The 72,089-nt window shown below is 41.1% G+C and overlaps 1 protein-coding gene across 1 annotated transcript; it reads right to left on the bottom strand.

The window, feature by feature from the left end:
- Positions 1–14,368: 14,368 nt before the first annotated feature.
- On the bottom strand, positions 14,369–71,388 carry cdh2 (cadherin 2, type 1, N-cadherin (neuronal)). Its single transcript, XM_038717956.1, has 16 exons — positions 71,108–71,388; positions 69,273–69,381; positions 36,658–36,878; positions 33,353–33,520; positions 32,201–32,356; positions 30,668–30,812; positions 30,175–30,347; positions 27,876–28,013; positions 27,210–27,395; positions 26,228–26,481; positions 25,311–25,453; positions 24,027–24,260; positions 22,495–22,728; positions 22,121–22,260; positions 18,157–18,321; positions 14,369–15,485 (listed from the first exon to the last, which is right to left on the bottom strand). Exons 1-16 carry the CDS (start codon positions 71,165–71,167, stop codon positions 15,279–15,281), a joined length of 2,733 nt encoding a protein of 910 aa, XP_038573884.1. The 5' UTR covers positions 71,168–71,388; the 3' UTR covers positions 14,369–15,278.
- Positions 71,389–72,089: the final 701 nt, after the last annotated feature.

The following is a 72,089-nucleotide window of genomic DNA, read 5'->3' as shown; positions in this document are numbered from 1 at the left end:
GGTGGTGTAAATTTCACTCACATCAATTAGGGTTTGACTAATTCACAAGCACTAAAATTTGTTTTTATTTTCTAGCGTGATCTGTTGAAAAATACAAAATACATATTTTTAATCTAGGAGTGAATCATTTCAATTATATATGTGAGTACAGCTTAAATTTTTATGGACAAAAAGATATGGATCTGGACCTTTAAGATAGAAACTCAAACAGTAATAGGAAAACATGTACAACAAATATTGACACAAACACATATCAAGAAATTACATCAGATCCATCATTTAAGGAATATCAGTTCTGGATCATTTTAATTTCAAAGATGTTGTGATCTTTTTCAGTCTATTGTCTAATTGTGTAATTCAGTTGAGGAGTATGCTGTGTTTTATATACAAAGTATGTGGGCTTTTGTGCAAGCGTGTGTCTATATACATTGTGTATACCAGTCTTGACATACATGCATATAAGCTCATATTCAGCGGACACTTCTGGGTCAGTTCCTTGGCAAGATTGTAATCCAATCTGTTCCCTCTATGTACAATTAAAACACCGCTCAAGAATACCATACTGTGTCCCAATTATATTTCTCTAAATGTTCCTTTCCACAGTGTGCGCTCTTCTCACACTCCTCCCCACTTCTAAGTTTGGGTGACAGGCATCTGAAAAACCTGGTTTGTCTGTAGAGCTTTTCACATTGTCCCAGATCCATCATTGCAGGGCCATTGAGGCTCATTGTGTGCATCCATTAACTGTATCTATGGCAGAACCTTACAAAGGGCCAGCTTGAAGAAGGTCACCGGTGCGTGGGCCCCCACCATCATAAATCTGGTGCAGTCCATAGCTGAACCTCCCCTGTGCTCAACTAATGGCACTCTAATCGCTGGTACCACTTCTTGGGTGGGACGGAGGGGTGTGTGTGTGTGCGTGGTGGGAGTAGGGGGCTTACGAGGGGACGGGGTGTATAAAGCACCACTCATTTGTTTCCAAGCTCCGAGACCAATGAGCCCTAACTAATCATCCGGCTTTTTGTCTTTTCCATAAAAGTGTTTCTGAAGACACAAATTAGCCAGCCGTTTTAGAGACACTTCCTTTGTCAAGATATTGATATTAATCATTGTCTTTATCCCCACTCCAGCACAGTGTTAATATCCATATGAATAAAATATAGACTGCGCACAAGGGATGGTCAAACCTCTTCTCTCACTAGCTTTTGGATGGATCTCATTGTTCCTCATTACTGAAGTGGGTCAGTGCCTCCTCACCTCTCTGCTCACCTGTAGAAAAACATATGGGTTTAGAGAGGCCTGCAATATTAATGCCCCCATAACGCAGTGGGGACCTTCGCTGCAACCACATCCTACCATAAGTATAGGTTTATGTTTTGCTTCTGTATTGGAACCCAGCTCTATAAACATTATAGTTTGTTCCATGCTTGTAGACAAGGTTTTAAAGCCATTACAAGATTGTTTATAATATCCAGTTTATATGATTTAACCCTGTGAACTTAAAAAGTATGTTCATTTAAACATTCATTACAGTGTGTGATTGCTGCTAATTACCACAGCACTAACTTATAAGACATTTTAAGAATAATTTGTAGAATGTTGCAATATCATACCCTGAGGCAATTCATAATTAGAAGAATATGGAAATGTATTAATTTAGCAGACCAAAGTAGGCTTGTCAAAAATGTTTTTCTCTCACTTTTTCACTTATTATGAAGTAGGCTGTGTCACTGTGTGAAAACTGGCATTAGAACCAAAGTCACAAATTGTTAACTTCTTAATGTTTTCCTTGTGCTCTGAATGCTGAGCAGTATCCCTGTAAGCATTGCCACGCAGGTACAAGTGTCCCACTAATTTGCCTGCAGGGCCCTGGGAATGGCTAATTCCCTTTTGCTGTAGAACATCCTCTAAATTGGGTTATTTTGAGAAAGCTTAGCAGGATATGAGAATATTCTTTAACACCCAGTATCCCACAGTTTTTCCTCAGTAGAGTGGGCAAATCATTTACATTTTTTTCCTTTGCTTTTTTTTTCTTCTTTCCACCTTCAGCTTTGTAGGCAGCTCAGTCAGAACATCTCCCACTGGAGTCTGTGGGTGTCCTCTGAAGTAAAAGGAGCTCCTATTGGTTTTCTTGCTGCATCCTACCCACACACATCCAAAGGTTCCCCTTTCTTTGCCAATCAGCTCCTGCAAATCCTGGCAGCCACCACAGTGTCTGAAACACAAAAGAAATGTGTCCACCTTAATACTGTCCCTGGGTGCAGGGAGATGCAGAATGCTGGTACTGGCAAAAAGAGAAGAGTGCCTCTGCTTAAGGGCCCCCAGTCCTCCTCGTTCCTTCATATGGTTGATGATCAAACCTCAGAGGAAGATTCAAGTCAAGTGCTTGAAAGACAATGGCTTTTCCCTGCCAAACACTACAGGGTTACTGGTGGAATGTAGCCAGTCGTATTCTCACATCAATTACACCATTTAGATAATAGACCAGTGCTTGATGTCCAATCACAGTATTTACTTGTGAAAGCCCAAAATGTTCAAAATTAAATAGATATGAAATAAATAATCATATGAATCACAATAATTTGTGGGGGAAAAGGAACTATTAATTATCAACTCATTATTATGAAATGTTATTCCACCACTCTTGTTTACAGTGCCATTTTATTTTATTTCAAAATTCTGTTCTGTTCTGTTATTTCATAATAGAATTTAATTCCCATTGACAGTTTCATTTTATGTAATATTTTATGTCATAACTTTTCATTATGTCATTATTCCTTTCAGTCTTACTTTTTAGCCACGTTTTTAGCCCACATGCCCACCGCCAAATTTAGCCAGTTAGATACAGCTAGCTATAGCAACAACAATTCCAAAGTCATTTTGAATCAACCAACTTGACACTGCTACTATAAATAAACACAGTAGGCTACACAGAGACAGTGACAACCCTCTGCTTTTATTTGGCTTGACAAGGCTGCACATGCTACCTATACATACCAAGTGTAACTAGCTAGCCAAAGATGTTCCTCAGATAAAGACGCACGACTCTGTGAAGAGTAGAGAGTTTCTCAATGGTCCCTAAAGCGCTAGCTAAAACACTGCTGATGGTGGCCCTTCCCTTTGATGTTCAGTTATACATCAAGGGTTACAACCCAGCCTAGTTAAACACATAGCTAAGTAGGTAGCTAAATAAAACTGTCTGTGTACTGTGTTTACTTACAGCAGCAGCCTTTTTAATTCAGAATTACTTAGACATTAAGTTGGTAATAGTTGTTTATATGATTATTTATATGATATTTAATTTGTAAACCATATGAGATACTTTAATCCTAACGCTATCACCTACTATTTGGGAAATGTATTTCACTAATGCACAGTTGCACCTAAATGAGTAGCCTAGTTCTTTATTGTTTTTATATACAATCAAAACTAAAAGTATTTTAATGATGCAATTGTTTGATTTTCTCCCCATGACACTGTGTCACAAGTTTAAGCAAATGTTTTCTCAGATGTAATCAATAGCAGTGACACTTTATTATCAGTGAAGTGTGTAATACACCAGAGAAAGCTCTATCAAATATTCATCTGAGGTAATTTCCAATGTGTAAACATGAATGTCGTCCTTGATAAGGTTGTGCCCACCACACCAGTAATGATGATAGATGACCAGTGATCCACCCGTTATTCAATGCTCCTCTGAACGTGCTCATCAACTACAGCGATTACCATTCTGCTCAGGTCTGTTGTTCTTCTGTGTGCCAGGACAGTAAGCTGTGCAATATCTAAAAACATATGCAAACAAGCAAGCAAGCAAGCAGATAAATAAATAAAGAGAAATATTCATGCCTACCTGTGTGATGTTGTTTGGTAATGATTTCAGGATCACTCATGCATACAATGTGCTTTATTAAATAGAATTCTTAAAGTGTACTTCAAGGAATTTCACTGTGTGCATTCAGCTGGAGTTCAGATAATCTGTGATGTTGTAGAATGGCTCATTTTAGAGCTGGTGGAGATTTTGTCAAAAGAGATTATACGATTACATGGGTAATCCTGTTTCTGTCTCTCCCTGTGTACTGTAATATACTAAATATACCTAATATACACATTTCTGTCAGTGTGCTGAAAACACAGGTCATGCAGGATAATTTCCGCCAACAAAATTTACCGAAGCTGGATATCCCAATTTGAATGGTTTACCTTTTAAATTGTAGATAAAAATATTTGAACACCACTCTTCTTTCTTTCTTTCTTTCTGAATACCCATGTTTTTCCTAAAAAATCTGCTGAGTTTCCTTTTTCCTCCCAAACTCTCATTAGCATAAAATCTAAGTGACCTGCTAGGAGCCACTCTCACTAGGTCTGAAGAGTTACACTATGACAGGTAGCTCTCGGTCTCAACGTGACACCAGCATCTCTATAAGAAAAATCCACAGTACACTCAGAAATGTGGGGTAAGAAATATTAACTCATTGCTAAAGCCCACTGCAGTACAACGAAATATAAAACCAGCCGTATGTGTTAGAAAGCAGACCGAAAGAATAGAACAAAGATGCAGGTAAAAGAGAGAATCAGGTGAAGGACTGGGACAAGGTTCACCTCCCTCTTATTATAAGGTGTGATTGATCACAGTATCATGCCATTAATGGTGTTGGAGCTCGCATCAAGACACCAGGATAACAAGGTCATGCTACCACATTATTGTGGAGTGCTGTTCCTCTACAGGGTGGTAATATCCTCCGTTTCTGACTCTCTTTTTTTGTGATTTGTGATATTGGCCTGTACAAAAAAACCCTCACACTCCAAAATCTTTTCATTCAGATTGACTTGCATTATTATTACAAATTTGGATTCTTTACTATATTTAAAATGTGGTTAGAATTCATTTGAAGGCCTATTTAGCATATTAATGTTTCATGACTAACTCCCATCCTACTACAACTAAGGAATTATTGGCTTTGCACAGTCATTTTGTGACTAATGTGTCTTAATGACATCTCTATGGTTCCTATTTAAGACACTAATGGGCAGTAACGGATCTCAAACTGTGGTGTGTTATATTAAATTAATTATTGATCTCAGCCTCATATGCAATAGATGTCTCAGTCCTTGGATACCTTGTTATTGATGTATTTTCACTGAGGTTGTGAAGCGTGTCTGAAGCCAAAATGCATCAGGCTGTGGGGCTTGAAGCAGACACACACAAACATGCACATGCACAGACATTCTCTGCTGCAATGATGCAATTTTTAGTCCATATTGAAATGAGGGAAATAAATGACACATATGAGTAGAGTTGTACAATCTGCTCAGCGATGGTGACAATAAATGAGGTTAAGGAGCTGAAATTGTTATGTTCTGTATTAATGGTCGACTGCATTTCCGCCATACTTTACACGTAATTAGAGTGAATTTGTTATTGTTCCAACATTGGCTGTCTAATTGAACAATGAGTTGTGGCTGTAAAGGGATTTGTGAGGTCGTAAGACATCATGTGAACAATGATCACAACCATACTACATTACTTTGGCAGGATGTTAAATTATTTAACAGTTTAATGGTTTCATTTAGCCACTGGAGCTGGCTCTGTTCACATTGTGCATACTGCACTTTTTCTAATGCTATTTGTATTTCATGGCTGTCTTGAACTGTATATACTGATGCCAGAAACAACGATATTCAAACAGCACTATGATATTGTTGTTTTTTTGTCTTGTGCATTGTTATTGCTTATGCACCTGACCAAAATCTTTTCCAGTATGTTCTATATACTGATAATAAAGTGGGTTTGGAGTTCTGTGTTTGGGGCTTGAAAGCCACGGAGATGATTTATCCATCTTGGCAGGCATGCATTTCTGCTTGTTTGTAGACTTAAGAGTTTATGGGGTTCTTAGTTTTGGTACTGCCGTCTTCATCTGCCTTTTGGTACTGCTTTTCTGTTACAGAGGAAATCTGTTTATGGCAGGAGAAAACAAAACATCTAAACATTGTAACAACTTAAAGCTGTGTATCTAGGGGCATTACAACACAACCTGACTGAGCTGGCAGCTTTTTTGGACAGTGCAAAAAAAGTGTTTGACCAATAAGATAATTAAAACATACTGTGACTGTAGATAACCTACCAGAGTGTACCACCTACCTCACCGCTGTGGGATTGGGCCGCATCTGGCCTGTCTGTGTATTTGTTTGCCCATAATACAATTCTTCTGTGCTATAAACAAGTCAAGTTAGGCAGTCCCTCTCACTGCTTTGGTTGAGGATCCTTCTTTGTGCTGCTGGTCAGTCATGGTCAGTTTTTTTATGCTAAAAATACTTTTGTGGGCAAACAGAAAACCAAAGAAAGGAGAAATAAGGAGAAATAAATGCATATTCTGTTGCAAGACATGTAGCATCCAAGAAATGTGTTGTAAATATTCAAAACTCTGGACCAGCCACAATTTTATTCCCATTCGCATACTCCCTTCAGTGCAGGGGTTATTAAGGTGTAATTGTAGCTGCAACAAAATAGAAAGGTATTTGAATGGATGCAACCTAAAAAGTAATTTAGCTCCATGATGTGCAGACTGTATGCCAACATAAATCAACCAAGATTCCATCTAGTGCAGCAATAACAGGACGTTTTTTTTTTCTAATTTTTTATCTCTTCCATCCACAAGAGACATGCAGATGAGCCAAGGACTCAATACGTCCCAATACGACACTTCTGAAATCTCACCTGTGTAAAATCTGTGCTTGGACTTTGGACTTCTAAAGGACAAAGCTTGTAAAAGCTTTCTCCCAACAGAGAGCAAAGATGTTCCCAGTATAAGCCACCCTGCTTTTGAAGCTCCTCTCCACTTAGAATTGAGGGTAAAGGGTCAAATCAAGAGAAGAAGGCATTTGTAAAAGCGATGGCCTGAAGAGAGATTAGTCAGCGTAGGGTGAAAACTCATTAAACATCATCCAGTTGCCGTGTAAATCTGTTTTACACCTTTTGAGAATAGCTGAGCCAACGTCATATTAGCACGAAATACCAGTTTGAGTTATTCATTATATTGTGTAATTTTGTCAATTGAATTTAAAGTGTAAAAAGGATTAAAGGGAGCTTATCGTTGCCGTGTTTATCACCACTTAGCCAATCACAGCGGATGGTTTGACATATATGTCAGAGTTGACTAATGATTTCCAGTCACTAATTCACTGCTGTGTTGCAGTGATGAGCTGTAATTCACGTATTCAATGTGTTTTACAGATGTCAAACAAATAATAGGCTGATTAAACCTACTTGAACTGATGTGCGCTCTCGTGTCACATCTAGCACTCTTTGTGTGAATGAAAGCTGATGTTCTTTAGACTGACTGCGCTCAGGAGTTTTGTTCCTGCCTGGCCGATGGCTTGTCACTCCAGCCCTCGGCTATCCATACGAATGGATGACTACAATGGAGTCAGTAGACAGGAAAGACATGGTCTAGCCGGTGGCCTCCTTTCTCCACCATATACACAATAATATAAGGACCCTGTTGTACAATCAGCAGCACACTGATCTCAGGGCAGCCTATCAGCACATTTATTAGCCACTGATCATGAAAGTCCCTCAGTAGTCAGCAGCAAGACCACAAGAACAGTAACATATTTGTTCTCAGGGGAAGAAATGATCTAGTTATTGTGGGGACATGGCCAAGGGACATAAAGCCTTAATGACACAAGGGTGACGGAATGTCAAGCATTTAAAAGCATGAAAAAATCTAAAGGCACTCAAGGGAGTTGTATTTTCTTTTTTTGCTCATTCCATTTTTGCATATTGTATTTGACAGGAGAATAAAAAAATCTAAAAGTATTTCTCTGGAGTTAGCTGTTGCCAATGCTTTTGCTTAATGTGATTGTTTTTTTTTTCATTTTCAGGTAGTGATAAAGACGGTAAGTGTGCGTTTGTGTGTGTGTGTGTGTGTGTGTGTGTGTGTGTGTGTGTGGGCTATAGTTTTACTCTATTTGTCCCAAACCAGGATTCCACTATACTTGTGGGATCTGACAGCTTTGTGGAGACCAAAATGCTGGACCCCACAAGTTTAAAGGGCCTTTAGTGGTTCAAGAGTTGGTAGGGTTCAGGTTAGAACTGGGTTAAGATTAGGATTAGGTTAAGGATTAAGATTAGGCATGTAGTTGTGATGGTTAAGGGTAAGGGGCTAGGGAATGCATTATGTCAATGCCGAGTCCCCATGAATATAGTGCCACAAAGTTGTGTGTGTGTGTGTGTGAGTGAGAGAGAGAGAGAGAGAGAGAGAGAGACAGACAGGAATAGAAACAGAAAGAGAAAACGATGGCCTGGGTGTCTGTAAATATGTGTGTGCATGGTTTATGATTACATGTCCTTTGTGGAGCACATCAACCATTCATGCAAGAGAAACCACAGTGATATGAGAAATTCCTTCTGTGCACTCGCAGGGAGCAGAAAATGACATTGAACGTTCATATACAAGCCTAAAATCTCATGCTCAGCCGATATGCATCTTATGAAAGAAACAGCGTTCATCATTTTTGTCTCAGTGAGCCCCACCCCGAGCCACCTCCCCCTTCCCCCCTCCCTGGGCTTGTGACCACGGTGTCATGGCTGTGCGTGGACTGAGAATAATGGCAGGAATGATGGGGCCTGATAAATGAGAGCTGATAAATCAGTATCGTGAACAGAGGCAGAACAATATCTACTGAAACAGAGGGAAAGCCTTTCGAAAGATATCTGTCTGCAGTCACTGAGAACACAGGGGGCTGTAGATCAAGGCTGGATGCTGTGTGTGATCGCTGTGCAAAAACCTGTGACTCAAAAACAGGTCCCTTCCGCTCTCTGTGGGTGAAGCAATCCAAACAAATGTATCTAATATTACACTTAGAGGGCAACAGCGTAGAAATGAATTTGATTGATTCTACACAAGTGACTAGGTCTATTCACAAATACATTTAAGACAGCATGTGACCTGTGTGTGCGCTCTCTGTCATCTAGCCTACTTACTTATTCATTCGAAGGAAGCAAGCAATGGCTGGGAAACCATGAGAAATATGGTCTTGCTGCTGCGGGCCAGAAATTTCTATCGATAGCCTGGGTAGCATCCATCTTCCCAAAGTCCACCAAAGGTCAGGAGCAGCATAACTTAGAAGCTGGTTTGCATCGGATTCTAGTCTGTATTCTGCATGTTTACTGACAGTCCCCCCACAGAGGCTGGGCGGCTCTGTGACATGATAGCGGGGTTAATTATTAATTTATCATATTGTATTCCTGAGGTGTTTGCTTCTTTTAAAAATGTGCATTTTGCATGTCAGAGACATTCGCATCAACTGGCAGATGAAACCAATGTCATTCCCATCCAACTTCATTAGCTTTGCAAATCATTTTCTACATATTTAGATCCCCTCACACTACTATTTTTATCCATTTGTCAGCGAGCTAAAATGTGCAAATGACATTCTATTTTGAGCAATTATTTCACCCATCCTTGCTGGGCCATATGGCAAATAAATGATGGAAATATGCTTCTCACACAATATTCATTCTAATTACTGCTCAGTCAGTCAATGTCAAATATTATAATCCTCAAATTACATTGTACTTTAATTTCCTATAGAATGTGTCTTAGCATCACTCTAACTTAAGCAGATCGTTTCCCTTGTATTGTTTAACGGTCTCTAACACTGCATGTCTATAAATGGTACAGACTTGTATGTTTTGGGTGGGGATAGTGAAGGAGCTGTGTAGCGGTTGCCTTTATGTCCTGGGCTCTCTCAGATTGCCAGCTTTCCTTCGGGGATAATCCATGTTGTGAAATTGAAGTGCAGTGCTGGAATATCAATTCTTTTTTTCCCCTCCTGCTGAGGGTTAAAAAATGAAACAGGACTTGACTGCTTGGTGGATATGAACCTGTTGGAGCAATCTTAGCATCAAGATTACAATACAGTAGGGTGGGAAAGCCTGTAGAGGAGTTAAAGCTGGAGAAGAGGCAGAATTAAGAACTGGACAAATGTACACTATGCTGCAACTATAAAGCTGTTCACCTTTTATGTATGATTTATAGGAATAGTTTTACATTTTGGGAAATTTGCTTATTCGCTTTCTGGCGGAGAGCCAGATGAAAAGATCAATACCATTCTCAAATCTGTCGCTTAAAGGTAATGCTGAAGCCAGCAGTTAACTTACAGAGCACATCGCTAGTTTGCTGGATGTACTTATAAATCTCATTAATTAACATGTAGCCTATCTTGTTTGTTAAATTTGACGGTTGTAGCGTGGTGTGGTGCTACTTTTCACCTGTGGATAAAAATACAACAAGATGCACTACTTACGACAAGAAAGTGCAAATAGCGGAAGTTGCTCTGGAAAAATCAAGGCCGAAGATCGTTAAGAACTGTACTATTCTTTACACTTAATAGCACTTATTAATTGTACTCATATTTGCTTTTGTAATAATGTGTTATTAATGGCCAGTTTGTGTAATATGATTTATATGATTTAATAAATCTAATTTTCATTGCCTTATTGTCAATGGGCTGAAAACTCACTTAGCAATGAAGCAAATGGCAGCTAACGACATGCAGTCTACCGACACCATTACCACAACAATCAGCTCCCAGCAAAACGCAGATTCCACATAAGGATACAAAACAACAATAAAGGTTTACGTGCTGAAGCCCATCAGACCAAACAGATTCATATGATGTTGAGTAAAAACACAGTGAACATTAGAAAAGCTGGAGAAACACAGAGAAAGTCATGTTAGCTCGCTGGCTAATGCCGAGCTGTTGCTAACGTTATCCAATGCAAAGTTGTATCACATTCCATATTACTTCACCAACTAACGCGACCCACATTACTATCCTGTGTAACACTGGTATTATGTCAAAGTGTTGATTTAGCCTGCAAGAAATTACGTAACGGTAAAAAGCAAATGTGGAGCGATTTGTTTACTAGCCTACAGTGATGCAGGCAGGGCAGCCAGCTAACTCTACATTAGCTCACACCTGCCACCTTTTCCTTATCATTAGCTGTGTGAAAGATACACAGTAAATATAGTTACTGAAAAGCACAAAGGCGTGCTAACACGGTAGCACATTGGCTAAATGCAGTCACTGTAACATTATCATGTAATGAGCATGGATTAGTTCAACCTCAAGCTGATAAAAACATTACTGTAATGTTGCAGTGGGAGTTTACCAGTTTCCAGCATGTTGTGTGAAGCTGTCATCCTGTCTGTATGTCACTCTGCCTTTGGTTCTAATTGTAATACGCCGGTGTCTCGCTGCACTGAATGTAAGGTACGGAGCCGGTGTTGATCTCCCTCTGAGCAGGGAATGTTGAAGTAACAGAACCTGAACATGTCTTTGTGAAAAGCCACAGACTACATGCTGGTGTTTCTGCGTTTATTGCAGGATTTCTGTATGTAAGCGCTTGTGTTTAGGGTTATGCCCGCTCATGAGTTCAAGTGAGCACACGTATGAGCACACACCTGGTTGCAATCTTAAAAATGCACCGCTAGTGGCCGCTGAAATCTACATAAGGCCCCTTTAAGTGTAATGATCATAAATCATCATAAAACTGACCATTATTTTAAAAAATCATGTACCCATTTAAGAAATCAGTTTATTAAATGTAAGCTCAGTATCAGTATTGGTTTTGGTAACAAAAAATGTATCAAAAAGTAACAAAATTATCTATCATATCAAATTAACAGTTTGGTGTTGCTCATCCCTACTGAGCCAGGCTGCATCTATAATTTATCCCACCCACTTCAGAAAAAGGCATACCCCTTCTGCATACATTCCCAAAGATGACTGACGATGAGTTGGGTAGAGCTTGTTATTTTTATTTTTATTTAGCTTATTATTAATTGATCAGTTAATGTTACTTCGCCGTGGTTTTAAGTCAGAAGAATATACTAGCAAACTATATCTAATTGTCTAATTTTAATTCATTCTTGCTGCTCATACACATTTTTTTAATGTTAATAGCTGGGCATTGTTAGTGGTTAATGAATTAATGATCTAGCTAGAACATCTGTCTATACATGTGGCTATTTTTTATGCAAATCCTTCTTCAGGCTTCTCTGTCCAGCTTGTTTTCAGTCAGTCAGGTTGCAGAAGCCCAGTGCAGCCCTGAGGGATGGCACATGCCTCACAATGTTTGGTAGAAGTCTGCATTTTTAAAATGTTGGTTTTGGGAGACCTTTTCTTGTGCATCAGAATTATAATCTTGAAAATACAAAACATGCCAAATGTTCGGAGAAAACAGATCAAAATATTCATAGTGATCTTAAAAATAACAAGTCATTAACCCGGCATAATTCAATAAGATTTTGTGTCAACGCATCCATAAGCCGTGATTATGGACTTGATGAACCTGGACAAGTGAACTATCGATATTTTGCAAGTATCATGGTAAACTGTTAAATCTGTAAAAGGCATAAGATGGGTGCATAGTTTATATTTCATCTAAAGTGTGGTTGAAACCTTATATTTAATGGACAGATATGAGAGTGGTATCAATCTTCTCGTCAAACTGACCACCAGAAAGCAAAAAGGCGACTTTCCCAAAATGTCTAACTGTTCCTTTAATGTTGTAAAATCTTCCTCCGAAAGTATGTCCTGCTTGGCTGCACAGTTGTTCCAAGCCATAACAAGGATTTGATGAAGCCCTTCTGACATTTTGAGTCACTAACCACATCAGTGCCTGCCCAAGATCAAAGCAAGGAAAGTAAGTTTAAGTGGTGTAACGCTTCTATTAGGAAAGCAGAAACAAAAGGAAATAAATGAAAGCCAGCCGTCTGGTTTCAAAACCTCAAAAGTTAGAGGAAGTGATTTGGCAAAACAAATCTGAGTCCATTTCAGCTGAAACAACACCTCGAGGTCAGACAGTTTGTTGTTTAACATTTCATCTGACTGGGCAATGTAAAAATTCATGTTGCTTCTGGCAAATGGTGTGCGTAGCTATGCATACTCTGAGATAAGTGATATACACCAGACAAGGTCATTTGAGAACTGGAGAAAAAACTCCTCGCCTCATGCAGCAGGATGTATGAAAACTACCAGTGTTCTTAAGAGGTACAGGATGTGGAACTGATTAACACAGAGCAGCTACACTGATTACACCGTCTGAAAAACAAAAGGCACGTACGGTTCACTGGTTATTCTATAATAGACATTCATTGCGTTTTGTGTGAGGACTACAAAACCAAACTCGCTCCTGTCTAATTTGCTTGAATTAATAAGCCATGTCCACATCTATTCAACTAGGTGCAAGTGGTGGCTCTGTGAATTACAAGTCCCACAGTAATAGAGGAGAGAGGGGAAAGTAAGGGCAGGTGAAGGCTCAATGGTTGACGTTCTGTAACTGTCATCATCCAAATTCACCGCGCACGTGACGGCTGAACAGATCGTTAACGCTGCTACCATCACCACATACCAGCGCACACACACAAACACTTCTCGTCTTTATCCTTCCAGGCACATGTCCCAGGAGTGCAGATACATGCACAGTCCCTAGGGCAGTTTTGGAGGCATTCTTCATTTTGAGGTCAAATCCAATCTGACCTGCAGTACAAATCCCTGATAGCAGACAGGTGCTGGATGGATTTGGCATTTCCATGAGCTTTTGACCTTGACTTGGCTTAGGAACACGCAGACAGTGTTAGAGAATGAGCTTATTGTTTACTTCGAAGCCTGCAAGCCACTGCTAACTTATCATCTATGGACTTGTATGGGCCTAAAGCATTATGCTTGTACACAGTGTGTGCAAACCACAAATAAATAACAGTAAGAATGATTTATTCTCCCCTCTGGTAAAGTATTGTACAATGAACTTTTTTTTTAAAAAGCTATTGTCCTTTGAGATAGATTGCACAATTCGCAATCTAATTAAGCCTCTGCAACAATGCCGATTTTGAGTAAAAACAAATAAATAAAGAGGCAGTTTTTAGCTCCAAAATTAGCATTTTATTTGGATGGTTGGGGTCAGAGATGTATAATTTGTTTTCCAGTACACATGGATATCCACAAGGCTTAAGTCCAAAACCTTTTCCAGTCTTAAAGCTGATTCATTAATTAGTGCCTAGTATGTCATCCCACCCCACTCCCACCCCTTTTTGGTACAAATTCAACAGTTGTGCTGACAAGATCACTACTTTTCAATTTTTATCAATGTGTTTTTTTATATTTTATACAAAAAACTCTCTTAACTTCTACACATTTAATGTCACCCAGTTTTTTATTTTTTATTTTTTTTCACTTTGTAAATAAATTTGGGAAACAACATTTTTCATTTTTGTTGTCATGAAAAGATAAAAACATGCAAAAAACTTGAATTTGTAGTCCAAATTATACATTTACAAGTTTGGAACTTTTGCACTTCTTCATATACTACATCAAAAGAAAAAGATAAAGAAAAAAAAAACATTATGTACACACATCTTTTTACAGTGAAGTAAAACTCGAAAATATCAGATGATGACTAAGGCAAATGAAGTGTACATAGATTAGACCAAAACAGTTTTTTTGTCGTTTTTGTAAAATACTACATCACCTCAGGAAAGAAAAAGAAAAAAAAATCTGCTACAAAAGTATGATTCATAACTCCCTTTATTTGCAACCAGCTGCATAATTTTAATTTTTTAGTGAAAAAAGTCTAGAAGTCTAGCGTACTGTACAGTGCTGCTCTTAATTGTTTTTTCTTCCATCCAAGCTAACAGACGATCCTTAATTTCTTCTTCGTCTTGTAGTTTATTTAAATAATCTTCAACAAACAGGAGCATTGTGTAACCAAAGAAAAAAAGCATGTAGAAGCATACCAGAGTGTAACATACTTTGTTTGAAATCACTCCAAAAGTCAGTACCATTAAAGCCTTGAACATAAAACTAATCATTTAGATCCAAAAAAATGTACAAAAAGGCACATTATATCCCAGTGCTTCTGTACTGTGAAATTCAAGTGTAACTGAGCGCATTCAATACCAACAATCCAAGTGGTGACAGTCCACCAGTGTTCCCTCCCACATCCTCCATAACTGGACCACAGCCTATGCCTAAGCTTTCAACAAGCATATGTATGCGTAGACTACAACAATAAGCCTAGGTTGGTTGTTTTTGAAAAAATTTCTGAATCAATGTTTATTTTTATGTATTTTTTTGTTTCTTTTCTGTCACAGTTCCGTCACTCTTTCGGGGAATATCAGAAGCTGTCCATGTCCATCAACAGGAAATCTTTCTTTCTCTTCATTTTTTTTCTCCTTCTCATCTTTTCAACCTTCAAGGAGTGGCTGTGTGTCCTAGTCATCACTTCCGCCGTACATGTCTGCCAGTTTTCTAAAGCGAGGGCCCCAGTCGTTGAGGTAATCGTAGTCCTGGTCGCCCCCGCTGCTGGAGGAGTTGAGGGAGCTTAGGGAGCCAGCTGTGGAGCCGCTGCCCTCATAGTCGAACACTAGCAGGGAGTCGTAGGGAGGAGCGGTGGGGTCGTTGTCTGCTGCCTTAAGTCCCTGTGCAGAAGGAAATAAAACCACGGTTAGATGAGAAGATTAAGTTGCATCTACACACCAACACTGTCTGCAATAAGGAGTGAGCCCCCATCACCACAACTCCTTCCCCTCTACTGCTGCACACAAACAGGCTACTCTGTCCTAAACCAGTTACTGGTTCCACCTCTACTTATTCAGGAAATAAGATTAATTAGGCTCAGCTTCCTATGCGTTTCCTTTGTGTTTTGGTTCGGACTCTCCTGATGTTTCCGAGATGTAGGATTATCTGCTGTTTGATCAAAAGCCAAGATTGTTCATGAGCAGCCGCTTCAGATGACTGGAATCATCTCCGCTTCACCGACTGACCCTTAGTGCAAGCAACCCCCGTCTCTTCAAGACCCTTCAACAGGCAGTACAACTCCGGCACCGATACTTTGTCATCTATAATCTAGATAGCAGCATCTTTAATATATCATATTTATCTGACTCCTAGCAGTAAGCACTGAGCTCAATTTAGGCCGATGTGAGAGGAGCATGTGTGTGTGTTTGCCACACATGAATATCTGTATGTATTAACTTGAGGCTCATGGTGCTGATGGTTCTGAAGATTGTGCTCGACATTCCTAGAAATCCTCATAGCGTCATGAGAGGTCCTTATGGATTGTTATTGATTTCCAGCCTGTCCCCCTAACAGGACCCAGGAGACCTGATGGATTGCTAATCTAGGAGTTGAGATGTGCTTTGGCCATGAACCACTTTGGATCCAAGCCTGGTTTCTCCCTCTCGTCACCACAACTGAGGTACTCAACAAATAATAAATGAATTAACAGAAGTGGAGCAACACAACACAGAGAAACGAGACCTCAGCTCACTGGGAACTTGTCAAAGATTTATAGTTTCCTCTATGCTGCCATTATAGCGCTGAAATGCTCTCAAATAAAAAGATGGATTGAATTAAAGTGCCTGGGCACTTAGCAATTATTTTCCACTTGTTAGCTTTCGTTAAGTATTTGCTCTGGGCTGTGGTGCTGATAATTTGGTTGGAAATATGACAGATGGATCGTTCATTACAATTACAACCATAATCGCTCTGCTGGTTATAGCCCCCTTCATCTACAACCAAAAAACCCCACTGGCAGTTTCATAAGGTTAGTCAATCACAGAACTCAGCCTTGTAATTTCATTGTAACTGAGTCATTCACTGTGCCGGAGACAATCTCGACTCTCAGTGAAATGGTGAACTGTCCTCACTTCTCGGAGTTGCTCTGTCCCACCGATAACAAAAGAGATGTGTACTAAAACTCTATTCAGAAACAACCTGGCTGGGGCTGAAACGAGGCACTATGCAAAACAATGAATGCAATCACTTCAGCTTTGTGGAACTGCGTCCACCTGTGACCAACAGAGGTCATGTCAGGTTGTTGCTGATGTATCTAATGTTAAGACACCCCCGCCCCCCATCTGTGGGAATAGACCAGGAGCTGACTAATAGACCTTTGTTTGTCCGACTGTGAGGTTAAAGTCCTTATGCTAAACCTATGCCTACTTTTTTTTGCCCCTCTAATTTAATTAAGAGGCACAAGCTCCTGGGGCGTGTGCACATTACAGGATGGAGATCAGACCCCCTACCCCTCCCCCACCAATCTCTGTCTCCCTGCTCCTCTGGCAGCTAGCCCTTATCAGTTGGGTCAGATTCCAGCTCCATGTGAGCGCTACAGCTACCATGACTGAGCTGTAGCGACAGTCAAATCCGGCACTAAAAACAGATCAGCATTGCCTGGTTGCGGTGAGCGTTTTCTGGGTCAGGACGCTCAGACTTGAAATGTCTCAAAGGTCTTGTGAGAATATTAAAGACACATGTCTGATGGAAGGATGGTGTGCATTGTGAAACTCTTCTCTATTGAGCGGCGTGAAATATTACATTTTACTCAACATCATCTGTTACGACAAGTGTATTAATAACACATGGCGAGACTGAAAATGAGTGGTGCCCGGGTTAAGGGATCGGAGAGATAGATGGTCTGGAGGCAGAGCTGAAAGAGCAAGTTCTAATCTAAAAACATGGGCGCCATCCAAAAACTAGGAGAGAAGTCCATTTGTAATGCTGTGAAACTCTTGTCTGTTGGAGCTTGTGAAAAATACATGACTACTCTTTTCATTTTACATTCTCCCTTCATGCTGGAGTCAATGATGGCCTCAGGCAAACGAGGGCACTCTGAACAGTGCACTGCGATAGAAAGCCAATGTATTGCTTCTCTCATCTCCTATTTCTATGCTGACACATCTATAACTCTACTTTAGTGGAAAGTGAGGTGAAAAACAATTATATCTAAGTGAGTTAGCATCATGTACTTTTTGGGCTTCATGCATGTCTGAGCGGATATATGTGAGATGAGAAAAGTTTCTACTTGCTGCTGGGAAAAGATGAAAACAATTCTAATAATAATTGATTCAGTTTAAAGTCCCCCCCCCCCCACAAGGCAATGCACAACTGCTTGATACTGAGCCATATGAACCAAATTGCAAATTGTTTATTTAGATACAAGTTTATTATAAGAAAGTCATTCAGCTTGAAAATGAAATTCAAACTTTGTGACAGCACTGATCCATTCATTTCATTCCAGCTCTTTTCTTGGGATTTGATTTCACCATGCAACACAACAATTTCAGTTTTCAATAACGCAAGATTTACCTCATTGATGAAGTCTCCGATGTCTCCAGGGTGGGGTGCTGCTGACCTCATGGGGTACTGTGGCTCAGGGTGGAGGGGTCTCTCGTCTAGACGGCGGATTCCCACCGGCTTGATGGCATCAGGCTCTATCGTGTCCGGCTGCTGGAGCTGACTCAGGTCGTAATCCTGGGGAACGCGGAGACAGATGGGTGTTAGCTGAGCACCGTGACGAGACCCCAAACTGAGTGTGATTATTTAAATAGTTAAAGACGTCCTGAGCTGTGCAAGGGGAGAGAAGTTCAACTGAGTGGAGAAGATTTTTAAGTTAGAATGCAGCTGGAGGAGTTGAGCGGACACGAGGGAAATTTTAATCTTCTTGTCTGTGAAGCACAAGCCCAGGGACAATTTGACACATTAAAAGAGCCAACACTGAAGGGGGTCCATGCTGAGTGAGGATCGCATCAAACGCTGCAGAGTGTTTGCATTTGTGCAGCCTGCTGCAGGAAGGATGCGCAGGCGACTGTTTTGCTCTAATCAATGCCCAGACACGGGATGGAGGATATGCATAAGCCATCGCTAATCCTATTAACATTACCAAGGCAACCTGAATGGTGCGCAGTTTGTGCAAAGTCATGGGCAGGGAAGGAGGAGGAGAAAGAGTGAAGAGAGAAAAGGAGTTAGTGAGAGATGGAGGCTGTGGTGAAGAGCAGAGCGGAGCTGAGCTGAATGACTGGATGGTATCACGGTGACAGGCGATATGATAGAGAAAATGCCATTTGAGAACCAGGGTGTGTGCCTAATAAGCGTGCATGATGGATTGTCCCTCTTTAGAAGATTTTCGGTAATCCATCCATCTCTAATATCCCCCTTCAAAATTGTCTTTGCTCAGTTGCACATGTATAAGTACCTAACACACACAGACGCTTGCGCGCTCACTTCCAACCCCCAAAAAAAAACAAACAGAAAAAAAGCGCCAGACGCTCCAATGTAAAAATAAACATGAGAATAAATATAAACCCTGTGATGATGCACAAACAACCCAGATATACAAGCACGACGAAGCATGCGGGCACTTGACAAACACCTACTCAACTCCACACTTATAAGAATCATCTCAAATCTAAAACAAACACATTGATTATTCATGTGTAATTTGATTTCATAGGGAACGACAGAAACCTCCGAAGGCTAGCTGGAGAAGTACGTTTGTCGCTACACAACACGCAATTACGCTATCCAACATCATTGGTCTATTTCAGTCTGACTCCTGCCTGACCTTCTCTGGGGTCACACGCAGGAGTGGTCAGGAACTGGTGACAGGAATTGCAACAGAGCCGTATAATGGCTGAACTAAGCAGGAAGGTCTAATGACATACGGGCCCCCTTCAGGGAATTGACTCCTCACACGTACACTGGCCTGGTGAAATGGCTGCCCCCGGCACTCAATCATGACCCATATTCAAACATGGGAGACTGAACACTGCTAAGCCTTACACACTTCTATCTGTTGTGAGGCATAGCTGAGCAATTTAAAACAGAAGCCAGTTTATTATTTTCATAGTTGATTCAATCATTCCTATTACTAATAGTAACACACACTTCTGTTAAAGCAGCAACATCACTATACACTTTGGGACATTTGATTATTTGATTCCTTGCCAAGAATTAGAGGAGATGAGATTAGCCAAGAATGTTATCATTCTCATGTCTGTCTGTTCAATATAAGGAGCCAGCAGCCGGTTAGCTTAGCTTAGCACAAAAAGTAGAAACTGGTGATAGTAGACCAATTTTGTTACCTTTGGGCAAAGCCAGGTTAGCCAATTCTCCCTTTTTCCAGTCTTAGTGCTAAATTAAGCTTCATATTTATCTCTGCAAGAAGGCAAAGTAGTATATTTTTCAAAATGTCAAACTGTTCCCTTAAATCTATCCACTAAAGTTTCTTGCCCTGTTGGACATAATTCGTTGTGATTCCAAATCTTAGCAATTACTTCATTTTGTACAAGGGTATAATAATTGAAATAATGGCCAAAAGTGGAGAAATAAGCCCTAAATTGCAACAAACTGGATATTTTCCTGAGATAATATTACAGGTGATCTCTAGTGACAAATACATGAGTCACTAAGCTGAGTAAACAGGTCTGATTTGTTTTGTTTCAATTACTGCATGGGATGGAAAAACAAATGAAAACATCTTTCAAAGCGCACCTCCAAAGCCACACCATCTAAGTTTAATGTGCATCAAATTATTTTGAGGTCGTTTGAAGAAGCAGGTGACTCATCTCTGTCTTACATCTGATATTCTTTCACCTGTGCACAACCACTTCTCAATTTGCTATTATCTCTGCATCATTTTTTCCATGTCCAGGAAGTGCGGCCTGATCAGCTGTCTGCCTTTGATGAAATGAGTGCTTCTCAAACCAATACAAACCAGGGCAATGGCAGCAGCAACTAAAATCATATACTCTCAGAGCGCCCAATGGTCTGACACTTCAATTTCCTCCCCAGCGGGAGATAGGGAGAACAGAGGTGGGTATTATAAAGACCACATTGCTGGGAAAAGCAAGGGACATTTTTTATCCAACACTGACTTCCCCAATTCCGCAGACAACACTGTTTTCTCCTGGCGCCATGCCCTCTTCTGCGCCACTCAGAATGGAAGCTTGTTTTCCCTCAATAAATTGCTGCACCCGTTTGCCTCATTTGCCTTTGAGGGGTGTTTCCTTTTCAGCGTGTTCTGGTCCACGTGTTTGTGCATTTTGTGTGTGAAAGTGAGGACGTGAATACACAAGTGAGTGAGTACTCCCTCCTGCTTATTTACTGGCTGATGTGTAATGGCTTTCCAGTCATATTGTTACCTTAGAAAGAGCTTCATTATTGTGCCACAGCAGATGTCTATCTCCAAATGACATCAGCTTACCAATTACAAGTCTCCGAAGATAATTTGGCAGTGTGCTGGGTCAGCCCGGGGTCTCCTGCTCATTTCTGCTCTACCTAAGTCACTGGCGCACTGTAGCCAATAGCGAGAAAATAGCCCAGTTGGTATATTACTGCCTTTTTTTATGAAATGATTCCGTTCTGCTAACAAGAGGTCATTCCGACAATTTAATTTGTGTCTGTGTGTGCGGGATCAGTGCAGGGAGATAAAGAGATGTGACTTCATTGATGCCTGTGGCATTACATTTCTATTGTGCGTGTGTGTTTGTGTGCGTTAGGGCTGCAAAACAGGAACCCGCTGCAGTTGAAACAGGAAACGGTTCCGATATTTCCAGAACTGATTGGTTCTAAATGTGTTTGATTCCAGATTTCGAGTTGAGAGTATTCCAGTTTACAATGAAAACAGTCTTGCTCCTCATTGTGAATGACTGGGAAGTGTATCTTGGAGAAGCATAATGAGCAGGACTGACACTAGCAAGAATGCATTGTAAGTCCATGTATGCTTGCAGAAAGGGTCTCGGTGGTCCTCTTTGTCCTTATGCTGCTTCAGTTCTACAGATACTGCTATTGTGCTGCATACTGTAGATGTGACCTGAATGTTTCTCCCTAACAAAGACCATACACTCGCCTTATGTGACCCTTTAAAAAAAAAAAAGAATTGCTGTACAGCTTCAGGGTATGTAGAGCTGGGTGTTTTTCCTGAAATGTTCTTATATTAGTACCAATACAATGATCAGATTTCTCTGCTGAAACCAAATAATACTTTTACTGATAGCTTAAGACCTTTCTTAAATTTAACAAAACAGCCTCAAAAGTTAAATGCTGTCTAATCTTATCTGCTTCGTCAGGACTGAATGAGTTAAATTCAGAATAACCAAAACTCTTCTTACATTGGCAAAAAAAATAAATAAAAAAGTGTAAATGTAGGACTAGGACACAATTACCATTTACAGTAAGAAGCAGACTGACAAAATAAGTTTTCAGGGCCTTTAACGTAACAACAGAATTGTTCAGGAGACTACACTTCATGTGTTTACCACATAATTCTTACCTGATCCTCCTCTCCTCCACCTTCCTCGTCATACTTGAGAATGTTGTCTCTCACATCATCCTCTGGATCGATAAGGAGCTGCTTGGCCTGACGTTCTTTATCGCGGCGCTTCATCCACACAACAAACAGCAGCACGAGAACTGACAGGCAGACAGAGAGAGAGATCTCATATTACAAAACATAATAACTTACATATTTTCATACAAATATAATCGGATCCGATGTTTTAGAGCTTGGATGGGGGCCTGATCAAGGCTATCTTTTTAATAATCCTACAGTAATCTGGCGGTATCTCGGATAATGTTTAGCTGTCTTTATAATCCCAGTGCGTGTTCGTGTAGTGTGTTGTTTGAGACAGGCACTGAGACACTCACTGAGGAGGATGATGATGCAGAGGAGGATGGCGATGATGGCACCAGTGCCCAGACCGGCGGCCATGATGTGTTGCTGGTCAGTGCAGTCTCCGTTGATATCGCACTGGCACACTTTAATCCGCAGATAGGAGGTGTTGGACATGGGCAGGTTGCCCGAGTCTGTGATTATGATGGGGATCTCATAGATACCACTTTCAAGGAACCCAATCTTCAGGCTCATCTGAGCATAGTCACCTGAAGGTGAAGGGGAGAAAAGACAGAAGAGTGAGTGGCTCCTTGTCAGAGCAAATACATATTACGTAGTGAGACCAGAATTTAAGTTACTCAATGTGTATAAAATAAAATAACAGCATGTTTCTTTAGCAGAGCACTCTTTGCGAGGGGATTAAATGAAAACCCTGAATAGTCTTTTGTATAGGCCGTGTTTACACTACGATTACACTCCCATTACCACAAATATGCAGCATAAATTCCTACCTGGAAGTTGCATCAGCATATCTAATCCAAAACATGGTCAGGATTTAGATTTGGAGCTTATAAATATATACAGAATACCTTTTGATAATGCTGCTTAGGCTAAATTCCCAGTAGCAATAATCCAAATGCCATTATCCTATTAAGATATATTCGCTTTTCAACTCACACTATCTAATAGATAACGCACAATAAATGAGTTTTTCCACTCCTGTTTTTAGTTCAAATTAGCATAAACAATTAGTGGCTGCTTGTTAATATTAATGTAATAATATATTGTCTGCCTCGGCTCTACATGACCCCTCTGCCGTGTGCCATTTACATATTTCCCCAGTGTTGTTCAGAGGGTTCACATATCAATCAATGTCTCAGACTTTAATTACCAAACAACAGAATGCTGAATATTTTTTATGTTTATACATTTTATAAATATAACATTTTGCTCTCTCTTTCTCTCTCTCACTCTCTCTCTCGATAGAGATATACATCACAGGGTTTTCTTTTCTTTCTAATTTTTTTAATGCCACTAATTGAAAAATAATGAAAAGGATCATCTTATTAGATTATTAGTTTATTATTGAACATAAAACTGATTTAAACACTGAAATACATGGGTTTATATAGCATACATATTTTCTTTCCCTTTAGTTGTCCTTAATTGTTGTTTTTAGTCATTGTTGATTTTATTACTGTTTATAGTGGTTGTTAGTCTATGTCTGTTTTATTGTGAGTCTTCTAGGATTCCTTTAAAAGCCTAACCAGGGACAAGCACTGCAAATTAGCTATGGCAAGAATTCCTCTATACATTGCATTTTATTTAAATGTAACAATGCCTACAAGCACCACCCTGTAAAATAAATAAATAAATACAAAACAAGAAATACCCCACACACAGCAACAACAGTCAGGTGCAGGAAGATCGCAGGATTTAGCAATGAAAAATCAAAAACAAGCCACCGCACACTGAGATGACTTTACTGTGATTTATTGTGAACAACGCGTTTCGCTACTGAGTGCACCTGAAAACTAGGGTTACTGATATGTGTTCTGTGTCTTACCGCTGATTCGGGTGATGGTCCAGTTTCTCCTTACATCAGAGGGCCGGTGGGCTAACTCAAAGGCAAACGGGCCAGCGTTGGGGTTCAGGTCTCCATCAAGTGCAGTGATGTTGATGGCGTTTGGCTCTGGCTTTTCACATATCTCTGCCTCCTGGGGGAACACCTTGGGAGCGTTGTCGTTGATATCCAGCAGGTAGATCTGGAGAGTGCCTGTGCCACTTGCTGGAGGAACACCTGCATGGGTCATTAAATGACACACACTCAGCACATACATATTTATGGGAAATGGGATGGTTACAAATTTACATATGGATAGGAATATATACTATTGAAAGGCCAGCTCTCATTTTGCAATCTTTATGCAGTAGACAGTGAAAAGTAAAGTATGGAGTTTATTCTTTGGGTCTCATGCTATAATAAGACACTCTAAACAGCTATTTACTCTAGTGGTAGAGGACCCATCCAAACTGCATACTGATCTGAGAATCTAATCTCAAGAGAGGAGGTAGACAGAAAGAGGGAGATACCAGAAGATTTGGGTGTATGTGTGTGTGCTTGAAGAACGTCTTCCTGACGAAGGACACAGGATGGGAATACTAAAGCAGACAAACAGAGCCCACTGTCGCTCCTCTCAGGCTCCTCTATGTATTCACTCAGCTAAGAGGCTTTTTTACCATTCAGGCCACGCTCAAAGGAGCTAGTCATCCAATCCTGACCCATTAATGCTGAGAAACCTCTTTATTGGTAGAGTTTTTAAGCCTATTGGCCTAAGCTATGCTCTGCAGAACAGGGTAAACCTGAACAGAGGTAAATCCTCCCCAGTGCAGGGAAGAGGTGAATATATCCACATGCTGGATGGCTCTAGGGATTGCTAGCACATTAACCTTAAACTAAGGTGGTCAGCACTCCAAACATGCCAAGTGCCCGGTTCAAGGTTGACCTTCAAGCACGGAGGAAGTCTTTGTTGCTTTAACTGAGATTTTTTTTCTCTCCACCAGATTTGGTGCATTTGTTCACTGGATTCAGGTGAAAAACATCACAGAGGTAGTCAAAATGATGCTGGGTGGAAGATTGACCTTTGAGAGGTAGGCTACATTAGACTTCCGCTGGGCTTCCTTTTGAAAAGGCAGCATTATCTCCTCCTGAATGCTCTAACAATAATGCACTGGAACAGAGTGCTTGTGTAACAGCCTGGCTAAAACACCTAGGCCATGTAACCGGTGCATCACAGGGGCTCAACAAGGTATTTTTGGCTACTGCAGTACCACTTGAATGGTTACATACCGCTGTCAGAAGCCAGGAATGTTGCATTGTACAAACTGTTCTTCACAAAGGGCGACTCTCGGTCCAAAATGGCAATTGTTGTGATACGGCCGGTGTTCGGGTCAATCCTTAGCCAGTTAGCTGGATCTGAGAGTTTGGAGTATCTGAGGGAAGGGAGGAGGGAAAGAGGTTTACAAATGATTCATAATCCTTACTGTTCACTTTAAGCTGAATTTCAAGCCAGGGGTTATCTGCAAGTTATTTTTTTAAGTTTGGAACGTTTAAAAGGTTCAATTTTGGAAAGTGAACTTAGTATCAATTTTCAGTTCGGCATCTCTTTATTCTAAAAATGCTCAGTTTTTCTTTGCTTACACAGAATACATTTTTTAGACGTCATCCATTTTACATAATGAATCCAACTTTTGAGAACAGCCTCACAAGGGAGAACAAACTGGCTTGTTATCTGTAGCTCAAACTCATTTGTAGGACAAACCGTGGAATTACAAAACTAGCTTATTTCACATGGAGTTTTTTCAAGCAAATAAACTCGTGCACAGCCAAACAGCTGTGAGGCACGGCATCTGATGATAAAAAGGAAAAAAGAAATAGGGCTTGTTCAACAAGAATGGGATAGAGACATGCTGGCTGCATAGTGTTATTTGAGCAGGAATGATGACGAATGTGGCCAGTGTGGAGAGTCATCTTAACCCATCATGTCACTCCTGTTTCACAGTCCTGTTTCAGTCATAAACCTACCAGCAACCTCATTTCGGTTGTTGCCAATTATTTTAGCTAAATGTGTGATAAAACATATGATTTAAACAGCTGTGCTGGATGTTTAAGGGAAAACAGACATTCTAAGAATATTAATTTAACTTTACACCCTGGAGGAAGTCTTTTGAATGCCTCCTCCTTTTCTGTTTCACTGTAAAATCTACCTGATGCTTTGCTGCATGAAGCGATCAGGGTCCTGTGCAGTGAATGTGGTCAGCGTTGACTCCGGCAACATTCCCTCCTCCAGTTTAATAAGTTTGGGGTTGGGCTCGAAGTAGGGACTCTCGTTGACATCTATCACTTTGATGGAGACAGTGGCAGTGGATTGACGAGGAGAGTGAATGCCTCTGGCCAGGGGAACCTCGTTCCTCGCTTCCACTGTCAGCACATACGTCCTACTGATTTCATAGTCAATAGGCTGGAAAACAGTGGGAGAAAGTACATGGAGCGTGAGTCACATATCAAGATGCGGGGAAAAAAATAAACAAAAGGAAATCACATTACACTTTTGGTAATGTGAAACTGGTGAGAGAGCAACCCAACGAATAAAAGCTTTTTCTTCCTCTGCCTGAAAAATCTCATTGTGAAAGCTCACAATGCACAGTGAGATGAGATAGAGACTGTATCCTTTTGTGGTCAGTTGAAGGATACACAACAGCAAGAGAGCTGGCGTAAGAGTTGTGCAACCAACCAATTTCATTTGAAACGTGTTCAGAATTTTAAAATTTTGTTCTACGTGTATTTTTATTTTATTTTTTTATGTATTACGGATTTGAATTTACACTTGATTCAAGCTAGTAGCACAGCTCTTTTACCATTCTACTCATTGTCAGTAAATTTATTGTAAAATAAAATTGTAATATTATGTGACACATCTGCTGCAGTGATCTTCAGAGTTATCAGTACTCTTCTCATATAAGTTGCTTTTCTTCAAACACCTGAACTGGACAGTTGGGTTATTACCTTTCTCTCTTCGTTAACAGGGAGCAACATAAGATTCAAGACATCTTCAATTCTATCAAATTCACTGTATGTTGTAAACTCACAGAATATTCTAAATGCCAGGTAGCATGCAATGTAGCATGCATACATCTACTATGCATGTCTGAGGGTTTATAGGGGTGGAGTTTGAGGAGGAGGCCTTACCTTGACGACCGTTACCAGGCCCTCGTTAGTGGTCGGATCAGTGGGCACAGAGAACCTGCCAGTGGGGTCGCCCCCGGTGATTTTGTAGACAGCATTCCAGGCTGGCGTGTTGGGCTGGTCCTTGTCAGTCACCGTCAGGTTGGCCACAATGACATTCACACGGTTTTCAGGCACCTCGCCGGAAAACTGCATGAATAAACCATGAACGCACAGAACAGCGAGCTGTTAGTGATACTGCTGTGGCAGCAGAAAATACACCGAGCCCAGCCTCCCACAGCACAGCAGGACCAATCTTGGGTAAATAGACATCTAAGGTAACTTATCATGTGGTCATGGTCATCACATTCCCTGTCCTCCCCTGATAGCACAACAGTAGCATTACAAATTTCAGTGATTCGCGAGCACAGTAAGTGCCTCTTTCACTCAGGCAGACATCCCCGCAGTTGCATGTGTCAACATTTGGAGGGGGATATAACACTTCACGCATGGCTGGCTACTTGTATATCTGTATGGCTTCGGAAGTGCTGGGCAAGCAGAACTAGGTAAGTGAGCAGAACTGACGGTTGAGCACATATATCCACATTGGAGTGAAATGGGGGTCCTTGTGGTGCTTCCCTTTTGCTAGGATTGCTGTGTTGATGTCTCAGATATGTGTTCATTTCTTACCGTGTCAGAAGTGAACTCTGGCGGATTGTCATTAACGTCAGTGACTCTGATGACAGCAGTGGCGGTGTTGGAGAGGCCGTACATCGGGTTGCCCTCCATGTCAGTGGCCTGGATGATCAGCGTGTACTGAGGCACTTTCTGGAAGGAAGCAATAGCAGTATTAAAACACAATTCTTTGATCTTTGAACAATTTAACTAATTCTGTAACCACTGAATTGTCAGTTCATTAGATAAACCTGCGTATTTTAATAAAATACTTCCCTATCTTTACCTCTATGGCTATTTTTCAGAATGTAGGGGTGATGTTATCCAATATTCTGCCCCTCATGTATTAAGTGAGGACAAAAGAGTAGAAAAAAACATTAAATTTAATGCAGTTCAACACAACACTACCACTAACAGCAGCCTCCAAGGTGACCAGAGAGTTGAATCCACACCTCTGACAAACTGTCAACTAAAATATTTTGACTTGAATTATTTAGGATTAGAATTTATATCTAGACTATTGTTCTAGATCGCGATAGAAGAAGCGTCCCTAATAAGCTGGTAACTAAGTGCACATCTGTATTAATGTGGTCAGCTACAATGAAACAAATATGAACTGACTAGCGTCTTAATTATAATGACTAATGGTGGCTTTTTATATAAATCTGATTCATTCTCTATGGGCAATGTGTGTTTGCAAGTGCATTTGTAATAGTTGCACCTCTATGTACACCATCATGAAGCTAACAAATGACTCTTTTCACATTAAAAGCCACTCAGGTGACGGACCAGTTGCTAGGTAATGAGAGTCGGGCAAATTACTTTCATGGTGGCAAATGGCGGACATAAAACGGCGGCCCCAGGGCCAAAGTGATTGAGCAGCCACCTAGCCAGATTGCCCTCGCTAGAATTGCACCAACTGGCTCCAATTCTATATTATTTCATTTATTTTCTCAAACAGCCACACAATCTAATTAAATGAAGAGTGGTAACATTCACAGCACGGGGAAAAGGGAGAGAGGGGAAGAAAATGCGAGTAAAGAAAGACTGAGAAGGGGGGAATGAAGGAAGAGAAACATTTAGCTGCTCAGTGATGCACAAGGCCTCCTTGTAAGAGTAAATAAGTGTGAAACAGCAAAGTCCATTTCAACTTCCTCATTTAGTTTATAATCAGCTAAATTCACTTTGGCTCATTAGTTCTCAGACATTCTGGATATTAGCAAATATACTCAAGCTGCGTTTTGTCATCATAGTTAAAAAAAAATGTACAGCCCATTTATTTAACATGGAAAATGGATGTGTTGTTACATACATCTACAACAGGCGGCAAATACAAGACACAAATGTATAAATATAATTGATGACCTTGCTAATGAAAGTCTCACTTAAATGTAGGGATGCACCACCAAAATTAATCTGATAAAAATAGCAAAAAAAGCACTTTCAGTGTTCGGCCTAATACGTCAAAGACCGAATAAATTGTACCAAACAATTATGTTGACATGTCGGCAGTGTGGAAGCATTTTAAAGTGTCCGAGAAAGACGCAAAAATCGCTGCTGTTCTGCTGAATTGTCTGCTAGCACATCCACTCCATCTGTGGCTGACTTCTTAGAAAAGGCAACAAATGGTCTGACAACTTTGAGTGTTTCTGTCACTCGTTTTTGAGAAGGCGATTAAGCTAGCCGCACCTAAATTTGGAGTGCACACGTATTCAAGCCTTTATGGTAACTGAAACGGACCAGAGCGAGCTGACAGGCAGGTTAGCAACTTAATCCTGTCATTTTCTCTCTTTACAAAGACACGTGCTGCAGTATGAGAGTCTTACCTGAAGAGAGGCTGTGAAGTCTTCATGTTAAGCGATATGAGAACCACTTACAACATTATTTATCAAATTGGGTCGGACTTGATGAATTTAGCGCGAGGATACACATGTGACAACGTCCTGTTTTCAAAATAAGGTATCTATGCAGGATGGAAATAAGATTAATTGGATTATATTCACAGAAAGTATAAAACATATTACATGTGTCCATTAAAAGTAAATGGACACATGTAATTTGCTTTACCGGACCCTCTCATGCCTTGGACTCACCCCCATAGTCTCTGCAAATCCTGTGGGAAACACTGAGTAAAACGCACATTTTGACTATTTAATTTATGTAATGGTAAAAAAAGGCAAAATAAATGAAAATTGTTGTCATTATATTCGGTTTTGGCTTTGGCCAAGAATTTTCATTTCAGAGCATCCCTACTTAAATGCCGAAACTAATACTTTTAAGAGAAAGACAGAATGAAAGAAGACATGTTAAACACCTCTCTGTCCAGGCCTGCTGCCACCGTAATGATGCCTCCTGTTTTATTGTTGATGGTGAACATATTGGAGGTCGGACTCTCGGGATTCTGAGACAGGATCTTGTAACGCAGCATCCCATTCGCCGTTTTGGGGTCATCTTTGTCAATAGATGTTACTGTCATAACAAATGTTCCTATAGGATAGAAAGACAAAGACAAAATTCAAATACTGTTATGTCACCTCTCAATTTATTTTTTTATTGCTAATCAAACAACTAGATGCTAGATCTATAGCTTTGTAATGTGGACATCCAATGCTTTCTTGTGATCTTAAAAAACATGGATCGCTTTAATACAGCAGAAGCAAAGTTAACAAAGTGCCCACCCCAGGAATACCATCAATGCTCTTTGATCTGCTAACACTCCAGCACCATGTGAAGCTGGAGGCTCAGACTACAGCCGATCGGTTGCTCATACGGTGTGATGCTGTGCCTGGCTTTAGGTGCTACATTACCTGGCTTGGAACCCTCTGGAACAGTGCCGTTCCAGATCTGATGAGTGAACTCGGGTCTGTTGTCGTTCATGTCGATCACATTGATCACAATGTCAATAGGGTTTTCTACCTGGTTGCCGTTCAGGTCCACTGCATGAGCTCTCAGCTAGGGGAAACACAAACACATCTGGACTGTAGAACTGTTCAAGCAAAGACAATTCTTAACTGTGCAAACAATGTATTGGGCAAACCACTCACTCAATGTCATGCATTGAACTGCTGTGTTAATTAACCCCACTTACCATCACTGAAAATCTTTTACTGTATGCAGAACAGCAAACCGTTGCGAAAATCATCTATATTCACACCAGCGTGACCAAGAGAGCAATGCTGTTTTTATATAATAAAATATTTCCCCCCCGCCCACCAACTTTCTCTAACATGGGCAGGGCAAAAGAGAACTAAGTGATTAGATTTTGTCAGATAATTGCCAGAGTGGACAAAAACACAAAAATTTCTGCTGCATTTTTATGGCCTAAACAGAAACAATCTGGCCTTATTCAGTACTGTTGCTTACACAGGGTCAGCACAGGTTATTTTTTATGAAAACAACTAACTGCATTTGTTTTGCAGTTCAAGTGCATCTTTCCTGCATACACACAACTGCAAAGCCTAACCTTCAATTCACTGATGCATCTATATTTTGATCCCACCCATTCACGCTCAAGAATAAATATAGGTAATACAGTACATCTTAAAAATATATATATATCTATAGGCTATGAACGATGTACATCATAAACATGCATTTGCATGTAATACCTTGCAGTCTAGTTCAAGTGTAAATTAATCAATGTATTATACTGTACGTTACACTGTTGATTGCATATGTTAAAAGTAATTGTAGAAATTACAGACAATGGAGGATAATTGGCAAACTCACACATCAGTGGCATCCTGAACTAAAACACTGCTGAGCTGCTTCCTTATTTCTCTACAGTTTAGAGGTCACCACATAAAGCTTAAATTGAAGGTATTTTGCTGTTGAAGCCTTTCGTGACCTTCAAAGATCACGCAAGTAGACTCTAGTAGATGAATATGCTGAAGTCTGTCATTTCTTTTAACTGCAACCTTGCTTGGTGTGTACCAGTTTGTGTTAAAGCACATAAATAAATAGCACTAAACACTAAGCTATATAATTTAAAGACCACTGCAATGTAATGGGAGAACCACTAATGAATAAAGCAGCTCTGAGGGAGACAGAGGTTATCGTAATGCATCTAACACACACTCAATTCACTCAAAAACATCACATTAAATCCTTTAAATTCTCAGACGGATAAGTCAGATTTCCTGGGAGACCCCAGTCTTCATTGAGTCTGAGAAGACTGTTAAGGCTACGCATGACTGCTGAGCACATGCCAGTTGGCAGGAATGTACAGGACCACCGGAGAGAAAACATTTCCCTTGGTAAAGCAGGCTGGAGACACCATTTGAAAACAGTAAGAATATTGTTAAAGACATTATTTGTTATAAACTACTGTGTCTGATTACATGGAAGTTGGGGATATGCTCTCGATCCAGGGGCTTGTTGACAGATAGCTCTCCAGAGATTGGGTCGATGATGAAGATGCCTGTGGGGGGCTGGTCAGCGCCAGGGCCTGTCACACTGTATCTGAGGGAGCGGTTTTTGTCGTGGTCCGACCGGATCTGTGGGTGAAAAGTTATGTCAATGAAAGCTTTGAAACAATGCAAACTATACTGTGACTTATATGGCAGATCTTTGAGGTTGAACAAATTTCAATGCTCATCACCAGATCATTTTTATAGTCATATCCAAAAGTATTCAGTTTCTTAAAATAAGAAACACAGAAAATCAGAAAGTCCCACATTTGAAAAGAAAGCTATACCCATACAATCTTTGTTATTAAATTATTTATTAAAATTGCTATAAAACATCCTGTATATTGACTGACTTATTGACATTTCAGCACCAATCACAGTATTAGTTTAAAAATAGATTGCTGAGCAAGCAAAAGAGTGCATAAAAATTGTGTGTGGTGTGTCTGTGTGGTATTGAAGTTCTGTCTTGGCTGGGCTGTCTATCCTGTTTGCCATGTAAGCCGAGACCCTCTATTCCCACACCCTGGATCCATGCTGAGCAAACAGAGTATTTCTTCATCCTAATATCAACCACTAAAGCCCAGAAACATCCCTTCTAATATGGCCGGATTAAATATAATACATACAAATAGCATGTACAGGACTTAACACTCGGTAAGGAAGTCAGCTTAATATGCTGAAAAAGGATCTACTTCTTAGCTGTCTTGAGTATTGCTTCTCCTCTGTCAGCCACCCACACCCAGCCCTGACAAGAGAATTGAAGCAAATGAATTGGGCCGTGTGTGTCCTTGAGCCATGATAAAAGGAGTACAATATCTCAACAGGCAACCGAGGAACAATTGTGTTGGTGAGCACTTTGGATTGGAAATAAATAATGGTAAATAATACAGCAGAAAAAAGGGCCCTGACCTTTAGCAAAGTGCTGTAAATATGAAGCATTTTGCTGAAGGCATATGTCTCATGTCTGTGACCCTCTGAGCAGGAGCTCAGGGCAACTGGTACCTACAAGGATGTCATATCAAGCAAAAAGCACTTTCTTTGAAGCTATGAGATTGGTGTGTGTGCTTGGGTGAGCTACGTTACCCGAACAAGCTCTTGTGGGAATGGGCCTCGAGAGTTCTCAGGGACATTGATTGGGGGGATGACCCAGTCTCTCTTCATGCGTTTGAGCTGGCTGTCTGTGTTTCGCAATGGAAACACTATTTCCTTCAAATCCTTAGACATGACTGGAGGGACAACCACTTCCTGCACCTGTGAAAAGGAAATTATTTTGTTCAAGAGCTGGCCAGTGATAGTATCAGTAATGCAGTAAAATGTGAGTACATGCATTTTAGCTATGCTAGCGGCATGGCTCTACCGATGGCAAAGCTGGTCAGTTGATTGGTCCTTCACAGAATACAGAACAATTATTGGATGGATTGCCATGACATTTTGTACAGACATTCATGGTTCATCCACAGCAGCACATGCTGACCCACAAACTGATATGACACCTTAATGCAAAGAGTGGTATTGCAGGCTGACCAATAACCATTCCCTTTTGGTTATACAAAAGGAAATTGATGTGGTGATAAAAGGAAACTGCCACTTTCTGCAAAACCCAATACACTCTTTCAAATTCCATTTAATAACTTATCAAAATGTGTCCTTAATCAAACAGTCCATTATTTTATGACTTTCTTTGTAGCTTAAAATATCTACAGCACAAATATGTGATGATATGCTTGAAACGCTTTGGTGTGGCAACTGCAGCAGCCGCACGCCGCCAGCGCTGGTTTGCTTTAAATGGCAGACCTCTTCTTATGTCCTGATAAAATGCACCCACACAGACAGACCAGCTTCCATAATGGATCTGCCATCCTCCCTCGCCTGTAATGAATGAGATTTGAAACAAAGGAGGATGGTACCTGCAAGCCAGACACTAAACACACAGATGGCTCAAATTGCCTATGCTGCTCCAGAGACTGAGGAGACTGAAGTAGTGCCAGAGAAAGTTAAAATAACCTTGAACAAAACAAGGCAGGAAGGAAAACAGAAAAACAATATGTAAAATGTGTCAATGTCAACGAATGATAGCTTGGATTTCAGTGGAACTGTCACATCCCTTGAAGTATCTTCCCTACTGTTGCCTGTAATTATTTGAATGTTCGTTGGCTGTGAGGTAGTCAAGTCCTACGAACTACTACAAAGTGTCCTATGCAAACAGAAATTAATTACCCCTTTGCCACCTTATAGCATGACCCATATCCAACGCTGCCCCTCCTCTAACATCTGGGGAGCTGTCGGAGAGCTTCCACTAATCATGTTTGAAATCCGATTACACTACTTTCACACAGTGGAAATGCAGAGAAGCAAGAGGACAGCTAGAGAAGGAGCCTGCTTCAGAAATATCTATTACCCTATTAAAATAGGCACGAGTGAGAGCAGTAATTATTTGCAACCTGTGTCTGGAATGATGAATGGCATGATGGGTTTGTTTAGCCCAACATGCATCTCTCTCTGGTGCGCTGGAGGTCTGCACCCATCCACACTCTCTGAACTCCCTCCATCTTCTGACTAGGAAGTCTACTTCAGAGTCCAGGGGAGCGTTAGGCTGAGTGATGGCCTGAGTGTTGCTGTGAGTGTGTGGGGAGGATTAGGCGTGTGTGTATTTGCCCTTTTAGAGAAATTCTCTCTTTCAGATGCTGAAAGGTTTTCTCCTCACGGACTGCGGTGGAACTGAGCTTCTAATAAGAGGTGGAGAGGCCGAACACACTCTCATGTTAATGAGGATATTGTTTGGTTGTCATTGATTAAAATGTTTCCCCAAGCTGCCGCATTCATGGATTAATAAAAAAATGTAATCGCTGATGTGATTAAGAGATGCATGATGATTCATGACAATAATTATGCTGTGGGGAACACAACCGCTTGTGACCTCATACACGAGCAAGATATGGGAAAGTCAATCCCCTGATTTCATTACGGACAAATCAGGGCAAACCCAAGAGCCCTCTACAAACACAGATCAGAATGTGGCTGCTGATAATTAGTATACACATGTATAGCCGATGTGAGGTTCAGACTTTTCTTTAAAAAACTAAAAAAAACAAATTGCTCAAAGTCTATGTTTACTTGTTGGGGACGAGTGTGCATTTGCCTTTGACCAACAGACAACCGTGACTGATGGTATCATTAAAATCACATACCTGCAAGAGTCCCTCTGGTAAATGAGTGTCAGTGGCTAACGATGGTGTTTTGGAAAGCCATGAAATCATTATTGGCTACAATTTTAATTTCAGCAGACCACTGTGCCCGCAAAACTGACAGTAACTACACATAACTGTCGGTATTAACTTTTAATCTGCGCCGCATAAAATATGCCGCCTTTCCTGAAATTATCTGATGTGCGGCACATTTAGAAATGGTCACTTGTGGCCATTTGCATAAGTGGTTTCCAGGGCAAAAAACCCCCCACACATTTGGTCTTTGTTAAACAAACACGATTATTTGATTTATGGGTGTTCATTAAGACACCAGAAGGCTAATTGATCTAAGATCTTACAGCAATTATTACTAACAAATGCACATAAGCGCTCACGTATAACCCTACAGGTTGGGTCAGGATAGAGAGGAGCAGCATAGAGTATAGCCTGTGTGTGTGTGTGTGTGTGTGTGTGTGTGTGTGTGTGTGTGTGTGTGTGTGCGTGCGCGCCTGTAGCATCACTCCTGTAAGTTTAAAGCAACAGATATTATCTAATTGAGCAGGATCACATAATCCACTGGCAAAGAAGTTAAAACCTCTACAATAACACAGGCTTCGGAGCTTCTTTTCATTTCCTGGTTACAAAGCAAACCGATAGGACATGTGCAGTGCTTTTTTTGTGCACTTCCTGTGATCCTCAGCCAACGACAATGTTGACATATGAGCACATGGTCATTCTAAGTAATTGCAGATGACTGCACAACATGTCCAGCGGAACAGTTAAGAGCCACACTCCACAGCACAGACAGATGCTTCCTGTCTTCCAAAGCGCCTAAAAGGGGTGTGTCCCCTTTTGGATGATAAGGCAATAACCTCACAATCACAAGCCATGTTCACTGAAATCAACTTTATGAGGAGCTATTTTGCATCTGCTCTTGCTACCCACTGACCGTGTTGAGTATATGTTTGTGCTCCTAGTAAATTGACACATTAAGTTTTAATTAGCAAGCATCCATCCAGTCTTTCGGAACACCTGCTACAATTTAGAGAACTAGCCATCTGTGAATGTGCAGTGTGCCTAATAAGCGTACGTTATCAGATGTGAGGGGAGAATTGATCATTCCACCTTTCTACGGCAGTAACATCAGGCAGACAATCGACAAATACGTTTGAACTGTTATGGAAGTGGTTAAGGTATATTCACCTGCTGGCTGGAGTCTGTGGAGGACGTCAGTCTGACTTGGGTAACCCATTGCTGCTGAGTGGTGGTGTCACTGGCCTTGATCAGCAAAGGTGATGCAGGAAGCGTAGAGTGCTGGATACTCCTGGCAGCATAAACTACTCCGTCGGCCTCTATCCGGAAGTCAGCTGGGTTACTGCATTCAAAACGCACCACACCACCTCGGCCACAGCCAACAAACCTCACTGCAAGAGATAGAAACAGAAATATTAAATTTAAAGTAAAACAATTAGCGCAACAGTGAGAGAGAAACCTAGAAAAGAATAGAGTCAAAGGAGGTGTAAGACAGACACACAGACAGAAGGTCCACAAAGGTTTTCTGATTCTTCTTCTCGCTCATACATTATTCACTTCAAGATGTGCCCCAAAGGTATTGCTCAAAACAGGTTCAGTGGAGGAGAGAGATGGAGGGAGAGAAAACTGAAGAAAAAAGGGAAGTCTTCCCCTTAAGGGCAGGCTATTAAAGAAGAGCCCCCAAATCCAAAACATTACATTTAAAACCTGGTGTGTAAATTAGACTGTCTAAATGCCCCGCTGTGAAAATATATACACAGCATGCATGAACATGTATAATTCTGCCGGAGACATCTTATTTTATTTCCAGCTAAGGCCATCGCCTGCTAGCTTTGTCCTCCATGACATACAGGGGTGCTTTCTGCGGATGACTACCGATCTCAGCTCCTCAAGAGATGGAGGCAACTGCATGTGATGTTTATTTCATCAGCATGTTTACACACAAAACAAACCAAAACCTCACACACACACACACACACACACACACACACACACACACACACACACACACACACACATTGCAGACAGGTGGCTCATGGGGGCTCGAGTCCCACTGGTGCCTCAGTGGCAGTGGTACAACACCAGTTCATGTTACAAGTGAGTGACAGTACAGCGAAGACTGCGTAGCTCCTACATGTACACACACACACACACACACACACACCCCTCGACACCTAAGAGCTTCATTGTGTGATCCTTTTGTGTGGATATGTTTTCCTGGAAGGCCCCCCTCATGTTTATAGCACAAAAAAACAGCATAAAGGGAAAGATAAAAATTCCTCCAGGCCACTGAGATCACAATGTTACCCTATATCGTTTGTGTGGAGGTTCTGCTGATGCCGCTTTGAATTATTAAAGGAGATGTGGAATTACTTAACAAAAGCCTTGAAGGAGGGTGCCTAATCTTCCTTTGTGCTGCTACCTTGGGGACCCACTGATGTCTTCAGAGTATCATCTGCACTCTGAGCACATTGAGTTCCTCTGGGCTTGGGGAGAGGATGCAGGAGATCAGTTCAGGGTCTAAAGGAAGTTATAATATTAACCCGCAGGCATAATTTAATAGTTTCACCCCAAAATGTGCAATTGTCCTAAAGTGCACCACAGCCAACTGGTAATACATCTTTCAGTGATGACATGGGTGATTTAACACTTTTTTGCTGCCTGTAACAACAGACAAGGCATGTTTTCAGGTAGATGCTCTTGGTTCCAACACTGACAAAGATGTACCTGTTTTCTTACTGAGCAGCTAAAGGCAAAATGGCTGAAAGCAACACAGCAGCAGGGAAGGCACATCTTCTTTAGAAAAGAAAAACTATTACTGAAACGTGAATGGGGCTAAAAAAAAAATAAACAAAAAAAACAGAGCCAGTGAACGTCCTATTCAAACTAGCATGTTTTCAAATGTGAGAAGCAGAATGCAAGTGACAGAGAGAAAGAGAAGGGAATCAAATATGTGAGGTCGCCTAATGAAAGCTTGGAAATTGACAGGCAGTGTAATCACAATGTATTCATCCTGATAAATAAAACTGCAATCTTGCTCTACTTTATCAAAACCCAAACAGGGAGAACAAATGTTCTGCAAGGACCATGTGCTGCATTCTATTACAGCTCGTGCTAAAAGATTTAAACTGTGACAAAACAAGAAAACAACACTGCCAACTGGACTTTTTTTACCTGAAGCATTGCAGTTCATCTAAATATTGCTTAACAGCACACAAGGTGAAACAGCACTGCAGGAGAGCCAGCACTTCCAATAATGAAGATAGAAGATGATGATCTTTCTTCTATACTGGAATACACTTGATATTGACCATCTCCTTCCTGGCTGCCTTTGTTAAATTACCCTTGACCAATTAGTTTTTTTTTCTCTTTGAACCTGGCAGAGCTGACATCAGATAGATGACCTTCTCTTTCTGAAGATTTTGCCTTAAAGCCAGCCGCCTGTAAACTCAAAGCCTTCAGGCAATCACCAGCCAGCCCAAGTCAGCAGATACTCAGACAGAGGTAGAATACAGAGTAAGGGACTGTCAAAATAACTCACAATACAGCAGAAGACAGTCCATAGATTTAAGAATCTCACTTGGAGGTGGGTAAAGTCTCACTCACACCATTCTGATTGAGGTGCTACTAACATATAATGTTATTCAGCAAATATATGTAGAGCTGAAACAATTATGATCAATCACTTTTGCTAAATTAATAATAATTTACACCATTTTTGGAAACAAAAAGCATTTGATGGTTGCAACTTCTTAAATAAGAAAACTTGCTGATTTTCTCTTGTTTTATATCACTGTACATTAAATATCTTTGTATAGACTCTAAAACAAACAATTAAAGAGTGGTGGTCATTTTTCAAAATTTTCTGTTGTTTTTACAGACCACATTTTAAATAATTTGTGAAAATAAACGGCAGATTAATTGATAATGAAAATCATAATTAAAAACGATTATATAAATTAGTTACAGGGGGAACAAAATGTCACCTGCATGTCTGAGTTTGGCGAACTAGTTAATGATTTAAAGGTATTGTCAGATGTTTTAGGCTACTACTGCATTCTTCTAGCAGTACTACTTTGGCCACTTCCATTCCCCTTATATTTAGCATGGACTTGTCTGACCTTTAAAAAGTAATTTATAGACTGTAGATGTCAACCTGGCTCAGCTAGTTTGTTACTTAAAATGTTACTAACTCACTTCTTTAAACCATTGCTAAATGCATGCAAGGTGCATCCTACGTGTTTCCATGTTCTGTCCTATTGACACTTTTGACTGTACATTTTTGTGAAAGTGTGTAGCAGTGCACTTGACAGCACTGTTCCCCCTGTGAGTTATTTTAGCCCAAGCCTCTTGTTAACATTGTCTGAAATTTGGCCATCAGGACACCTCTGAGAGGCCCTTCACCAGTCAGCCCCCAAGGCAATCACTACACAAACTCCCAGCAGGCACGACCACTTCCAATGATAATGAATGAGAATGTCCAGTATTGTCTATTCATTTACCAGACATACTCTGGTGGCTTATAAAACCACAGCAATGTGTAGTGTAGCGCTGCTTAAACTCTAGCAGCTACAACTTAACCATATCTAGATGTATTGGCTCCCCAAGGTACAAGGCTAAAAGAGATCTTGGCTGCCACGCCCTATCAGACATGTTGTCATGGCCACAGCAATAAAGGCCTTTGGTTTGGATAGAAATGCCGATGCAGCAGAGGGGGACTGGGGGTTGGGGGTTAAAAAAAGAGGGGAGAGAGAGGGGGAGAAACGGGCCTGTCAGCAGAAAGCCCTGGCCAACTAATGCCCTGCACCGGGGCCCAAAATTACCTCTGACTCAATGATCCTATTCACAGCTTCGATGCCCCCCCTCACTGACAAGCAACACAAAACCCCCGGCTAACCTCTCCGTAGCGCCAGAGTGCCTCTCTATTGTCTGCTCCATCACGTGATAACTCTAACTCAGACAGACACAAACAGTTAGAGAGAGATAGGGAGAGGCAAAGAGAGATACATTTAATTTGGAACATGGAATGTGCGCTCCGTGACTGCACAGAGGCAAAGAAAATGTTCCACAATCTCAGCTTCTATGCCTGCCTGCCAAATACACTGGCTGCAAGTGAGCAGGCTGAAAGTCCCTCTAATGTGCTGCAAATGTGACAAGACTGAAACCTCTCATGTGAGATCATCCCAATATACCATTATTCATTTCTGGGAAGTGAGGTCACTGACAGTTGAGAAATACTCAGTATAGGTGTTTCATCAGTAGCTGTGGATAAATGCAGACACAGACAAATTACCCCAGTGGCAAACTCCCCCCACCCTCCACCCAACCCTGGCAAAATGGTATGACACTCCTGACAAAATGCATTATTCACAAGTGAATGTGACCAGGTTTAGTACAGTGGCCTGCACTGACGATGAGACAATGCAATATGAAGCAGAGGCTCCAACTGAATGTGCTGTGTGAGACGTCCATGCCAGCGCCACTGTTTATAAGATCCTGTTAAGCCCCAGTGGAGCTCGCACTCTGGTACCTCAATTCAAACTGCTGTGATACCAAATTCTAATCCAGTCCAAAATTGGGGAGAACGTGCCAAATTAAGGTCAACGTTCTCGAACAGTATATAGACTTTGTGCCCAACCACAAAAATATCCTTCACAGCATATTCTGTAATTGCTCAATTATTCCACAAACTGCTAAAAGCACCATAGGCTAATGCCTTTTTAAGCTAAGATGGCTGCTTGCTCTGCCTAATAGTACATGCATATATTATTTTGTCTCGCTAACTATACTTTTTTTAATGCCATTATTATGAATGCATATTCTACACCTTCAAGGTTGGTGCGTAAATAAACGCCATTGTACAGCTTTGTTTTGTGCATCCTATTCTTCACGCTTATGGCTATTTCCAGATGCTTAAAATGTATGTATGTATGTAAGTATAAGTATGTCTTACTATGGAAAATAAATTTTCAGTTTTCAGCCCTCTGATTTGATGCAATCAGTAAAGATTCATTTATATTTTTCTACAAATGTATAAACTATGCATATTTAAATGCATAATTTGAAGAATTAAGCCAATAAATCTGGGGTTGTGAAAGCATCATCAATACTTTTTAAGAAAACCAACCAGCACTACCAAGACATTTCTAAATTTCCATTTATTTAAAGAAGATGAGATGCAGAGATGAGACTGAGGTATATTTCTGTTTCCAGAAAATAGGCTATTCTTCAGAGAAAGTAAACAGTTTGAAGCTGAAGCTTGGATCTGGGTATGATGATACTGCCTATTGCCAGGCTAAGCCCTTGAAGGCGTTTTACTAATGCACTGCACTTCAAACGCATAAAGCATTCCATGCATTTATAGCTGGGCCTAAAATATGTAAGAGATTTGCATGAAAAAAACATGCAGTGTTTGTACTCTGTTCAGCGTCTCTACTAATTAAGAAAACTAAAGAGGAATTGCATATTGCAGGAATTGCAGAGCATAAGAACATTTAACAAGCAGCTGCCTAATTTTCCTAGCTTGATAGCAGTGACCATTCCCCCAACACTTGGTTTGTGTAGTTTATGCATATTGTTGGAGCTATTTTTCCTTCCTAAAACTGCTGCCTCCATTAGAGGTTTATGAAGAGGCCCTCAAAAAAACATACTGATACTACCTTCCCTTTTCACATACACCCACATACACATTGAGAAATTAAAGTGGCATGGACGTCTGAGCTTGCCGAGATTCATAAGATCCCTTAATCTAACAAACTGGCCCTTAGGAAAGGGAAACAATTTTCATTTGTTTTGACATGTTCTCTCTTTTCTTTTAACACTTGCATTTTTATCACATTGTTCCTGTTGGATACAAAAGGTTCTCTGTTGTGTCTCAGCAGCGATTAGCCTTAAGGAAACTCCCATTATCCTCTCCCCTGTCTGTGCCTGCCTACACCTCAACTAGGCTATATGCTCAGTAGATACCTGCTGAGTTTTAGCCCCTTATTCCAGTGACAAAACAGGTTTCTCTGTAAAGACAAAAATGCATGATGACAGTTGGCCTCTTTTGAATAAGTAATGTTTGGCCTTTGAAAATTAGCAATTTCATTGGGTTAGTAATGAAGGGGAATCGCAGGGGGACATCACAATTATTCTCAGGGCTTTGTAGGGTAAATGAAATGATTCTGTGTTTTCCAGTACAATGACAGCTGAGCATTGTGTGGATTACTGTGTCACTGGAGCCAAGAGCTGATAAGGCTAAGCTACATCCTTCTGCAGTTATCAGCGCATAGCTACTGGGATTTTTTTCTGCGAGTTATTGAGACGAGCTGTTTGATACAGAGGGTTTAGTGGGGTATTGAACTGACCACGTTACCAGGACGTCAAACGCTTAACGTTTTCTTGCTGTCTTTCAGAACATCTGTCACCCCTGCGAATGCTCACAGGTGAAGCTCATTATGAAAAGCATCACATTAATGTTGATAAATCAAACAACAAAAATTATGAAAGCTTTTAGCTTATTGAAATATTTGCCTTCCAGTATGTTTCATTGTCTTTTCCCCCTTCACGGCAAAGGGATATAATTGACTGATTTGACTTTTTGAAGAATAAAACTTATAATTGCTAAATACTATGATAGGGCTAAGTGTTAGGTAAATGTGACCTAAGTCTACAGTCTACCACACCAGGCTGGCAGAATCTCTCAGCTGTAAATCCGTTCTATGAAATGACCGGTCGAACACAACCATAACAGCTATTCTTTAACCTCCTTCCGTCCTCTCATAAAAGGTCACAGGTTTTTAATTGCTCTTTATACCCTAATCCACCTTATAATGGCTAGCATTGGTCACTTTGTTCCATCTACAATGGCTTTAATGATTAACGGAGGGGAGGAGAAAGGGATGGAGAACAAAAGCAGGTAGGGGTAAAATAAAGCAATCTGTGTGAGGTTGAAGGCCAGAGGCAGGTTTAGACACCGAGATGTCTTTTAGAAATCAGACTGTGAATAATAATCCATTTTAGGTGTCCACATGTATCACTTTTTATTGTTTCTGTATTACAGAGGTGACCATACACCGCAGTTATACACATTTAGGGGACGCTCCACTGAACCGTGCATCCATCTTTGTTGTGCGATGGTGCTGTTACAGCGCTGCTGCGTCTCAGGCATTTTCAACTGGACAGGGCGTTAACTCATCTCTCTGTCTCGCGTCGGGTGAGAAATAACCATAAATATTAAACATCGGGTATTGATTGCTTTCATTTATTATGCATCCACTGTGACGAAAACAAAGATGCTACTTTGAGAAAGAGCTCAAGTATTATGCTCAGAGAAAGAGAAAGACAGAGAATTAAGAACATGCTTGAATTAGATGAAAGAGCTGAGGGTATACAGGTTAATTTTTCTTAAACATATTTGGAAGGATAGTGTTCATACAAAGTCCAAAAGACTTCAAAAGCCAAGCAAAGCAATGGCTACATCAGCTGATCACTATGAGCCCGCATGCCTCTGATTCTAAGCTGAGCTGATATTTTCTGAAGAGGCTTATCACGAGGGCCTGGCACTAAAACTGACTAGGTGCAACCTGTAATGTGACATTATTAGGTCCTTTTGATCTCAAAAGCACAGACTCGAAACTATTTTGTTCTTCCGCTTGATCATTTCTGTCAAAATACCATCATAAAAATCAAAGAGACAAAGAATGAGGCAGTGACCAGTGATGAGGTAACCTCTGCTGGCATGTTCACTGGGTCTTTTAAGACTTTTTAATCACAGCGGCGGAGAGGATCCTGTCTCTGATTTGTTGCTTAGAGAAGAAACACAGAAATATATATCTCCGGACAGAACTGTACCAATCACTGGGACAATCATTAACCAGGGCTTTGGGTTAAAAAAGATACAGAATAGGTGACTTACGCAATGATGTCAATGTGTTATTCTGCTTTAACCAAGAAAAAACTAATAATGTTAGTAGATGTAAGATAGATAAGCTATAGGCTCCAGCTTCAGTGTCTCTAGCTGTAGTAAATATTATCAAACTATTGTACATAGCATTGTCTGCTAGCCAATGCTGTGGCTCAGCATCGGCACAGTATCTCTCGCATCTTAACAGTCAGAGCATATTTATGGAAATTATATTAACAATGACTTATACGTTGTGCAACAATACTCACTTTCAGAAAGAGAGTAGACATGCAGAAAACACACAATTTGGGTCTCTGTGGCTGAAGACACATATGCACCAGTTTGTGCACATTGCATGTTTTAGTAAAGGGTGGAAACATTGTTGTATCAATCAAATCCTGACGGCTCACAAATTTGTCGTTTGTGCAGTGAATGAGTAACAAACGAAAGCTGTGTTTTTAGCCACATTTTGGCATATGGATGGGCAGCTGATGAATGAATAATGCTTCTGGAATGGTTTGAGAAGATAAAACACTTTTTGTAAATAAAAAAAACTTTTTTGTAAAGCATAAAACTACCAACCTATAACAGCTGCTTTCTGAAGCAGTTAAATATTTGATAATAACATATTAGGTGTAGTATCACCATTGGGATGATCAATAGGTCACTTTTATTACTTCAATTTGGAAAATTAAAAAACACACATTGAAAATAAATGAAATGCTTGATTTGTGTTTTGTTGTACGATAGTGAAATGGTAATGTCAAGTGAATTCAGAAGTAAGAATTTGGTCTTAAATACAGTCATACAGTCATACATACATACATACATACATCTTTGTATACATCCCATTTCACATTGGATATGTTCTAAGATACAGGCAAACCAAAGAGTTCATTAAAACTCTGATTTGCTCTGGACGAAGGTTGTGGAAATTAATGTTAAAGAAGACAAAGCCATTCCCCGGGAGATCGACCCCTGAGGAAGCCATTTGTCCGTTATCAATTTTTATAAAATTAACACAGTAGTTTATTCGGATGTGATTAAATTCAGACAAATTGTTTAACCTCCTATGTCATTACTTGATATAGAGTTCATTTCATGCTGAAAGGAGGCAGATCCAGCCACCATAAATAATAATCATTATGCGTGACAGGGGTGGGCGCCTTGTATTCATACGTGAAATACCCCACGCATTGCTTTATAGCAGCACATGGTCAATAATTTCAGTATTGCGCTTTCAGTCTAGTAATAAATGTAACTATCTTGAGCGCCTCATTATATTCAAAACACATTTAAACACATTTAAACTTTCATAACATGGAGCTGAATGAGCCACATGAAAGACCAGCCAGAACAATCACACTGGCAAGGACATCACATGATATTCAGGGAAATGTAGCTGAGTAATATGAATGATATCCCAATTTACATGCACTATTTCCCACCATCTATTAGTGAGTCATATTCACACATTCACAAGTCACTAAAAGTCAAGGCCGTCTATTACAATGGGTGAGAAAAAACACATCCTCTATATTAGAACTATATGTAGGAAAAAAACAACAACAAGGTGACATAGGAGAGCAACTTCTCTTTAACGGCTCTGTGCGTGTGGGTCCGTTTTGTTTTTCCTTTAGTCTGTTCTTGATTGATTCCTCCCTAATATCCCTCTTTTCAGCTTTGGTGCACTTGTTAAGGGGGACTGTTATGAGTACATTAAGTTTGATGAATTTGGCAAATTTATAGAAACCTCCTACTATGTTCGACTTAAGGTGAGATCTAATCTGCCAAAATAAAGTCAAACACCCCAGCAGATGGACCATGACTATGTAGAGTTGATATGCCTTTATGGAAATTCAATTTCAACCATTTTCTTAGCAGTAATGATTTAATACTACTTAACAAGAAAGTGATAGCTATGAAAAAGGCAGGGTTTTCTGCATTTTCTCTACCGTCATAGAGAATAACACTCGTGCCTGCTTTGCATAGCTTGTTGTCAATCAAACCCATGCAAATGACTAGCTCAGGTAAAGACTGATGCGGTCCACTGCGTCCAATTACAAATCTAACCACACAGACAAACGTGCCGTTTCTGTTCACTCCCTGCCACCAATTCTTTTTAACATGCACATGTTGGATGTGTGCGAGCACACACTCACACACATACAGTTTTCCTTTATCCTTCTGTGTGCTCAAAACAGAACAGCGCAGCAATTTGAGCCAGATGCAAAAAAGGGGGGGGATTTTTATAGAACAGAGTGTCTGTAAAAAGAAAAGACAAGGAAGGATGTGATGCTACAGTATGAGATGTAAAATAAAAGCTGTAGATAAATACATGGGGATCTGGGAGCAGTTCTGGGGGGCATTATGTCATGTGTAGCAGCGTCACAAGTTCATGCTGAGTTTTTGAGAACAAAGCTAATGTTATTCCTGCTTCTCTGCTTTTATTTCCTTTGGAGAAGTTGGGGTACGGGGAGAGACGAGGCCATGTGAATCCTCTTTGGCTAGGAAACGGCAGACACAGGAAAATGACGCTGACAGCCTCTGGAGAAGACCATTATACTGTAAGATACGGGCTGTCTCTCTCCAAGTGTGGAAAATTTATTTAATGAGTCATTTGCACACACTCAAAAGTGTATATTCTCTCCAACCTCTGTAAATTGTACACATGTACATTTATGTAGTTAAAATATTCCTAGAGGGACGGAATAAGAAATGAATTTTAAATTCCAAAGCAAAAAATATAAAGGAGAACAAAGAGGGAAAAAAACACTTATGCTGAAGAGGCCATGATAAATGCTTCTTTTTCAAGCTAAACAAAGTAAATGAGTCATTGTGGTGGGCAGACCTATACAGTTAACAACCATTATCCTGTTACTCACTTGCTCTATGCCACACATCACGAGACTCTCTCTCTCTCTCTAAACCCCTTCATAAGAGCAAAACAAACCAACATGTGGGGGGAAAAAACAAGGCTGAAGAGTCACTGGTTTTTTAGAAACCTTCCTCCTCTAAAAGGTCGGGGAGGAGAGACAATGTAATAAAAATAATAAATAAATAAATCCAAGCTCAAAACAATGACAAGGAAAAAGAAGCTTGTTCAAAGAGAGGGATTAGGGCAGCTGCCAATACACAGGGTGTGCGCATTTGCCATTGCACGTTCGATTCAATACGTGTCAAATTCTGCTTGAAACACAATTAGCCCGTGCTTAAAGAAAAAGACGAAAAATACACACAGCGGGAAGATTAAAGACAAGCCCAATGTTCCCCTGAAAAGCTTTCACATTCAACACATACACAGCTTTTCAAACGCATGACAGCTTGTTATGTGCTACTCCAGTCGAAGAAAGCAAACAGGGAGGAAAGCATGCATTTGTATGAATTTACAAACGCTGTCTTAATGTGTCAGCCGGGCTTATCCCTTTGTACTGTGCTGGTTCCTGGAGATATCAAGCCCCAACTGACGCGCCGAATGCATCTCGTTACTAACCTACTTCGACCTGCTTGACCCTCCCCCCACACATACTTTGAGCTCAAAAGACATCAACTGAGTGGGAGAGAGAGAGGAGGCCGGTTATTCTATGGACGCATGGTGGTATAACATCCATCTGTGCAAAGCAATTAATGTCTGCATCTGGATTAAAAATATTTTCAAACGTGCAGTCGACAAAGAAATCCATTTAAAAGCTTTTCTTCGCAATTGTGGCCAGATTTTAAGACTTTGAGAACTTGAAATGTTTGCTAGAGAGTTGGATGGAAAGCTGCTATGTTCGTTCACAATGCGGAGCCATTATTGAGACCCTGTTACTGATTTTGTCTTTAATGCAGAAGTTCAGCCTCTGACGCTAAATGCGGCATCAATTTGTAAGAGAGACACATCTTTCTATTTCTATCAGGGCTGCTCGCTTTCATATGCATGGCATCTTTTCTGCAGAAGCTATTTAACACAAATCTAAACCCGACAAATTGACATACTGTATTTGTGTCTCACCTTCACATAACGCAGTGTGAGCAGCATTAAACTATTTGTTAATTCAAAAAGCGTTCCATTAAAAAGAAAATGTATATAGATACATATGCACATCTGCAAAGCTACAATATAGATTTTAATAGTTCATATAGATGAAGAGAAGAAGACTGTACAAGGTCTTCCTTATGTGAACACATTACAAATATAAATAGATATAACAGTCCCTCAACAGTTGCCCAGTGCAAATGCAACATCAGGTGTGAACAATTAGTCTTGGCATCAGTCCAGCACAAGGAAGCGTCTCCTCTCACATGCATTATCTGTGTTAAGGGAACAGTAGAGCATTACCATGTGGGGAGCATGGCTGTGTGACTGGACTCTGTGAGAGGAGAGCCCTCTTACTCCCATGTAATCAGCTGAACTGAGTGGGTTCAGAAAAGGATCTGTGCAGCTGTGCTTTATTACAGACACAATGAGTGCCAGATTAGGGGAACTGGAAGGAGGAAGGGAGGGAATGGTGGATCACAAGGGAGCTGGGGTGGGGTGGGGGGGGTTGAAAATGACTCCAAACACATCTGTCCTCAGTTTGTCTGCAGCTATAACACCAAACCACAAGCATGGCCATGTACAAATCTATCTCTGTTTGGAAAGGCCGCCCGCGGAAATGTTTCCAGACCTTGGGTTTTTAACGCAAGGACTCGTGGGAATAGTCTGTCGCCTCTCAGTGATAGCAATGTTCGTCAGGGTCACACTAACATCGAAAGCGGTGGCACGAACAAGCAGGTGGCACAAACATGTGAATCAATGTGGACAGCTCCTGGTGCTGTCGGGTGGTCTCTGTATGTGTCTCAAGGAAACGATCAGTGGTGTTTATATTGTGACCCTTAGTTTTATAGTAAATGGCATGTGCCGTTTTCCTGCTGTTTACATTTTCTTTGCTTTAAAATGGCACAAAAACAGCCTGTACTGTCACAGAGCAGTGTAATTGTGGTACACTTATACAATGCTTTCAGGCCAGGCCTGACAGTGCAGCTGCATGGTTGTGAAGAGGGCTTTCATACTTCAAAAAAAAGAAAATGCAAGTGATCATATTGCCTCTACCTGAGTCACCCTAACCGACCCAGAGAGAGAGTGAGAGAGACAGATAAGAGAGAGAAGTGATGTGCTATGTTTGGCTGGTACTGTCCTATCATTCTGCTTCAGTGGAACCTCTCGGGCAAACAAAAAAATGCAGTTTCACAGCGTGTTATGCCGGCAGAGGCAAGATTCACCAGGAAGACATCCCACTACCATTAGGGCTTACTGGAAAGCCTTTCTATCCCCCTTAGAACAGCTTACGCATAAGGAGTGATTAAACATCAAACCACACTGTTGCACCCTAATCCACCACCCAATTCTTGATATGCCTTCCTGTTTGTCTTGCTTTCTTCCTTCACTTATACAGAAGTAGAGACGAGCTGACTCCTAACACTATTCAGAATTAATCCCACAATAAGATGTTGTGTTTGAAAAGTGGCTGTAAGATTTTGTTGCACAGTTGAGAAGATTTTTCCTTTGTTACAGTTTACTTAGTAACAAGTAAAGCTACAGCTAACTTAGTGATGAAATGTCATTCTGGATTTGATGGACATTGATCAACTTTTTCATCACTGAGGAAAGGCTAAAGATGGGGGAATTTAAAGTTGGCAAAAACTAACCCGCAGGCATTTGGCACAGGCAGGGTGCAGCACTGCTTCTTTGTTGGTCAAGTTTGAGGATTAAATTGTTCCAGGTGGGGTCCTATCTTCTTTCAAACTCCTCTGCTAGGCCTGCAGGTATAAGAATAGCAATTCGAGAGAGTGGAATTGATCCTATTTTTTTTTTTAAGCGCATGAACAGACCAACAGGAAATGATGGGGGCCGCATTACTTGGTCTGCGGCTGGTTTTATTACTTACACAGCTTCTCATCTGCGGCTCCCCCCTTACTCACATGCCTCTGATTCACTGGAGTGGGCACAGGAATTATGTTTTTTTTCCTAGCTTAATCTCATTACGTTCATTGGTTGATAAAACCCTGTGCTAAAAGTGAGCTTATTATTTATTGTTTTGAACAAAGTCTATCTGCACCAGGTGTGTGAGCACGCTCAGATGGATGCAGGGATTTAAAAAAACAGTCCAGGGGTGATAATAATAATAACCTTTTATTTTTTGTTCATATCTTCTGTGGTCAGGTATGCCACAGCTGCTTAATAACCAATATGATCTCCTCCGCTAGTCTATTTCCTCTAGGACCACACCGGACAGATACAGCAATATACATGGACACTCAAGATGTACGGCCTAATAACTCACATTATATGAATTCAATAACACATGCCTATAGCCCTGCATGGTTGTTGATGGGAGCAGTAAAACAAACTTTAATATCCCAGTGTGTTAGAACTGTTAATGATCAGCACTGAGGGCAGTTAGGCTGTAACTCACTGTCCACGGCCACCTCACTGCCAGTGCAGACTGCAATTCTCATGCTAACACCATACGTGAGCAGTGAAGAAACGTCCCTCCACGGCACCTATAAATACCGTCATTTTACCAGTTCTGTGACATCAGCATTGAACTTGTGGATCCCTAAAACTCCCCAAATTGTCTGATTCACCACCCCCAATGGTTTTCTAAGGAAAGAATGACAGTGACCACTTTTGAAGGTTATTCATCGGGATGTGATTTGGCATCTGAGGGCAAATAATTAGTCAGCAGAGGTAGGGCTTTGGCAAGACTGACGAGTACAGCAAAATATGGCAATCATGGCATGCTATGAGATCACAGACTGCCGGCCAGCTGTGTCTGTTGATGCTGTCGAACCCTTTCAAGCCCCTTCAACATATGGTTTGGATCAAGTACATCAGAGTCAAACTAAGTTTTAAAAAACAAGCAAAGGTTCCATGTATTTGCGAAGGCTGGATTAATCAGAACACATCATAAAATGCATCTTGACATGTAGAAATTCTGACACTGTACTTATGTGACCGCATAATTCAAAAGTACAATTCAAAAAAGAGGGAAAAAATACTTGGCCAACTGTTAGTGTAATCCAACAAGTGCTTTAAATTAAAATCTAAACAGCATTTAAAAGTGAGGTTCACTGTGACTGCACAGCCTTGTGCATTTAAAATATTTTAAATCATTAAAAAGATTTGACTCAACACATTACATTATAAAGTATCTAAACACATTTTTCCACCACACATTAAACAAACCGCTACCAATCACGCAGAAGTAAAACTTTACTGCATCTTTAGTTTATTGAGTTTGAAGGCCATCTTCCATCACTATACAGAGCAAAATCAACATAAAAGCAGGGGAAAGACGTAAAAGGGGCAATACTGAATACTGAGAGCCATTAAGTCCAGCTGTGCAACTTCCATTACTGAAGTGTCAAACAGGGTGCTGTTATATTCATTAGCCCTGTACACAAAGGCAGGTCTCCGGTTAAAGTAAACAAAGCAAAATGGTTAATAAATGTTGCCTTGCTTTCCTTTGGAACATGTTGAAAACTAATGCGTCACTGATTGGAGACCATTGTCCCATTGCCACTCAAAACTAGAATATGAAGCAGATAACTGAACACAAGTTCAACCCACATCTAATCCAGATCAGTCCTGTGTAAGTACTGCGTTAGCTCTGGCATCCGATCACTTTAATACCATAAGCAACACCTTGCATTACGTTCTACTGCATTCTATACAGGTTTGTCACATCTCCGCGTCAGTTAAAATGGTCGAGGTTTGTAGACAAGATTTTGTGGCTAACAATAAAAAAAAAAAACCCTGCCACAACTGTATATTGCATTAAGTTTGTAAAGAAACAGTATTTTTCCTGCATCTTTGCCCAGAAATGGTCAGTTGATACACTCTGATACAGTCTGGGAAAGGGCGTTGTCCATGAACCTCAGCGTGTTGCTCTATCTTACACATCCCCCCATCCTTTGTGCACAGGGACAATAACAGCGGTTTGTGAGGGAGGGGGGGAGGATCTGGTTACCTTCCCAACTACTGCCATAACAGCATATGGCGGAAGCTTAGTTACACGACAACAGGTCCATCTTTCTATATGTCTTTCTATGCCGATTAGATGCCTCAGGACACTGTTAATTAAGCAATAAACAGAAACTCACATAGAAGAGGCAGAGTGTTATGGTGGCACTATAGTTGAGACATAACTCAAATTCTGCATGTTCACAAAGACATAATATCCACTAAATCAGGTGTCACATTGGCTTCATTCACTTCATTGTGTGCAAACTCACAAAAATCAACGCACCCATACTCAAAATAAACTCTGTGTGTAGGAAAATAATTGTATCATCCCCTTTTTGTACACTAATTTACATAATGTGGGCGTAGAGGGGTCAAAGATCATCCCCATCACAAATCCCTTTGAGTGAGGACTCACAATGGGCAGGAGCTGAATGCTTTTAGCCCAGCGGCAAAGGGGAAAGCGGCTCCTCCCTTGGTGCTGCGTTCCTCCATCCCTATACCCACACCTCTCCCACATCCCGTTATTCACAGACCGTTTGAAAAGAATCTTACAGCCTGCACTGTAACCTGAAGCTGTTTACAAATATCAGTTTTCGATCAAGAGTAAGGGGAGCTGTGGAAAGGAGGAGAGGAAATAAGGCAGAAAAAAAACCTTGTGAAACAAAGAGACAGAGGAGGGGGTAAATGCAGAGCTCTACTAGTAGCTGTTTTATTGTACCCTGGTCCACAGCGGAAACTGTGGGGCTTCTTTTCAGTTGTCACATTAAAAGACCCATCCATCAGAAACAGAGCTCAGTGTAGTCCCCGCAGACTGGCAAAGAGGGGACACTTTCCACTGTGCTGGCCGCCACTCCTAAACCCAGCTATTGTAAATAAGATTTCCATTGGCACTCATTATGACCAGCATACAAACAAGCCCATAACATTCCACAGAAGAGAAAACAATGAAATTAAAGACATGGTGGGAGGGAGGACTTTTGCACACTAACCAAGTGTAGCTAAGCAGAAAGTTTACTACCTTTTACCCTGAACTACATCCAGAGTTTACATTATCTAAAAATGTGTAGTTCACATAAAGTTCATTCAGCATTAATACGAGAGCGTGGCATTATGAGGGTACTAAATCAGATTCCTTCCTTGAAAACCACAGTTGTTGTTTTCCGGTTGGGACTTCAGCCTCAAAGAGGGCTACGTGCCAGAAGCCTAATGATTAAGTATGCATGCTTCTGTCGAAATAACAGCAGATATTTTAAAATGTCTGCAGCTAGGATGCTAGCAGATATTGTGTTGCATTCTGAGCTTGATGGTTTGGGCAGGAAGGGGGATAACATGACAGCTGTAGCGACCCGGGATACCAGGAAGACCTGGAAGCACAAACATTTGCCTTTCTGCCTCACTGGAATCCACATTAGGAGGTCATCGGCATTACAGAAACCCCAGACATGACCCAGTGGCAGCTGTGCATGGGGGTTTACAGCCCAAACACAAACAAGAGATAGTGTTCAGAGAGGGATGGGTGCTGCCATGCATGGACAGTGTGACACTGACACACTATCCTGACAGTGTGTCTGGAGTAAATTAAATTACCATTTCATGACAGCCAGTTCCATAGAACCAAGTACGCATTTATGTATATTTACTAAGAAAGAAGGGCTAAGGATGAGAAATGAGGCGAGTGATAACATGAGAAACCCCATTTGCATCAAATCAATCAAAATAACATCACCAGGGTCATGCGATCTTCCCCCAAATATTGTAAGTGTTTGATGTTGTCCTTGCATATGTCCCACTCAATCTGGCTAAGGTCTTCTGCTGAAGTAGACCAGTGGGAGTCGTGCTTTTAAGATCAATGTAACATATGGAAGACACCAAACTGAGAGGGAGTGGCGCCCAAGGGTTAGCTTTTAACACGGACAGACAGCTGGTGCCGTGAGCTATGACAGCAGAGAATTCGTATGGAATTCAATTCCCTTTTTACGGCTGTGGAATTGTGGGCAAATTGTGGAGCTTTTCTGGTAAGAACATTAAAAGGTTGTTTTTATGGGTCTGCTAGCAGAGAGCAGGTCACTTTAATGATGGGCAATGTCCAGCCCATGCTCCTGCTCACTTTAATCGCATGATGCCTCAAAGCCCATGCTGGACCCCCATCCACATCAGGGACATCTGGCCCCTCCATCTACAACCACGGCCCTTAATGGGCAATTACAAAGTCCAGGGCCTGGGAATATGCTTCGATTTATAGTTCCAATGTATCCAAACCCAGAATCCTATGTCTATCATGGCTACATTAGGTTATATGAGACAGGAGGCCCATCAGACCTAATAAGCCTTATCCTTTCCAGAGGATGGCCATTAAACTCCCCCCTACCATGCCAGCGCAGCCATCAGCTCCCAGTCTAGTAAATTAAACAAATGAATGGCGTCCTCAGTATTACAATTAAAGCATAGAATAACATGAAACCATGAAGCTCATTAAAGCTCTACTCCATCTACAATCCAATCAGAGCCTGGGGTAAAATCAATTATAAATCATTTATAAAAGGCAGACATCCAATGTGTGTATTTTGTTTCATGTCAGGCTCATATTCAGTCCTGCTATATGTCTGCATCTGAGCTTTCTGGAAGGGAGGGTAAGTGGGAGGCAAGTTACACAGAGCCATTTCAGTTACCCCTGACAACCCGTGGCTTCTGCCAAGTTGAGCCCTCTTCATTTAAGTTAGCCTCTTCCTCATTGCACTCTTCCTCCCTCCTTTTTCAGTTGGGGGGTCTCCTGCTTTTATTAACTCCCCCTCCCCCTCTCGTTACAAACACAACTGCGTTATCCATGTCAAATCCATTGGAGACAGCCTGGGGAAGTCAATATGGAGCCAATAGATTCTCTGCTTTCACTGTGGAACTCCTGAGGCAGGGAAAGCAAACGCAGCTCAAACTATCATGGACAGCTCAAAACAACTGTAACAATTCATTTTAATCTAAAGCAAGAATATATTTTTAGGGAAAAGCTAGCTTTTTGAATTACTATTCAACTGCTATTTTTCTTCACACATTCAGTCAAGATTTATTCAGGTGTGACAGAGATGTTCTAGTAAACAGTTTTTCTTCCTAACAATGTACAAGTAAATGAAACAACTGTAAAGCTCCCATGCTGATATGAAGAGCTGGACATGTGAGAGAAAAGAATGAAACTCTTTTCATAGTGTTGGTAAACTCAGAGCCACTGAAAAGAGGATTTTTGTACAAACACATTAATCTGTGGACTTTATTGAAGTGCTTGAGGAAGGAGAAAATTCAAACGCAAGGTAGACAAAGAACAGAACAATTGGTTTTGAAATACTTTATTCCTGCCATTTATGTATGGATGCAAAAAAACAGTTCAGAAATTAATCTTAGCAGCTTGAAATATCAGTTCAGGAGAACGCAAGCAGATACAACAAAATATATAGAGTATCATGCTTGTTTTTTACCACCTTTTTTACAGTTAACACCTGTCAGGAGCCTTTCACCCTCCTGTCCTGAGCCACAGGTGTGAGGAGACCAATGTGTGACCTGATGAAAGACACTCTGGCAGTTTAGTGCCAGGAAGTAATTTCCCCTCACTGATAGGCCATTCTTTATTTAGCATAGCCTAAGGAGGTACACTTAACCACAATGCAGACTACCACACACCAGCACCAAGACTAAAAATAAACCATTACCACCAGCACAGCCCACTGGTCATACATTAACCACAGCAAACTAGCTATTTCCTGCCTGATATGATAGTTGTGTCTTGGAATTATACCCATCAGCCAAAAAAAGGGAGAGGGAAAAGACATGGCGTCACGGGTGAAAGTATGAATCACCACCTGTACAGCACCATTTCTCACACTCTTCCTTCTGCTCACCCAATGGCCAGAGCTCTAGAAGTGACAGTGAATACTAACAGAGCAAGCTAGTGTCTCCTGGGCTTCTGTACAGCAGGCACAGCGTAGAATCATAATTGAGCGACAGAAAACACAGTCTTATAGAAAAAATAAGGGGGTAAAGGATGAGCAGCAGAGGAGGCAATGAATTTAGAGGTTGGGGGATTTTCGATATGACAGGGGGTAGTTATTTGCTGGCAGCAGCAAGCCCTTTACCAACAAAGGGCCTTTCATATTTCCTGTGAACAGAGACTCCCATTAATCCCAGAGGGAGGGCTCATCTCAGGCTTCTCCTCCGCACATAAATTACTCTTCTTATGCCCTTCCTCCCATTACTGCATAGTGTTTACAGCATAAAGAGTAAAGAAAGAAAGTAGATGAGCCAGCCACAAATCTCTAATGTGTGAGGCCACTCTTAAAAACAGTTATGTCAACACTAACTCATAACACATGTGCCAACATTTGCTTTGCTCCAAGCCACAGTCAGGAAGCTGAGGCAACCCCGCTCTCTGTGTCCCTCCTCTCATTCCACCTCTATATGTCTAATTTCTGTCTGTCTTTCTCATATGGGAGGAGTGAAAAAGCTCTGCCCAGCTGTCACATTTCTGAGCAGATGAAGCCCGCTCTGACGGCAGAGAACATGCCAATCCCCACTTATCCCACACAGAATGGAGTCTAACAGCGGTGCACAGCTGCCTGTGTACACATGCTTAGATGGTGGCCTGGTGGAAGGCATGATAAGCAGCTAAGAAACCATCATCTTGCCTGTGTGGCACGCTGACAATGGATTTGCAAGAAGTGGAGGGGGGGGGGGGTGTATGGAAGAAAAAGGGTAAGAAGAAAAACACGCCCACTTAAGCTTGTGCCCAGTATCTGGGCCGCTTTATTTCAAAGAGACGCAAATCAATGGCAGTGCAAATGCCTTTTCCAAGCGCTCTCCCGATGAGCCAATAAATAAAGGCCGGGAATCAGAGGATAGGCTGAGGAGAAGCTGAACACTTCATTGGATGTGGCCAAGTCTCACAGAATGCTACACTTAAATACACACACATGCCCTTTAATGCCGGCAGCAGCTCTGTTCATGAGGTGCTCAGCGTGAGAGCACTCTGGATGTTAGTTTGTCATTAAAAGCCACAACAGCCACAATGTTTTCCTGCGATGGGACTGATTATACTTGTGTAATTGGTAATATTGAAGTCTTAAGTCATAAAAATGAGACAGCACTGCATGCTTGCATGTACTATATCAGCTGTCTAAAATTTCAAACAAAAAAGTGTGTGAATCAACAGCATTACAGCTTATGAATAAATACTCTCTTTCAATGAACTACTTAATCTTTCAGCAGATGTATAAAAGAACAATGTGTGCCAGTGTTGCCCACTACAGCCACTCTGCACAGAATAAACCTGGTAAATGCAGAACAAAGCCTTGTTTGTGTCTTTTGACCTCAGCTCTCCTAGACAACACATTCTTGGTAGGACAGAGGGGAAACATTCAAACGGGGTTCGCCGCAGTTGTTTTTCCCCCCGTTTATCCAATAAGATAGGTTTAAAGGCAGGTTTTGTGGTTGTGTGCACGTGTGTGCGTGTAGTAGGAGTGGTGGAGCTGCTTTAAACAAACTCTAAATACTGAAGTAATAATGCCATGTCAACCTGATGGTTTATGTTCTTGGCAAGTCATCCACAGCATACTTTATTTAGCACCGCTCTCGACTGACGAAGTAAGAGAATTTTGTTTTAAGTTGATTTAATCTGTAAAAAAAATGTGTCTCAAACATTATTGTCCCTAAAAGGTTTCCCTATGTTCCAGGGATAAACAATGGCTAATGGATCATTCTCCATAAAAAGAATCTTTTGACTATGAGGTGCAGACCCGGTAATCATATTGAAAGTCTGTCATTGACAGCTTTATCGACCACTTTAAATTTCATACTACATCAGAGCATGATGAGTATAAACAGGTAAATGGAATTTCCTGTTACTAACACCCGTAACCACAGCAACACTAGTACAGAACAAAAATGGTGCCGCCACTAGCTTTATGAAGTGTTTTTTCAGCTTGGCTTGATTGCTCAAACAACCAAAAGGTGTGAGAATGACTTCATGTTCTTTTCCTCCTGACACATTTAGTACCTTTAAGGAAAGTGCTCAGTATAAAGTGCAGCATTCGGTCCCAGACCACAAAATGGCCCACAATGGGAGTAACACACGTTTGGATTTAAAATGTGAGGTTGTTGCATCTCATCTCTATCTCTCCATGAGTAACTGGCATCTTGCATGTTAAAAAAAGCAACTCACAACCTCAAAGAGGAAGGAGGAGAGTGTAAAAAAGGCAAGCAACAACTGTGATGTTGCTGACTTGTAGCTGTCCAGTGTGTTTACATTACATACTGCAGAATTCAAATGTACGCACTCATATTCAGTTGAAAAATTAAAGCATTCGGTTTGTTTTTTCTGGATTTGCAGGTCATCCCCTTTTGTGACTAAAACTGTGGGTGACCGTCGACTTTAGAGTGACAACCATATTTGGCTCCAGTGTGATCATGCATGTTTTCCGCATCAGCTGGCACCCACTCGTCCACAGTCCCGCTCGAGGTATATGCTTCTGCGATATGGAGCATTTCACATCCAAAATAGCACTCCCACTCATAAATACCCCCTGTAAACCACAGGCAAAGATAATGTTTTTTTTCATGTACATACTGTACATTTTGATAAGTACCCCCCCAACACACTAGTATGCACTGCATTTACAAACAGCACTCTCAAACGCACACAACTCTCATGCATTAGTCCTTTTACCTCCTCCTCTGGCTATCTCATTGCAAATAAACAAACACTTGAAAAATACAACAAGCTCCTCTGAATTAATACTACCGAGGATGGCTAAAGCAGCATTCGTGATTCTGTCTCTGTTCTCTCCCTCTAAATAAGGTTATAGCCAAGCCCACTTGAAAATCTGAGGTACTGTATATGTATGAACGCAACAAATGTACAATATCAAAAATGTCCTTTTAAGTTGGTCCTCGCGGGGGACGTCCTCTAATAAAAGTACAAGTTCTGTTCTGTTCTCTGTTCTATCTATTGCTTATTTCCACTGGGATGCGACTGTGGTCCTATACACAAACAATGCATCAGGCAGAGATAAGCTTCTCCAGAGTCAATAAAAATGGTTTTAGTTGAACCCCATAAGGGACTGGGTATGATTATAAACACAAGTGGTGGAACTGGAAAAATAACATCATAGCATGTTGATCCAATATAAATGCATGCCTCCCTTGCCTCCCACCAGGTTTAAAAGACTGGAAGCTCTGAGGGAGGATGGGGCTCTGAAATAACATGTGCTCAATCTTCTCTGTCCATGGCACTGTTTCTCCGCGGTCCACACAACATTCTTTACATGCTTCATTTTATTCAAATGCCTTTCCTCCCGTTCAGCTTTCCTCCCATCTTACAGCTACAAATGTACAAGCAAATCAGACGCAAAGACCGACAAAGACAAGGAGATTTCTGACTGAAATAAAACTGCGACGTCTGTCTAGTTGTCCGCAAAATCCTTCATTTGATAATAATGACCTCAGTTCAAGATGTGCTGCCGTACTGTGTTTTGTGCTCCAAGTGTTAATCCTTCAGGCATTTCACACATTGCACCCTGCTCTCTCCCAGGCACATTCAGCGGAGCATTACGATTCAGTGCAACTCCTGCTGTATGTGCTCTCAATATCTACCTTGACAAAAGACAATTGGTCAAAATGTAAAAAAAGTATTGATTTAAATGAAAGAGAGACCTGGAGAATAAAGTTGCCCCCTAGGTTTGATTCAAAGCCCAACTCCTTAATAAGCCCAATTCATTTTCCTGCTGGGTCTGGCTCCTTCTATCACTAGTGACAGGCGTGAAAGGTCAATAACCTTGGCTCATAGCCCTCATATGGTTAGCAATGCCATAAATTAATGGTTGAGGCCGTTATTCCAAATTCTTCAAGTCAGCCAAAGGAAGCTTATCTTCTACAAAGGTCACAGTGCTTAGAACACTTAGTGTGAGAGCGAAGGGCTGACGTAGGACCTATATAAGACTGAGTGTATTGTGCTTGGGTGGAATCAGATGAAAGGTAGGCGGGATGCTGGTAAGCATTTGTGTTACTGTTGCTGAGCTTACAGCGTGCATAGTGTTGAGATAAAACACAAAAATCGACAGGGCTTTGGCAGTCAGTTTAGAGAAAAAAATGGTACGGCTTTGTAGAGCACTATTTTTGATATTAACAACAAATGAAATAACACTCTAGAATACTTAATTTGCAATATTTATTTTGCTTAAAAAAAAAAAAAACATGGTAAAAGTGATCAGACAATGGCAACACCGAAATGCAATGCTACTACCTTTCAAGGTAGTAAAATGCACTACCTTGAAAGTTTTTGTTGAGCCTACTTTTTCTCCTCCCAACCACCAAGAGATTAGACCCTCCAGGTAGTATGGATGTTTTTATCGCTTCATCGTATTGAACACATTTGTACTGTTACCTTCCAATGCTGCAGCCATGATTTGCTCGCAATGTGCTTTTGACCGTCATCCTCACCTTATAATCTTCATGTAAAAGAATGTGGCACTTATGATAAATGTGTTTACTCTTCCCCATCATCACCGGGTGGGTTTACCCCCCACCCCCGTTTTTTTGGACACAGTTTGTTCTCAATGGGAGAAATTAGGAGTGTTTGGATTAATGCAACTGATCTCCTGCTAACTGAAGCACAGCAAAATGACAGCATGTAAGAATGAGATTTCAGAGTTATGAATGTAAATACTGATTTTAATACAATTAATCATGAAGCTCCAATGGACAACCTCAAGCAGACTGCCTGCCTAAGAAAATTTGATTTTTAACATTTAATTTATCCATGTAGAAAAGTATAGAGACCCAAATATATCAGATGGCGAGAAGGAGAACTATATTGGGATGCCCATGCTGCTCTAACTTTTGATGGATCTATAAAAACTGTTTGCAAAGAGCTATGTGAGCCAAACAGTATAATAAATGTTGTGAGGTTTATGATGGAGTCCTGCTCACACTCAGTGTCCAGAAATCTCTTGATTTAGTGAAGCCTCATTAATGAATGAATAGAGCAACTTCTAGCAACTGAGAATAGACCGCGTTATATTATCTCCACAATTCTGTTCATTGTAATTTCATTTTCTTTTCTTTGCAACAAGAGAAACTTAAATCAAAATCACATTCAAACTGTTCCGCCATATGCATTTGTCTTGCCCATTTGCCAAATACACAAAGTTATTTTATGCAAGTCAGACTCAACATGTTCAAGAATTAGTAGAGCTCCATCTTGTAGCCGCAGTTATACCCTTCAGTAAGAATCTACCCCCCTCCAGCCCCTGTCCTGCTGAGCAGGCAGTGCTACAGGAAATAAAGTGGCGACATGCTGTACGCTCTTTAATGCCTCAGTAAATATCGACAGAGGCAGAGATAATATAAACTCAGACAACACAGGCCACAGAGCGATATGTTGCTTGCTGCCATAGTGTGCGCTCACATGGAGACAAGAAATTGCTGCAGGTCAATCATAATATCCGTGTGGTGATGGCAGACACTGGTGTCAGCAAGGCCTGGTAATGGTAGATCACTTGAGACAAGTAATATGGTGGGCTACATATGCTTATCTGATGAGCCAACAGTTTGGTAGCACTGCCTCCCATTTTCCCCAAATGGGAGGCAATGTTCCCAGTCACCAATCTAATCAAGATAAACTGAGAGATGAATTCTCTTTAAATAAAAGTAATGATGTACTTTCTTTTGTAAGACAAGCAAAAAATAGAGAGAACTGGAATGATATGATCAATCAATAGTGAATGGGATTCAGCTTTATTCATATCCTGTCTCTCAAAAGGAGCGGACACACAGAGCACAAGTTATTTATATATCAATTATAAAAAAAAAATAAATAAAAAACACACACACAAGATCCACAAAACCTCAAGACAGCCATCTATCAAAAATATTACCAGCACCACTAAAATCGCCCATCACACTCAACAACTCAGCAACCAAGGTCACTCCGAGAAACAAATTCAGTTGCAGAATACAGGACTAAATGCTACAGTACTGTCCTTGCATTACTCAATTAAGTCACATCAATCATTGTATGGAGCCAAGGGAGCCCCTCCACCTTAAAGCTCACGTGTGGGGGAGGAGGGAGGTGAGTGGTGGAGGTGGTACAGGGCTGGATAAAAGGAGGATGCATGGAGAATGTCATGAGATATGACCTAGCGACTCATCAGGGACTAGCGTCCAGAGAGGCGCTGGTGTGTTGAAATTGAAGCCTCTGCCGGAACACAATAGTTGGCGTGGCACGTAGGAGGTAGACGTCTCTTCCCAGGCAGGATTGGCCTTTGTGAACATGGTTACAGTATATGGGTCAATTAACGTGTCCCTGCTTCAAATTTCTCTTTTGTTGTCAGGGGAATAATAGTTTGCAATTTCATGTAGCCTCTTGAACACAGCATGAGGTTTGAAAATGTGAGTTATGTGTGTCACTCTCATACAGAAAAAGGCTAAACACAAGGCTATTTCTGTTTCTATTTTTTTTTTACATTTGTCCAAACTATCTCATTAATATATTCATTTGAGTATTAGTTTCCCTGTTTGACCCTGCGCACAAAGACGTTGTGTCTGCCTGCTGTCTGTCGTTTGGTGCTGTTGAATCTACATCTGGGCAGCCAGTGAATGTGCTCTTGTCTTCGAGCAACAAAGCTTAAGCTAAATGAAACTAAATGTATTGCCTTACGGACAAAAGATTTAACGAGACAGATAAAGCAGTGGGGACTGGGACTGGCTTCCCTTCACATGCCTGCCGATGGGAAACATGAAGCCGAGGCTCTCTATATACTCTCATCTAGTTTAACATAATGAGAAAAACACAGCAGAGAGAAAAACTGGGTAAAATCGTACAGGGGTATTGCGCAATAAACAGGTGGGGTAACACTGCAAACAAAGCTTTCTTTGTAAAGACCGGTTCCGTGAAAGAGATATGGAGTTGTTTGCTCTGCCAGCCAAAAAAAACCTGTCCCACTGAAGAAAAATGGCACTGAAATCCACAAATCAGTCCCTACAAAAGTAAACAATTCACTCCACAGTGCTGATGTATTGTCTTCTAGGTACAAGCTGGCATTTTCTCTTCCACACTGGTTCTAGCATTTTACTTATGAAAAATAACACTAGCCTAGATATAAGGATACATATATGCAGAACGTCAGGTCATTACAGCTATATATACACACGGCCTCATTACATTGCAGGGTCACTCATGCGCTTCCTGGATGTTCTTCACATTAAACAGCAACATCACTAAGAATGATTTCAGCTCCCTCTAATTTCATGACCAACTGCAAACAGGAAAGGATTGTTTTAGAAGAACAAATAAATCTTTCCTCGCACACATCGAATATAAACCCTAGCAATATGGCGTCACTGATGGAGGGGCCCAGGTGTGATCTAGAACCAAATAACCTATAAAACCCCTCTAACCTTCAACATGAATGTGTGAAGGAGCAATACAGCGGAGGGTCTGCTTTTCAGATCTGTATCCAGTCCCTGTGGATCATAAGGAGACAATGAAATTTTGATTTGGCAAATCTTGTTACACGCAATCTTTTTTAAAAACAAATGACAATCTGCATTTAACTAGTCAGTCAGATTACAGAGTGTGGACTGACTGTGTCTTTTCAGTCAAATATTGTGTTGATAGAGGCAGTCTACATCTATTAGCCTTTAGCGACAGCTAGTTATAGAAGTCCATGTTACCAGGAGCCGACCAAACACTTCTACACAACCCCCCCCAAGACCCGTCAGGGTTGAACAAGCTAAATTTATGCCAAGGACAAACCCCTCCACACACTCACACAGGAACGAGAGAGGGACACCTTAACTACTGCCCAATAACAGAGCCACACACTGTTAGGTGCCAATAGCAGAGGGCAGGGCCTGTAGCTGATAAGAGCGATACGAACAGAGGTGATGAGAAGCCATCAGGGTAATGTCTAGAAAATACTTTGAGGCTTTGTTCAAGTACCTGTCTGTCTCCAAATATGGAGGGATTATTTTCAGACTACCCTTTGGTTTGGTTAACAACTTAGAGCCTAAAAAGGTCAGACATAAATAAAATATATCCTATCCTGTCATGCCACCCAGCAGGTTCCAAAAGCACACCCACAAATTAGCCACAGATGGGTGCACTTGCTTTAATACACCAACATTATTATTTCACTTTTACGATATGGCCTTAGGACTGGAACTGTGGTGGCCCTACCACTAGCACTCGGCCAACTCTGCTTCCTTGTTATACTGTAGGCAAACTGCATCAAAAGGTTACTTCCCAAAACCATATACTGCCAAGACTCACTCTGCCATCACAATATGTGGTGGTTATCTAGGCCATGGCGCTCCCAGGAAGAAGGAAAAAAAGACACAGTGACAGACGATGAAAATAAATTTATGCGGGCTGATAACAATAAAGAATAAAACAAATCCAACCCCAACCCGCCAGTGACGCTGTAGCTGGGAATTGGAGCGCAGCCTTCATTACAACATATTGATCACTACAAACAAAGACCCTGGATTCATTGAACCACTTCCAGAAAGAAGAGAGGGGGGATGGGGACGAAGGACCGTGCTTATGAACAAACTTACAGTGAAACTGCTGCCTTAGCTTATATAAAAAATGAAGGAGAGCTGTAGTTTGATCCCCATCTAGAAGAGAAAGATGGTCACGGGGTTGCTCTAAATGCCCTACAATGACAAAGAGAATATGGGACACATGCAGCAGCTGCTATACCATAAAAAGGAAGAGCTTCACAGTGTCTCATGTTGCTCTTCATTTTTCTCATGTACTGCATCATGGCTCTGCTATGCTCGTTGATCTCATCTTGAACAGGGATTTGAATATTAAGAAAGTCTTGTTTGGCTATTGAATTATTCAGCATTGGCACAGACATCAATGCAGACCTTCTACACCTCAAACACAAAGTTCTCAGCAGCACACTCTTTTTCTGACACTGTGGACTTCAGCAGATACTCTGTTCCAGGCTATTCCTCAAAGTTATCAGCCTGTACTGTATATTTAAATAAACAAAAGAGCTATAAAATTGACCCTTAGTCCTTAGCCCTTACCACAAATGCCATTTATATACTGTCCATCAAGCTGTTGGAGGAAAACACAAACAAACTTGCTGTGCAGTCAGCCTAAAACATGGATTTTACAAATTTGCTTTTGTCTGTTTCTCCAAGTGATGAACAATCTTCTTTGTAGGTCAGAACACCATGAGGTAGGGGTGCCATGCATTTGCGGCCTGCATAGTGACAGGTCAGGAACTCTTGGGCTGGTCTTTCATTCATCTATACCTGACTTGGAAACCCCCACCGACATCATCCCAAATCTGTGGGCAGGAAAAAGAGTGGAGTATGTTGCTGAGCACTTGGCCCAGTTTACAGGAGAGGGTCGAGCAGGGTCACGTCTCACCAAACAATGGGGCCCCTTAAACACATTTGAGTGGCCCCAGCTGTACCCAGGGCCATCAGAATCTTAACAGAGCGCAGAGAACCAGAACAACATAAAAAAGGGTTCAGTCACTGCAAAATTCAGGATTTCTCGAATGCGATGTTTTTCTTGTCCAAAGGGTGAAATTTGCTTTGTTTAAACGGTTTGCCTTAAACTAACACAGTAAAGAGAGGTAATTACACTTAATGATAGATTAACTGAAAACTCTGAGATATATATAGCCCGAGAGAGCTTTTCAGTTCATGTTCTCATTGCTGACGTTGACACTAATTGTTTCAATCACATTATTAAACTGGTCAACTGTAAATCCCCCCATCCCACCCCGCCTCCCCACTTATCTGTGGAGCCAGCTCACTGGGCCCTCTTGACATACTTACATTTAAAGCACTTGAACCAAGGCTAAAGCAGACTATAGACAGACTTCTCTTTCATCATCAGAGCTCGCATAATTGTCAAGAATAAGAAGCAAAACACAGGGCTGTGGGGTGGAGGAAAGAAAAATGAAAGCAGAATAGATGGTTGGGGGTAGGGACGGCAGAACAGCAGCATAAGAGAGTATATTAAGCTCAATTAGGCTTTTGGGCTTTTCATTAACCCAGTTTTTAGGGAGGGAAACCTCTGCTGAATAATGCTGCGCCTGACTCACTTTGCAACCCTGCTTTAAAGGCCTCATCTGGAAAAAGAAAAAAAAAAACACAACAACACAATGTGTGCCAGCTCTCCAAAGCCACCAGAATTCCATTAGCCGCCCAGGGCAAACCACCCGCAGCCGCAGCCTACCTGAAATTAATTGCAATTTAGTAAAATAAGTCACTTTATCGTGCAACTAAACAAAATAAGTGGAAAACATTGTGCAAATGTTTAAAGACTTTGACTGCTTTCATCTGTATGATGGTCTGATAATGAATAACTACGTTGGGTCATTTCTCTCAACTCAGTATCAGGCCAGAGCAAATACTTCATTCTTAAAAGCAAGGTCATAAAGGCCCCAGAGGGTAGACAGGGAATAACCTCCTAAACCTGATGTGGTTTTGCTTCAGGAAACAATGAGGGGTAACCTCCCTTTAATGAATCTTAGGAGGGGAGTTCTCATAGAAAAGTAACTGTCCTCCCTAGCCTTTCTCTATGCTTCTCTGCTAAGCAACTTTGACAAAATGCATTTTAGCAAATCTATTAATAATCAATGGGCCATCACTTGGCCAGCTAACAGTTAAAGTCTAGTGTACGCCCCCGGGAATGTCATTAAATCTTACCATCAAATAGGTATGCTAACTGGTTGGCCACAATTACCACCATCAAATCTACAGGATGTCTTTAATTTGGCGCATACAATGGGAGCTGTTTACATGTGAACTGCCACTATTTCCAGGTTTTACAGACCTCAAGATGTGTATTCTCTTAATCAATAACAAAGAAGGGACTGCAATTAGAGGTGTTGTTTGAGGATATCAGCTATAACAGTTCACCTCTGCTACGTCTCATGCATATTCTGGGGTCAAAAGCGATACACAATATGAGCAAAGGACTCATATTACTGACACCTTACACAATGTACTGATAGCATTACATGAACATTCAAGCAGGTCCCATTACAAATAAGCTAACTATCAACCAATAACTTGAGGAGAAGTTGATGCAAACTGGAAATAAGTGATTGGGTTATTTAGAACACGACAAAGCCTATGTGTTCAGGTTTGGTTAATGAAATGACTCCAGCAAGAAGACACTCAATGCCTTTCTATTCATTACGGAAGGCCTTTCAGGGCACAATAGACAAAGTTAATGAAATGCAAAGGAAACACAGAGCATTAGCCTGCTACATGCAGCTATAGAAGCATCAATTTGAAAAAAACGTCAACTCCTGGACAAAAACAATATCCCAAAACAGCATGGCGAAAGCAAAGTTGAAAAACTTTGGGAATATTCTCCACACTGTGGGGGCTTTGTCTTTCAAAACATGCCACAGGAGCTTTTCATTAGAGAATGCAGTTTCATTAACATCATCCCACGCTGCTGAGCCCTGCTGCATTACAATGACACAGAAGTGCCCCTCTCTGTCAGGGAAATCTCCATAGAGCAACAACTCGCTGGGGGAGGGGAAGGGAGAGAAAAGAGAGAGAGGGGGGGGGCAAACAAAAGGGAACCTGATTATCCCCGGTCACGGCTCATCCACAAGCCAACAGAGGGAAATCCATCACCTGCAGGATCAAACAGAAACTTGTGCACAAGGTAAAGCCCAGTGAAAGCTCTACCCACCCATCTAAGCACTCTCTTCTCTCCCCCTCCTTTCTTCTCCCGTCATTGCCACCTCCCCCTCCACCTATCTTGACTCACACCAACAGCAGCATGCAAGTTTTAGGCACACACTGTGAAATCCAACACAAGTGAGAATGTTTTCTGGTCCAAATGACCTCAAGGCTCTCACCCCTCTAATGACACTCTGGTGATATATTCCAGTTTTTATTATCGTCTGTAGGCCGGCACACCGTTTCACAGTAGCTGCATCCTCATTTTGCCAATATTAAACTCCAAAGAGGCAGTATTGGTCATGCCTGCTGCAATGTAATGGAATACTTCACCTTCTTGTTTGCACCAGGTTATATGTTGGTAAAAAATATAAACCCACTACAGCTGGGTTTCCCACAGAAGGACAAACATTTTGAAAGATACTTAAATTGCTGTTATTACTCCCACTGAGTGGGCTTAGGAGTGTAACATTGCAATTGGACACATTACCATATGATTCTAGCAGGAGCCTTTAGGCATAGAAGTGTTTAAAGTAACAGACAGAAATACTTCCTCCATATGGTTTGAATCGGTACTGAAGTGACGTTAAATCAGGAAAAAAATGCTAAATAATGGCATCTGATAAAGGAAATAATTGAATGCACCAGCACGAGGCATGGCATGTTTAATAGCAAGGTTATTTGCTTGATTAAAGTTGCATAAGTATTCAAATCTGTGTGTAATTGGTTTGTATAACACTGCAACAAGATGTGTCCCCCGTGCAATCAACAAAGTTTTCATACTTTTAATGAAAAAGCCAGCAGTTAACAGCCGTCTCAACAAAATGCAAATTGCAAAAACACAAACTGTTTAGCCACAATGTATGATCTAGCATTTAGGTAACAATCTGCTTGTGGTTGTGTGTGCTTTGATGGGGAAAAAAACTACAGCATGTAAGCAAAACGGACAGTAGCTATATAAAGTTGAACCACATTTGAGCTGGTTTACAAGGCAAACCTACATGACTTGCAATACCGCACAGCTACACCGAAGCTAATTGTTTAAATATGTCGAGCTTGTTCTGATCCTCCTCCTGAAATGTAACACATGGAGGCAAGCACGCACAACTTTTGTGCATACCAACACACACACAATCAAATCAAATATAGACATAACAAGCATCCAGTACAGAACAGCACTAGGAATATTTCACCACTCACCGTTGAAAAGGGGCTGTCCTTTCTCTGTGATATCTGGCACCACAACCTTGTATACATCTTCAGAGAAGCCTGGCCTGCATGGTGGGGTGCCCATGCCCTCTGCTGCAATCTGTGATGGTGGGGGGGAAGGGGGAGGGCAATGAGTCATAAATCAACCTTCAAAAAATGCACTCTGTTGCCTCCAAAACCCTCTTGGTCACGTTCTGAAGTCCCCATAGTTGTACAAAAGCATCTGTTGTTTTTATAGCAGGGACCGCAATTAGGATAATGAGGCCAAAAGGGTTAAGCTTCAGCCAAAAAGCATGGCTAGGCAAGAACAAACTCCATTTGTCCCCCTGGAGGGGCCCAGGCACAGGGTAAGGTTATGACCAACTCTCTCGGTCGGGCCCCTCTGATCAACACACTACCCTGGACAAACACTCCACTTTGAAGAACAGGAAAAAGGAAATAGAAAAGACTAATTTTAACGACCAACTATTGTGGGAATAAACACTGTTGTGTAAATGTCTGAATAAACAAGAAAAACAGCAGCTGAGGTTTAAAGAAACTGCAAGGCTGTGACTGATCAATACAGTACTTTTTTTGGCCTCGTTTTGAAGAGGAAAACTCTGTGCTCAGGGTGCGAACACAGAAGAGTTAAAGAATAATGGAGGATGTTGCAAAAAGAAGGGAAAAAATATCTGAATCACTGGGGCTGATGTTTCTGTAAAGCACAATTTGGCCAGAATGAAAGAAATCACTAACACACAAACAGAGCACAACTGACAAAAACGCTCTGGTGTCCAGGCATGTCCATAGAGACTCCATCACACAACCTCAGCATTGATACAGCTCCTAGGAACAGAGGGCCTGGCTGGCCCTATTTCTTTGCATGCACTCTCTAAAGAATGTAAAAGGAGAGGAGTCCTGCTGAAAAAGAGAGCATTGTGGGTATTCGTGCCACTTGCCATTCTTAATCAGAGGAATTTAAATGGAAAATGCTTGCAGAGCTGGGGGAGGAGCAGAGCTGGCATTCTAGCACGTTACAGCAACTGCACCAGGATGTGCATTTCTAGATAGACGTGTTAACACAGACGCCAGTGCTTTGCAACAACTATTTCAGCTGCCAGAGCTTTTATATTTAACTATGTTGCATCCTGAGGGAGACAGTTTTAACAAAGTAGCCACACAGTCAAGAAAATATATTTTACCACAAAAACAGCTTCCATCCTTAGAGCTGGACAACAATAATTATCCCATCGCTGTTGCATGTAGTTAGGTCTGCCTATACACAATCTACTAACACTAAATTTTACAGTAGGATACTTTTCATTCTTCATAACGGCTTTTAGCAGAGAAGCAATTAACTCGCTGGGGGACAGTGACACGCTGCAGCAATCTACATAAATATTAATCTAAACTAAGAACAACCAAGTCAGAACTAGGTTAATGTTGGCCTGTATCGCCCAACTTCCAGACAATAAAAGATGCAGCTGCATGAACTCCTGAATAAGGCTACGTACTTGTAAATGTGAATTATTTTAACTGAAATAATCAATTTAAACGCGTGTAGTTGTTTTTTTAAACAACCCAGCTAGCATCTCGTGAGCACGCGACGACAAGAACCCGTTAGCCAGTAATTACAGCCTGTACTAGACCTACTTTATCTTGAATTATTTTTTTTTAAGGGATATTCATGGCACTGTTTCCAAACTGTGCGCCGTGTAAAATGCCTGTTTAGGAGGCTAGCAGTTCGGCTGGGCTCGTAACTCAACAACAATAGTCGCACACAGAAGAACAAGCACCTAAACTGTCCGGTGTAACTCTCGCTCCAAACAGCTCCGAAATAACATTACCTGCAGTCCTGCCAAGACCGCCAGCAGAAACAGACCGCTGCCCTCGTGTAGTGAGTACATTGGTACGCCCGCGACTGCTTAATTTCCCCCTTTGGAATCCGTGTTATAAAAAGAAAAAGAAATGAGGAAAAATTAAAAAAAAAAAAGAAGAAGAAAGAATATCCCTCTGGCTCAAGTGTGGCCGCGGTACAAAAATAGGGTTCCTACGACAAAGGCAGGAGCGGCGGCGGCGGCGGCAGCATGTAGCAGCCTCCTTCTCTATCTATCCAGTCAGTACTAAGAGAGAGAGCACTGCCTGGTACTGAGGCTGCTGCTCCCTCCCATCCAGTCCAACACAAAAACAAAAAAGAGCCCCAGCCACTAGTCTGTAAACCGCCCATCTCACTGTCTCTCCCTACTGGTCACATGGCCAATTTCACTGCTGGGACGAAGCGGGGTCCCCTATGTTAACCGCCATCCCAAATGACAAGAGCATTACAGTAGTCACACATAATAGAAAAATGTTCATTCCCAGTGTGTGGTATAGTCAGCGTCGAGTTTATGGTGGTCTCATGTTACATTATGGTTTTTGTTTTTATTTTTCTGTGGCCTGCTATATTGAATCTGTGACTTATTTTAAATGTGGTAAAGTATAGGTGAATTAAGGGGAATGCAAAACGTCTGGGATGTTTTTTTTTTATCATGATTTACATAATATCAATACCAGCCAATCATAATACGGTTCTCATAGATACCACTAAGCCGTTTTTTCCTGGTCCAAATTAAATTAACTCTGGAATGACAATGTCTCAGCATTTCAGGTGACAACACCCTACAGTAGTTTTCAACATTTAAAGGTCAGTTTGAGGTCACCGTTTATTTGCTTTTTGTCTGGTTTCACTGACTCCTGCACATTATATTTAAATGGGACTCTAATATGAGACTTACATAGAAATGCAAAGAAAGGCAAATGATCAAAACAGACATGTGGGTATCTTACAAC

This window comes from Micropterus salmoides, unplaced genomic scaffold (genome assembly GCF_014851395.1).
Source record: "Micropterus salmoides isolate LMB-PRFRI ecotype aquatic unplaced genomic scaffold, ASM1485139v1 Ms_hic_scaffold_14, whole genome shotgun sequence".
Taxonomy (NCBI): Eukaryota; Metazoa; Chordata; class Actinopteri; order Centrarchiformes; family Centrarchidae; genus Micropterus; species Micropterus salmoides.
The sequence above is the reverse complement of the archived record's forward strand: the minus strand, read 5'-3'. Positions and strand labels throughout refer to the sequence as shown.

Coding starts and splice junctions, on each gene's coding strand:
- cdh2 (XM_038717956.1), bottom strand. CDS start 71,167: ATGTACTCACTACACGAGGGCAGCGGTCTGTTTCTGCTGGCGGTCTTG. Junction 33,521..36,657: donor CCACAGACTCCAGCCAGCAG/GTGAATATACCT, acceptor TCCTTTTCACAG/GTGCAGGAAGTGGTTGTCCC. Junction 32,357..33,352: donor TCCCACAAGAGCTTGTTCGG/GTAACGTAGCTC, acceptor TTTCACCCACAG/ATCCGGTCGGACCACGACAA.